Here is a 72,089-nt window from a genome sequence, read left to right on the forward strand (position 1 = left end):
ATACATTCAGCAAAATACGTGTGAAAAAATGAAAACTGACACATTACAGAAGATTGTCATTTTTTTACGTTTGAGTAGAAGGGTATGCTTTGTTAGTGGGGTCACACAATTGCTATTCTCAAGTGCATGATACCAGCTAAGTTCCAAGTGAATACAGTTTTGCATGTTGCATGAGCGATCGTAAATCCATCCTGAAGCATAGACTAAGTCTCTAAAGTTTCACTGTCTTGCACAGCTTGATAATACAATTTTTATTTTTAAAAAAAACTTCCAGATGTCGCGTTCTTAATACACACCGATGGTTACAAGTTCCAATTTAAGTATTACATTTCCCGACGACCATATCACCACAAATGTGTCCGATCGTATTGGAGCTCAGAAGCTAAGCTGATTTTGAGCCTCATCAAAACTTGGTTGGGTGACCGCCAGGGCTTGCCAGGTGTTATAGGCGGGGGCCTGTGAGGTAGCCAGGAGATGAGGTTGACGGTTGACCCCTCGTAAGCATGGGCTTTGATCCGGCTGAGATCATCAACTCAATACACTTGAGAAATCCGTTTAATCTTTTTTTTTTACAATTTTTTTTTTTACAGTTCAGGCGACCTGGTCACAAATGGTACCTCATCGAAGTGGCTTATTGTGGAAATTTACAGCAACCAAATACTTTGAATGCATGTTGATTATAAATGTGGAGGGAAAACCGGAGACCCAGAGAAAAATACACATGACCACGGGGAAAACATGCAAACTCCAAATATAACAAGCGTCAGGGTCGGGATCGAACCCACGATTTCCTGCAAACCAGGCGAAGTAGTTGACATCTTGCCGATGCCACTGCTCTTGGGAGCGCCTCGACTTGATTCTACAGAGGAGGATAATTTGGCCTCCTCTTCCAAACTGGACAGACATCTTGGGAGAGGTAGAAGTAGGTGGAAGCGAGCCCGACCCTTGCTGATGAGACACTGAAATAATCACACTTGACTCCACGACACATACACTGCTCATCGATTAACTGTGGTTTGCACATTTATTGTATACTGCTGGCTGAACAGAGTTGTGGGTTTGTGGGTGGGGTGGCTTTAAGAAACTTGAATATTATTTCAACTGCCGCCGCTGGTGGATTGCAATTCGATTATGCTAACCATCACACCACAACATCACCAATAATTATATATTTAATTACCCATACCATGCAGGGTGTCCATAAAGTCCCTATCTATTTTATTGAAATGAAAGCAATTTAGGGTAAATTATGCAATAATATAATCGGAGGTATATTTACAATGAACAATTAAGCATCGTATTCTATAACAGCAGCCTCAATATCTCTGCACAGCTCAAATCTGTCAGCTGCATTGCGGACCACACATTTTTAAGCATCTGTGGTTTTGTTTTGTGACGGCGTTAAATCTTGCAGGTCTCTGAACTCTTGTTCGATAACACCTCTGACTTGATAAATCCCCATGCAAATAAATGCAAAGGCATTCAACACGGAGATGGAGCTGTTCAGTGCCTGTTGGTGCCGCGTCTAATCCGGGGATTTGGAAAACGTTCGTTATGGTAGTCTTAAAACGATGGTTGCATAATGACAAGCAGCCCCATTGTATTGATAATGTTACTACCATCACGCGTTATTCTACATTCATATGCATAGGGTCCTGCAATAAAACACATCTATATACAGTATAAAATACCAAACGTTCAATTAAATAGATAGGGACTTTAATGGACACCCTGTATGTTGGCTATTGTTTTGTATTTTTACAAAGCAATCAAAAAATAGGCCTATCTCTAGGCGGGCATGCCATGTTATTGTAAATAATGTACAGAGATTAATTTTGTACGTCGCGACAAAGAAGAACAAGGCACAGCAGGAAGTGAAACATGCTCACGCTAACATGCCTTAATTTGCCAGTCTGAAAGTTAGATAATGTTATGCAAATGTTAATCGGTGTTTAATATTAATCCGTCAATCAGTTCCCGACACATATTTGCCACATGACGTGTGCACAATCACAGCCGGTTGGGTATTAATCTTCTTGTCAGACATGTTCTGAGTGCTATGCTTCATAACAGCCTATTACGCAAATTTTTTATTTCATTTTAATCATGACCTATTATGTAAGGAAACTTGATAAAAAAATTATTCCGGATTTCATTACAAAAAGTACTTTCATTAATGCATGCGACGTCTATGTCACTACACATGTACTTATTGTGTCCAGTATTAACACTACACTGGGAATTCGAGTAAAAGTATTCGTCCTATGCAGAGATGATCCTCGATCGGAGCCATGTGGCATTATAAACCACTGGGTCCAGGGGTGACAATTTCAAATCAAAGTCTTCCCCATGGCATGTCAAGCAGAGACACCACCTCTTTGGATCTGTGCATGTCCTAACCCTTTCACATTATGATGACGTACGTGTACATCCGAAGCTTTTCTAAAATAAAATAGCTAAAAATAAAATAACTTCATCAGTACGACTTCAGTTCGCAAAACGTGCCGAGGCTCCCACATGTGAGAGGGCGTGTGGCAAAGTTTGGCACCAGCTGTCGTAGAGTGCGGTCGTGTCGTTGCAGTTCTCGGCGGTGAGCAGAATGTATTGAAAAACAACGGCGCTCTGCCTCTCTAAAATTACATTTACGCTAACTCCTCACGCGTTCCGAGATTCAGCGGTGAATGGAACACTACCTTGCAACTTGCAGACAGCTCGGAAGTGAGTCTCATAGCTCTACTTCAAGAGACTCTTGATTTGGATGTTTGACCGATTCCTTTCCGTGGGGGTTTATTTTGTGGTCAGAGAGAACCACTGCAGACAACATAAACAACGAAACGTTGAGACGACACACGGACAAAAATCAACGACCTACTTTGCTCTACTGATTCTAGATTTGAAGCTTTCGTGACTGCAAGGATTCATACTCTTTGTTTTTTTCGGTAAAGTCACGTAGGTAAAAAATAAAATAAATGAAAACAACAAAATTAAATCGCGACGTTTCGGGCGCAACACAAGCGTCCTTCTTCATGTGGGGACAACGTAGCGTAAGCACAACCGCTTAAGTGTGTGTGTGTGCTGTACTGCCCGCTATTCGACATATTGCTCCATGCCCACGATTCTTTGACTCGCACCTCATCCTCTCGGGGCACAACCTAACTGCCGCGAAAAAACACGAAACTAAAATCTCGCTCAACTCTCAGCAAAAGCAATCGAGTGTAAAATTGAAAAATAGGAAAAATAAGAGATGGAGGAGGGGGGGGGGATGTAAACCGGGGAGGGGTAAAATATAAATTATCAAAAGGGGGTGCCGCTTTGGTTTGGTACCGTGTGACCTTGGAGAGACGAGAGCGCGGTGGTATAAAGGAGGCGAGGGTGCAGATTATTCGCTGTTTAGCGGCGGGGCGCGCAGGGAGGAGGCTGTTATTGTCCGACGCGGCGGTAATGGGAGCCCAGGTGCTCGTGTCCGATTCGTTCCATAACGGCAAAGCCCACGGCTGCGCACTGCACAATCGCGCCGCGGGGTCCACTGGGCCGCGGGGAGGGGCGGGGGTCGGAGGAGGAGGGGAGGAGGAGGAGACCTCGAACGCACGGAGCGCCCCGGTGATTCGGAGTTTCCCAAGATGCTCGTCGAATGTTCCCGCTCGGGCCGTGCAGTGGCGCAGAGGAGAAGTGCGGGAGGGGAGGAGGCAGATTGATGGATAGTTGGAAGGACGAAAAAAAAATGTTTACAAGATCAGACCCTCCTTCCAGAAAAAAAAAAACCTTTGTTGTGGATGATATTGGTCACGAAAGCTTAACAGAAAAATGGAAATTGGTGGTAAGGTAGGGACGTCCAAAATAATTGAAATAATCAACGTCCCCTTAATCGTTGGCCATAGTCGCTCTCTTCTGCTCTATGAAGGCCTCCCTAAGCCTCCATCACATCTCACAATCTTGCGATGTGACAATCGTAATCTGTATTTATCCTGGAGATATCCGATGATTGATCTATCCTCTAACATCATTCGTAACTATCAATCATCTTTCCTTTCTCTGGTGTCCCCTACCCAAGCGAACTTACATTTCTGAATTGTTTGAATGATTAACCTGCACTTGCTCTATAATCCGCGTGTTTCCTTTTAAAATGAAATGTGAATGAGATATAAATATATGCAATTAAATAGTAACATACATCAGATGAGCAATGGGGCAGCACTTATGCAATACAATAGGATGCAATTTCAATTTGTCCTTTGCTGCTCCTGATCCCATGGTTTATACAATGTCATTATACAATTATACAATGTCATTATACAATTATACAATGTCATTATACAATTATACAATGTCATTATACAATTATACATAGTCATTAAATGGCGCAGTAATTTAATCACTGGTAATATCTCAAGACGAGATAGGAATTGGATTATTATCATTATTATTATACCTTACATGCTGCGTCTAAACTCTACCGAGGAGATAGAGTAATGAACTCATCATCGTGTGAAGGTGCTGGTTGGGTTACCGCATCGCAGGATCGTGAGAGGTGGCGGCGGCTTGGGGGGAGGGCCTTCATGCAGCAGTGGATTGAACATGGCCGACGATGACGGTGGCTGCAGGAGCAACATGATTGGCTTTTATGAGCGTCGCCGAAGCAGAACACACCCCAACACATTGCAGGGCACAGCACGGGGACATTTAAAAGCATGAAAGTAAAATAAAATTGCGAGCATTCACCACGTGCGCACAAACAGCCGCTCTGGGTTCACAGATGCGAGCTTCAGAGACCAGGATTCTGCAAAGGAGGTGTTTTTTTATGGAGAAAATAAAAACAAATTGTGTGTTTGGTGGTGTCTCTTTGGGAATGTAAACCACTCTGCCACCAGGGCTTCGGTGACCACAGGCTGCGGTTCTGCGTTCGTGCGAATTTCGATAGAGAATTGTCCACAACGCCGTTGTTGTTGTATTGTATCAGCGAGGATCCCGTTCCATGCGAGCACAGCCACACTTGAGTGTGATGTGGAACGGCGTGTGTGTGTGTTGTGTTGCGTGTATGTGTGTTGTGTGTGTTGTGTTGCGTGTGTGTGTGTTGTGTTGCGTATATATGTGTTGTGTGTGTGTTGTGTTGCGTGGGTGTGTGTGTTGTGTTGCGTTTGTGTGTGTTGTGTGTGTGTTGCGCGTGTGTGTGTGTGTTGTGTTGCGTGTGTGTGTGTTGTGTTGTTTGTGTGTTGTGTTGCGTGTGTGTGTTGTGTTGCGTGTGTGTTGCGTGTGTGTGTGTTGTGTGTGTGTTGTGTTGCGTGTGTGTGTGTTGTGTTGCGTATATATGTGTTGTGTGTGTGTTGTGTTGCGTGGGTGTGTGTGTTGTGTTGCGTTTGTGTGTGTTGTGTGTGTGTTGCGCGTGTGTGTGTGTTGTGTTGCGTGTGTGTGTGTTGTGTTGTTTGTGTGTTGTGTTGCGTGTGTGTGTTGTGTTGCGTGTGTGTTGCGTGTGTGTGTGTTGTGTGTGTGTTGTGTTGCGTGTGTGTTGTGTTGCGTGTGTGTGTTGTCTTGTGTGTGTGTTGTGTTGCGTGTGTGTTGCATGCGTGCCTGCGTGCGTGCGTGCGAGCGCTGTAGTGCAATGGCTTGCGGCGAGCTATGCTAAGAAACCAGGCGACTCGAGTTTGATTCACGCTCACGGCCATCCACACCAGTGACGATTATCTGAACAAGTCCCGAGGCTTTCCTATGTCGAGTAAGCTTCAAACCTGGCGCGGTGTGTAGTAAACATCGCCGCTCGGGAGACAAAGGCGACCGGGCACGGTACCTGCCACCCACCCCCTCGTGCGCCGTGCCGGCCTTCATAGGCGTTGCTGCTCACAAACAGCACTTGCCCCAACACTCTGTTAAGGCTACACGAGGGGGGGGGGGTCTTTGTCGTTGTGCGCACAAGCGAGCGCGGTTTGCGGCGGAGTTTTTTTAGTTTTTGGCGAATGTCTGCGTGCGCCACGGCGTGATGGAAGGTGCTTCACGCGTACATTCACATTATGACTCCGTGCGCAGCGCCAGCTGTGTGGAGTTTGTGTCTCGCTCACGTGGGGCAAGGAGATTGAGCGACAGAGGACCTCTTGCTTGATTTCCGTTCCGTGGGGGAAAACTACTCCAGGCTTTTTTTGTATAAAGGGCAATGCACCCGTCGCAATGGACGCGGCCATTAATCACCCATGATGTCACCTCTCGATGGCTTTGCAAAAAAAAAGAATAATCGTGTTATGTGACGTGAATAAATTTACACAATCTGCCATCATAAGCAGGTGAAATTTGATTTTCTGCCGAGAGAAATGGGCCTGCCACAGCAACGTGGAATTTCCACCACTAACTTTCGAATGCCAACGTGCCGTTTTCCCTCTTTCATATGGCAAAAAGTAATCATGTAACATTGTATGTGTATGTCGAGGTTATTAAGACATTTAATAGCATCTGATAGCCTCATAAATGAGAATAGTTGCATGCAAGTTGCAAACATAGTCGTGTGTTACAGAATGACGATTGTTTAATCCTTTATGCCACCCACTGCTGGCTGAAGGTAAAAGGGGATTTTTGACCATACTTCACCTTTTTGCTCATTGCGGGTTTGTGAAGGAGGTCAGCACCGTGACCGGTTCATATATCGCTCACCACTGCTGTTAGCCATGGCCGGGCATTTAACTCGTGTCCACGATATGCATATACATAAAGTGACACAAGTTACTGGGAGAAGAACCAGGGGCAGGCACAGGACACGCTTGCGGCACGATGTCGCTTGGCTGGCATGGGATCGCCTGGGAATTCCCCAGGAATAGCGAGAGTCTGTGTATAGTGTAGAGTATGGAATGTATGGTGTAGTAGTGTATAGTAGTGTGGCAATGTATAGCGTAGCAGTGTATAGTGTAGTAGTGTATAGTTAGTAGTGTATAGTAGTGTATAGTGTAGTAGTGTATAGTAGTGTATAGTGTAGTAGTGTATAATGTAGTAGTGTAGCAGTGTATAGTAGTGTAGTAGTGTATAGTGTAGTAGTGTATAGTGTAATAGTGTCTAGTAGTGTATAGTGTAGTAGTGTAGCAGTGTATAGTGTAGTCGTGTATAGTAGTGTATAGTGTAGTCGTGTATAGTAGTGTATAGTGTAGTAGTGTATAATGTAGTAGTGTAGCAGTGTATAGTAGTGTAGCAGTGTATAGTAGTGTATAGTGTAGTAGTGTATAGTAGTGTAATGTATAGTAGTGTAATGTATAGTAGTGTATAGTGTAGTAGTGCTAGCTACAATCTCTCGCCAGGGAAAGGGAGGCCTGGACCGCCACTACTCAACGCGCTGCCGCCGTGACCCTGACCAGGTCAAGCGGACTGAGAAACGAACAAATGATAAATATATGTATACACACAGTATATACAAGGTTACACATTTTTATTGAACATCACAGATAAAATAAATACCAATTATTTTCATAGCGCAGCATACTAACCACTCTGCCACTGTTCCACCCTGGAATATTACATATACACGTACATTTACAGGACACACACGCAAATACGAGTCCAAAGGACATACCTTTACAATTTAAACTTCTTCACGGAAAGCTACGCAGAGAGAAAGAAAAAAAATCAATTGGAAAATATTATTTTAAAAAATGTCTGTCGCTCTCTCAAGAATGCTTTCAATGCTGCTACAGTCCCAAGTGCATATCCTTGAAATAAATCATCTGGCCTTTCAAAGTATTTATTTTTGCATGGGAATTGGACATCCCATTGTTCCGAGACCATGTGACATTTTTGTTTAACGTCCTTAATCTTTTGACTAATTCCGTGTTTCAGGCATATCTTTAATCGAGGGTGGCTTCTCATAGTGCCATTCACCAGTTCGAATCAACAAAACCCATTCGAAGTGGGACGATGAATTGAAGTAACTTTTTAATGATCCCATAGCGCATTGGAATGGTGGGTCGGAATTGCACGTACTGTGCTCCGAAAAACCTGAACACCCCAATTGGATTCCGAGCCACGAGTAACATCGGTGCCATTTGGAATCTGAACCCGCCCTGGTTCCATCCTTCACTAACCTGCACTGAGTGGCATGGTGAAGTTTGGACACACAGGTGCCATGAGTTTCAGGGCATGGGAAGGCCTACATCTATTAGTGGATTGATAAAAGAGTGTAAAATAACATCTCACCATCGTTTGTCAAGCGGGTCGAAGAACTGCTGCACTGCACCTCAGAGGAAACATAATATACAGTGGGACCTTATACGTTATGCAAAGGTATGCAGGCAAATAAATGAATAATGCATTACTTAACCAAAATGTGAGCGTAATTGTATTTTGAACAACAATCTGGTCAACAGCAGTTAGCGTGGAGTGGTGGCACAGTGTTACACATACTGCACTATGAACCTGGTTTCCTGAATTGGATTCCACCTGTTATCAATACCATCTGAACCCATCCCTGGGACTCCCTTTCACCAATCCACATTGCCCAAAATGGTGAAGTATGGTCAAACAACTCCGATGACAACCAATGACATGGGGAGACGTTAACATAGCAGTGGTTTGATGGAAATATGATTTTCCTAAAATAATTATTCTCATAAGCGGTGCTTTTCTTTAATATTGAGTAATGGGTTGATTTTCTCATTGGAATGTGATATCGAATTTGCACACAACAGCTCACTCTTACGAACAACGTCTGACCATCTGCATTGTCCATTTTTCAGGAGATTATTTTTTCAAATCAATAATTGTACTTCATAGGGGCAGCTGCCATCAGCGGGGTTCCCGAGGCTAACGCCAAGAAAACGATTGTTGGGAATATTTTATATTTTTGAGATGTGATGGAAGGTGCTCTGAGATTCTGGGGCATTTAAGCACCCAAAAATGCAAATCATTATTCCTTCAAAATAATAATAACAACAACACAAAACTGACAAAGTTAATATGTCTACCTCTACAGCAATAATACAACTGACTCAGGGCAGTCACATGTGGACAAATGTGTCAATTGAATGAAGAGATCATATTTTAGGAGGGTCGTTAGTAAATCCGTAAGCATAAAAATTGCCAGTTTCTTAGAATTATTTTTTGGTAATAATCCCCAAGATACTTTTTACTCAATTTAATTAACTGTATGTCAAATAAATGTGTTATATATTTTTAATGCTTATATGCATTTTCCAATAGTTTGACTGCAATTACAAATGCACCCCATGGAGTAATAGAATTTTGAAGGCTTCACAATTAAATTTGAGGCCTTGTTTTGATGATTGTGTGGCAGGGCAAAAACAAATGCAAACCGCTAAATTGACATTCCAATCAGAAATTAATCACAGTAACAATTCAATTAATGATAACATGCACTGGATTATTGACATCAAAATACATGTAATTGGAACATTTAGAATTGAATTAAAGCGTAGCCAGCCTTGCATCGCTATAGCTTACATCACACTCCACTTAATGACCGCCCCACCCCCCCCAGCAATTGAAATCCCGCCATGTGGTCATGTTCATTGTAACTCCATTATATCAAGGATCTGGTTAAAGAAGTCTACTCTACTCTCCCATCTGTCAACGTCCGTCGAAGAAAGTGCTCGCCCAGTGTGAGTTTCAGTCGGGGTTTTTTTTTCTCTCTCTCTCTCCCAGAGATGGGCCGATATCATCACGTCTGAATGGAGAACGACTGTCAGCGCACTACTGGAGCGCTGAAGCGCACACAAAAAAGTTGCTGGATGCAACGGCCAAATAGGATAGATCTGCGTTGACAGGTTAGTTGGGCTGTCTGATTGGTCTGAAGTTGGCTGCCTTGTTTTACCCTCAGCAAGACTGTCCATTAAGACAATGGGCCGCCATTTTGAAAAGCAATCCTTGCGGTGGACACAATGGCCGTTCTTGAACTTGAAGGCACATCGTTATTATCATAACCATCGATAGACGTCACCGTGATTTCCATCACCATCAATAAACCCTCTTCATGATCGTCGTCAGCATCAAATTGGGTTGAAAAGTAAACAATGCATACGTTTGTGCCGTATGACGATGCGACTGATTGCATTCATTGATTTCATTCCATGTTTCATTTAATCAGCTGATAGTAGCTCCATTGTAGAATGAATTGTCTTACCTTGAGAGAGCCTTGAAGATCTGCCGATGGTTTTACAATTCAACCATCAATTTACCAAACATTATGTATGCATAACACGAGTGCAAAATCTATGGCTATTAAGATTTTAATTATATTTACATATTTTATAAAGCGCCACATGTTACAATATTATGAACTGAACTCTGTGAGTCTGTGGGTCTCAGTGTGAGCCTGTGGGTCTCTGTGCCAGTGTGTGGGTCTCTGTGCGAGTCTGTGGATCTCTGTGCGAGTCTGTGGGTCTCTGTGCGGGCCTGTGGGTCTCTGTGCGAGTCTGTGGGTCTCGGTGTGAGTCTGTGGGTCTCGGTGTGAGCCTGTGGGTCTCAGTGTGAGTCTGTGGGTCTCAGTGTGAGCCTGTGGGTCTCTGTGTGAGTCTGTGGGTCTCAATGTGAGTATGTGGGTCTCAGTGTGAGTCTGTGGGTCTCAGTGTGAGCCTGTGGGTCTCTGTGCGAGTCTGTGGGTCTCTGTGTGAGCCTGTGTGTCTCGATGTGATCTAATGCCCACTGCCAGTGATTTATCAGGCCACAAGTAGTACATTATTGCTGTCCTCTGAAGCCAGCATCTGTATTCACAACTTAGACATCGATGCATTGTTGCTACTCAATTCATAACCATACGAAAGAGAGCCGGAGAGTGATAACCGCGCAATTACATACGGACAACAACCATGTGCACAATATAAGTGCAATTAACACCGACACAATGCCAGCGAATAACACTTTAATATACATTGTAACATACGCACCTGCAGACATACGCCTTAAACACGCCTCACATCAATATGTATGTGCCCCCTCGCCCCAACTATTTTTATACGAGCTGCCAATTCAATGCGATGTTGCGTCACCCACTGGAGCGATCCCTTGCGACTGTCAATCAATGTTAGACAGGGGTGAGAGATTTCATCCGAATGAAACTGCCAGCCTTTTTAACTGCGCGACCTCTGGCTTCAGAAGTTCATGTACAACACATATAATTTTAAATAAAATACCACTGCAAGCATGACACGGATAGCTGAGAGTTATCAAAGATGGGGGGGGGGGGATAATTCAATACATTGTGGGGGAAAATAACGAAAAAGTGACAACAACTCTCAACTCGTATGGAAAGAAAATAACTCTGCCAGTCAGCCAGTCAGTACCGCCAAAAGATATGAATCTCAGATACGCGCTTGATCTTATCATTTTTCTCTAAACTGCTGTGTTTGTAAGGTAACAAAGAGAGTGACAATGGAAGCTTCAGACGTTACAATATGCTCCGATATTCCGCTTGAGTTCTTGTTGGCACGTCGAGATCTGTGCTGAGAGCGCTGATGCTGGCGACTGCTGCCAGCCCCATATCCATCGCCACGTTCACAAGGCAGTCACCGACTTCTCTCAGCAGGGTAACGAGCATCGGGGCAGGGGGTGCCTTGCCCCCCCTCACACCCCCTGGTTAGGAGTTGAGGCCCCCTTGACAACCAGCATGAGATATGTTTTCAACAACATTGTCAGAGAACACGATCCAACCCCCCGACAACATAGTATGTGGTTGTGCGGGGGCACCTGTGGCGACCCCGCCAACTTTAAAATTAGCCTGTTATATTTGGTCAAACATTTAATTAACTCACCCCTAATGTGATGGCTGGAACTGCTTCTCTTTGGTGAGGCGTGTGATGTTAGCTGGTATTGATGATGTTGCTGCTACTCGCAACTGCTTTTCCAGGTTTGCTCCTAGATGTATTGAATTTCGAGTCCCGCCTGCGGTTGACTTGGCAGGGCCAAACCAAATGATTTCGCGGGCCTTATACGGCCCACGGGCCGGACGTTACCCACCCCTGCCGTAGAGAGTAGCGAGTTGCGCAGGTGACGAAGGCCCCTTGCGCCAACCAGAGTATCCACGTTCCACCACCGAGAAACGTGTGGATGAGACGGGCAAGTTTCCGCTCCGTGATGGAGACGGTGGAAACGAGCAGAGGTTTTTGGGAATTTTTTGAGATTCTTTGTCTTTTTTTTACAGTCGGACAAGGAAACTGGCTTCATTGTTATTAGGAATCATCAGTGCAGTGGTGTATAGTAATCATTGCCTCCTGTTGCTGTTTGAGATCCATTTAATACATTTGGAACATTCACTTCGGATGCATTATTTAAAGTAAATACTCAAGCTTTAGTTGTTTTCAAGTATACAACGTTTCCATTAATGTGAGGGTAATCTAACTTACCGCAATTACAACTATTAAAATACGAATTACATTCCAGTGATTATTATTATTTATAATTATATACATTTGAAAAGTGTAAGTTTAATCAATAATGCAGTTTAGTTATATAAATATAAATCTTGACTTAAAGCTTTCGTGACCGCAGGAATTCATAACACAAGCGGTCGTCATCAGTTGCGATCGAAACGTCGTAGTTGTTTTGTTATTCTCTTTGAACCTATCTACGTGACTTTACCGAAAGACCCAAATAATATTTAAATATAATTTAACTGCTTTTTAACCTGGGCAAATGAGACCATCCATTTGTTATATCTCCTAAATAAAGTCAAATTCCAGTAATAATAATGAACTCGGTAATATACGCATGCCCAGTATGAATGTAGTTATTTTCAATGAACGTATTATGCGAAAACACCATAACTGGGAAATGTTGCAAGTGTTTATCCGACTATTAGGTGACCTAAAATCTTAGACGTCTTTTGCAAATGCGCTTATTAAATTCAGGGAATGAAGTCGTGTGGATTTTCTTTTATTTCAAAACTTAGCTTAAATTGGCGCTATATATTTTGATTTATTCCGTTCACAGCATGAGCTGATGTGACTTAACAAGCCGCGCATCAAATAATACGTGATAAGAGGGTTAAACACAATGCCACCCCGATTACCACGTTCGGGACTCAACTTGTGAGCAACTGTTGAGTACAACTTTGCCAATGGTGGTTTGTCAGGGAGACGTCGGTGGATGTTTGGACAACTCGCAAATTGCCGAGACATTTTAATGAACGTCGTGGGATGTTTTCTCATTATCACTCGAGTCGATAGTACAAGCATTTTTTTAAAGCTGGATAAGCAATACCCAGCGGGAGGAGGCTCTCGCTTACAAGAATTGAGCAAAAAAAAACCGCAAACGCTGCGAGCCCTAATTGAGCTCAATTTAAGGAAGACACTGCTGCAGCTATATTTGTCACTTATATCAGCCGGGATGCTTGTTTCTATAGATAATATATAAGCCATACATTTTCAGAGTTGTGTTTTTGTTTGCATTCCGACTGCAGGTAGTGTGGTCAATGCAAACATGACTCTTTGTAAAAACGGTGTCAGTTTTGTTGCCAGATAAAAGGGTAAAAAAACAATTATCATTTTTTGCTACTGGCAAATGAGGTTCCAATGGTGTAAATGCTTACCCCGAGCTCTCATACTCTGATAGTGCATTGTTCTTGAGTTGTGCGCCTTTTGGCGTCATCTGGTCCCCACACCATGTGAGACTAGGCTTTAAAGAAGGCTGTTTCGGGTGTGGACCAATCAATTTCAAGGACAGTGCATACATTATCAGAGTTGTGTTTTTTGTTTGCATTCCAACTGCAGGTATTGTGGTCAATGCAAACATGACTCCTTGTAAAAAAGGTGTCAGTTTTGTTGCCAGATAAAAGGGTAAAAAAAATATATCATGCTTGTTTTTGGTTGGTCGCTTGTTTGTACAAAGCAATCCGATTGGCTTGGATGTACAAGCTTGCGCAAATCGGAAAGCAATGGAATGCATTTCCTAAATCATTCTCACACAAATCGCACGAATAACGTACATACCGTAGCTTTAACCTATGTATTCGTTACGATTCAGTCAACGCAAACGACACAAGTTCCCTAAACCCTACAGATTCAATGCGCTGTTAGCGAGCATCTATTAAGGCCCGGTACAGCATTAGATGGGTCATGTTGCTAGGATCACATAGGTGCCGTTCCTTATGTACATCCATCACACCAGGCACTCATTGAATGTCGTGTGTAGATTTGCAACATAATTCTCTACCATTGACCTTTTACATACTATTAATATTCTTCCAGCAAAGACGAATGAATATCGAATATCATGATGCCTGGCTTTTATAGACTATGAATATGGGTTCTGTTCAGTGGGAACTGATGCAATAATCCATTTTCCTATAGAAACCAAGGCCTTTATATAAAACACATCTATAGATAATATATAAGCCATTTATAATGATGGAAAAGCTACGCTGACTTTAAACGTAGAATTAACAAAGCACTCATTGGGCAAGGACGTATGCTCTCACCAAGGCGATTCACGCTGACATGAGAAGACATTTTCCCAAAAATAGATTTTTAGAAGGGAAGGGATTTAACATAAATAGAGGTTGTATTAACCACGTCAAATGTGCTGACAATAGTCATTGTAACACTGGATGGAAATTAACCGTGAGAAACGATTTGGGAACTCAACAAAAACTGCTGCGAAGGTTGAGATGAAAATAAATATGGACAGAAGTCACGTACAACAGGTTACCTGAATAAAAGTGCATTACTGTTGGATGAACACGACTTGAAAACATGCTGAGAACAGCTGAAAAAAACCCCAACATAGTGAGTGGAGTCGGGGGGAATTCCTGAAGGCGTGCCAAGATCAAAATTACTGCTATAATCAGCCAAGAATGTCTGTTTGTGTGTAACGTGCGTGACGTCACTCCACATTCCGCACCACCCCCCCTCATTAATATTCATGAGCGGGTAGATTTTTGCACTCACGCAGAAAAAGGTCAAGCAAAAATTTTAATTTTTTCGCAAATTCGCTTTAAGTTTGACGTTTCTTTATTGAAAGTGTATTTATGGTAAAATATACATTTCTCGGTGATTTTCCAGATATTGTATCGAATTCCAATTTATTTCAACCCCAGCGACCGAAAGCAGAAGATAATATAAAGTATCAGAGAAGTGAATTTGAACAAATTGAAGGTCAGTTATATACAGTGCTACAGTGAAATGCAGTTAAGTGTTCTATGACTTCGTTTTGTGCAAGAATCACTGCCATTTATACAGTGCTACAGTGAAATGCAGTGAAGTGTATGATGGCAAACTTTCGTGCAAGATTCACTGCCATTAAATGTACACAATTTACAATTATACTTTGCTAAATTGTTTCATGAATATTACAGCTTCCGTCCCAGGACGGGAACAACAGCTCGTGATAGCATAAAGAGCTAAACGAAAGTAGGTAACAGTGGTTTTGAAAAAATTAAACCTGATCATGCAAATGTCCTCTGTTTTTGCTTTTTTAACCTAGGCCTCCCTTGAAAAATAATATCGTGGTCTCGATGGGATTTCACCTGGTTATACTGATATTGTTTACATTGATTTACTATTTTATATATATGTATGATGATAATAATGTGGGGAGCGGTGGCGTAGCAGTTAGCGTGCTGCGCTACGAACCTGGTGACCCGAGTTCAATTCCAGCTCGCGGCCAACACCACTGGCTATTATCTGAACCGGTCCTGGGCATCCCTTAGGTTGACTCTGCCTAAAATGTGTACCTGGTGCGGTATGTTAATATCGCCACTGGGGAGACAAAGGCGGCTAGGAGTGGTGCTGGCCACCTGCCCCATCGTGTGCCGTGCCGGCCTTTATAGGAGATCGCTAACAGCACTTGCCCCTACAGTATGTTAAGACTATCGGGAGGATCTTTGTCTTGTGTATGAGAACATGCACGTGGGGAGCGGTAGCCTGGTGGTTAGCACACTGAGCTACGAGCCTAGTAGCCTGCCTTGAATTCCTGCTCAAAGCAATCACCAGTGGTGAATATCTGAATCGGTTCTGGGTCTCCCCATCTCACTTCAGCATTAGATGAGTGCCCGGTGTGGTTTGTGAATATCAGCACCGGGGAAGACAAAGGCGGGCTGGCCAGCTTGGCTCTGGCCACATCAGATCATCGTGCACTGTTCCAGGTAGTCACAGGTGCTCACTCGCAGCCCTTTCCCCAACAGTCTGAAACAAGGCTTTGGGGTGGTGGTCTTTGTCTTGAGTGTGCGCGTGCACGTGTGCGCCGTGAATAAATGCACAATTAAGGATATTTCAGATCAAAGTCCTCGCAGAGAAGCCAATATTTCTAAACGACAAGTCCTTCAAGATAATGAAAATAAAACACAATTGTCCCTTCCAACCCACCCCTAAGATTGCATTTAAAAGGGAGGCTCACATGTGTCTGAATGGGCTGAGCTAGGGGTAGAAGATGATTTGGTGCAGGTTGAAGGACATCGGCGCTGGATGGAAGAAAGAGAGAAAGCAACCGAAAGAGTGCGAGAGAAGATAAATAAGACATACTCTTCACCTGAAGACGAACGCTTGCGTTGCGTTCAAAACGTCGTGATTCATTTTTATTTAATTCTACCTACGTGACTTTACCGAAAGAACCAAAGAGTATGGATTCCTGCAGTCACGAAAGCTTCAAATCAAGATAAATAAGAGTTAAGCAACAGAGCAGGCTCATGCAGAGACGTGCATTCACCCACAAACACGTGGACCGGTTTGTGGAGGCTGATTAAATTAGGGTAATAGGAAATGTATACAGCGAGCACTCCATTAGACGGAGAATCATGGCGCTGTGGGGCTGATTGGATCCACGTTTAAGGACATCTCTTGGGTCACACGGACGCTACCCATTTTTTTTAATCAAATGCATCCGATCGATTCCGAGCCGTGGAGACGTCAAACCTTCCGACGACGACGACGACGCAGGGCCCAAATTAGCGACTCGCCGCATATAAATACCCCGTGCAGTGCTTTTAATGACCGCGGGCCGCTCGTAAATGAACGGATGGTTACATTGCCCGAGCTCGCGCGTCTCGTGCGTGGCGGTGCGGCAGGCGCGGTGGTTAGCGCACCGTGCTGTGAACCCGGCGACTGCGAGTGCCATCGTTGGCCACTGCTATAACGTCACTCACGCTTCATATACCAAGCGGTGCAGCGTTTTTGTCGAGGTGTACACAAAGCTAAAAACTAAAAAATGAGCACCTTGTGTGTTAACAAAAACATCAGCACCGGCGAGACAAAGGCTGCCGGGAATTGTGCTGGTCACACTAGACTATATGGGTGTATATATATATTTGCTTACGTATATGCTAACGCTTGTGTTTGGTACAATTATGCCTGTAATCAATAGACCAAAAATCCATTGCGGGGCGCTCCTGAATTATTCCATTGAGACTCATTGAATGCAAGTAAAAGCATTGACATTGCATCATCTGCTAGATATAATTCAATAGCATGCAGAGCTATCAACAACAACAATATATAATCAAGCATTTACACTGAAGAATGGGCATTAAAAAAATACAGGTTTGTAATTATATTTATAGAAACATGCAGGCTAGACAATATTGTATCCCATAGAAACCGAGGTTGATGATTACGTGGTTGCAATGGGAAGGGTATGTAACGTAAGATTTAAACTATTGCATTGCAATGAGTTATATAATATAAATAATATAATAGAGCGCACGTAATGGACCTCATTCTCTTCGTCCTCACAATGTCCCAGGCGTAACAACAAATACAATTTACTGAAAATCCACCAAAGCGGGTTAAAATAATGAATTCGCGTAAATGTAATGCCGCTCCCTCTGTATATGTATGTTACATTGTACATTATGAAACAGATGACTCGCAGTTGTAGGGAGAATTCGCTCGAAAACGAGAAATCAAAAGAAAAGGAGATAGCAAGGACGGAGGAGGGGGTGGGGGCTACAGAGAGAGCGTGGGGATTACAGTGGCCACAAAATCCACGTTTTGCCCATATGTAAAATATTTGTCAATTAGGATAGCGAGGAGAGAGCCAGGCTCTTTAAATCCGTGCTGGCGGGCGCAGTCGGTGTCGGGATTTTCTCGTGTAATCACCGCTTGCTGGCCACAGGGCTGTCTGTCTGCTCTCGCAAGAGAGGCTTGCTAGGCAGCCGTCCGTGTGTTTCTCCGTGAATGCACCCAACAGCTGAAATGTTAACGGACGAGTTGTAAGTGTGCCCAGCGGAAAGTGGAAAAAAAAACCTTCGCCATATTGTGGACCTTGCGTTGTCGTCGAACTTGTTAGTTTTCATTGACATTTGAAAAAGTGGGAGGTTTAATTCAGAAAAAACGGATATACACACCGCTCTCCAACGCACTGGTGTGATGAACTAGTAACGAATTGGCACGTTCTGTTTACGTGACAAACCTTGCTAATTGGCTGTATCGGGTGGTGGCGGGTTTAACAACACATTTATTTATATTTACGCGATCTACCCCCCCCCCCCCCGGAAAAAAAAACGACATTATGGTTACACACACCCCTCTGCTGACCCTCATTTCAATTTAATTTCTTTATTTTATTTTACCAGGTAAGGCCTCACTGAGCTGTATGCCTCTTTTTTCAGAAACGACCTGGCCACAAATGATAGCTCAGCGAAGTGGCTTATCACGTGGAAATTTATAGCAGCCAAAAACTCTGATCGCGTGTTTATGCTAAATGTGGGGGAAAACATCGGAGGACACGGATACAAATGAACACGACCATTGGGGGAGAACACGCAAACTCTAAATATACAGGCATCAGGGTTGGGATCGAACCGGCGACCTCCTGTATACCAGGCGAGGTAGTTGATATCTCGCCACCGTGGCCTCGCACGCACTCACCCCTATTCAACCTCACGGCGTTCACTCTCACTCCACTGTCTCACACTCAAACCCTGCACTCCTACGTCACACAATTCACTACACACTCACTACACTATGTACACACCATGTTACACCACAGACTCACTAAATAATCTTACACACATTTACATACATAGAGTATACACACGTGGCAACGCAACCTCGACTGCGTATATTGCTATTGGGAGAAAGTCTAAGGGTCTGGAGGAGCGAATGGAACGGAGGCGAGAGAAAATGGCGAGCGAACAATATTCGCCTGCAATTGTTCATACATAGAATGTGAGAGGATACGGGTGAGGTGAGAAAGTAGGGGGTGGGAGATGAAGGAGGAGATACTCAGGCAGGAGTAGAGAGTGGGTGGGGGGGGTGTGAGGAGCCAGGCATTTCGCAGGTGGTCCATCCTTAGAGATTTCTGTCAATTGTGCGCCAGCGTTTCGCTCAGAAAGGTTCACACTCTGCAGCCTGTAATGTATTGGTAGTCACGGACACTTTCCGAGTCGGGATGGAGAGAAAGAGACAATTCGCCGGCTCTGATACTGCCAAGAGCTGTGATTATAATCACAGCGCCAAATGATCTCAGTCACTTCTGCAGGGCTCAATTTGACCTCTTTCAATACAAGTTTTGGAGAGGTGGAAGTCTGCATCATTTATGTCCGATCACATTGCAAGTGACACATTTTGCAACGTTGCATTGCTTTGAGATTAAAGAGGATAACATTAGGGGCCACGCATGTGTTGTTTCCAGTGATCGGTGTTGACCAATTAAAAAAAGTATCCGCATGTTATCGACATGACTAGGCAGTCGCCGACTTCAATCGCAAGTTCAACGCATTGTTTCTATATTTTAAAGAACCAATTTTACTGGTAGGAACCTCCTGGTTACACCAGCCGATAGGGGATTATTGTGTCCGTCCGCTGTGCAGGGAGGGGCTGGGTGGGGATGGAGGGGATGGGTGGGGAGGGGAGGGTGGGGAGAGGCTGGGTGGGGAGGGTGGGGAGGGGCTGGGTGGGGATGGTGAGGCTGGGTGGGAGGTGGGAGGAGTGGGGCTGGGTGGGGAGGGGCTGGTCACCCCGTGGTGTCCTTATAAAACTCAACGTTTAACCTACTCACGCCGGCTTGTGCCCGCCCTCACAGTCGGCCATATATGCGGAATACACCACGCCGCCGTTGACCCTGGCCATTGGCCGAGCAACCCGACGTTCCTACCAGCTCCCTCCGCAGGAATGTGTTCACGTTGATATGAAAAAAATATTAATGGGATTCATGCGTGTACACTACTTTGCGATGCCCTTTTAATATTTCCAGCAATGGTGAGTATGCTGGACTTGCAATCCAGAAGTCGCCCGTTCAACTGAATTTCCCGGCACGGCAGTCGACTCCATGGGCACGTGTCTCGAATTTTCCCATCTCCTTGAACGTCTCGGCAAGAAGGCTTGCGATGTGGAGGCAATAGGTTCGATTCGCAATCGATCGCGAGGCGATGTAAACCCCTGGTCGAGTTGCATCATCGCTCGTTTCCTTTTCCCATCTCTCCCACTGCCAAAGTGACTAGAAATTGGCAACAATACATGATGGTGGGCTCAATAAAGGCGTCATCATCCTTCGTCGAAAGCCATTACTTTTTACAACTCTACTGGCAAACGTGGAGGCGCTTGCGGCTGGGTGTCTATGCACAGGGCAGAACATTTGACCGAGTAACTCACAGCATTTTGCTCAAACATGTATGGCCTCTGAGCAAATCGCCCTCAACGCGGCTGGACCTTTTCGAATCGTTGAAGCTAAGCAGGGCTGAGCCTGCGTAGTACTTGGATGGGTAACTACCAGGGCTTGCAAGGGGTTGTCCTTAAGGGCTCGTACGATGACAGTGTTGAGTGTCATCCCGTTCGTATGTGTGGTGGGTTTTCATCTGATTTCGTATGTGCGGTGGGATTTCATTTCATTTGCTACCACGTGATAATAGAATGTCACCATTTGAATTGACCAAACATCCCAAAGCAGGAGCCGACTCACAAACCAAATCTTGAGACTAATTTGAATTATTTTTATTTTATATATGTATCTGGGTTTTCTCAGGGCAATCGCGTTTCTCCCACGTGCAAAATATGAATTAATAGGCATGTCAGAACGTGTCAATTAATGGATTACAATTGATTGTTATCCTCGGGTAATAATCCATTATTTACAATTAATGCAAGTTACATGCATTATTAAACACACGTTATTGGCACAAACGAGACTGAAATGAGACAAATTGTATGATAAATGGACAATGTAAACAAGACCGACAATACACATAAGACGGAGGATATGAATGAGACCATACGAATGAGAATGTTAACTCGACAGGCATTACCAATAAGATAGTACACACAAGACAAAATATTATTTACTCTTGAGAGAAATTGTGAGCTCGAATTGGGACAGCCGCAATCAACTGCTGATTGGGGGGGGGGGCAGAGGGCTTGGACGGTGGCGAGCAGGGGAGGGGTGCAGGAGGAGAGGGCGTGGGGCTAGCGAGATGTTATCTCCGTAGAGGTTTTTTTGGGGGTTAGATCGCGTAAATATATAAATGTGTCGTTAAAACCCGCCACCACCCGACACAGCCAACTAGTAAGGGTTGTCACGTAAACAGAACGTGCCAATTCGTCACTAGTACAGCACTAACCGGTGTGTTGGAGAGCCAAGCCACTGGAGCACATAGGTTCGATTCCAGACCCTGAGAATGCCTGTTGCACGTTTGGAGTTTGTGACGGATACGAGAAAGTAACGATGATGCTGTCAGCGACGTGAGCGTGATTTTAGGCGACGTACATCGGGGAGTGGCATCAGTGGAGTGACGGCGTTTTTTTGCGTTGCGATGTTAAAGGTGCAGACGTCAATCGGTGTGTCACTGTTCACTTGTTCTGTATGCGTGTCGAACTTCTTTCGCACATAGACAACCAACCGTGCTAATCGAATGCACGTGGTGAATGACGACAAACTACACACCAACAGCAGTTCCAAAGAAACGAGTTTTCAATCCGGACGATTTAATAAGTATAACCAGTAAAAACAAAGTTTTTCACTATAAATCCTTTATATGCGTGGCGGCTAGAGTCCTCTCGTCCTCTGGCTTGAAATGCCACCTATGGATCAGATGATTGCATTGCACCATTAAGCAATTGGTAATTAAATATAATATTTTTGTCCTAAAAAGTGTAAAATTTTGGGAAAAAAATTTCACGAACATTAATTGTCACGCACAACGAGTCTGTGTGGAAAATGTCAGCTCGATTGGATCACGGGAAGTGGGTTAAAAAACGACCGAAAGATTTGCACGGTCCTAAGCAAGCAAGCGAACTTAATATAAAGGATTTAAAAATGCCACGGGCTACGGTGGCTTTTTACGGAGGGAAGAGCGTTCCAGACGGCCGCGGAGGGGCCCCTCCACTGCTACGGAGAACGGCAGAGCATTTCTTGAAGCAACCGCGCCGTTCGGCCGTGCCTCGTGGTCAAATTGTTGAGCGTATTCATTTAGTTCGCTCTGACATCTCATAGCGAAATGGTGGTTGGGGGACTTTTTTCTTCTGTTGTTGTTGTTGTTTATCTAAAAGAGCAGTAAAAGGGAAAACAAGTTTTCTCAGAAATCAGGCGCCACTGTGTTTGTCATGGTTGTTTTTGTAGCAGCTTTATTGTCGGTGTCTCCTTGCACAGGTCTTTATAGCCACTAACCCTGTTCTAAATCACATTGCACACAGGATAGCATTCAATTTAACAGCCACGGCCGAGATTAAATTCAAAGGCAGAACAATGCCGTCTTGATTTACATTGTGGTCTTTAAATCACCGTGTCCTGAGGTGCGTTTGCCTAATCTGTCTCGGTGGGTGTGCATAGTATTACGTTATTTTTGAAAGTAATAGTGCATCTGACACTGACGATGATATTTGCATAAATAAAACAACATTTTGTAATCTCTCAGGGCGTAGTGGCTGGCGAAGCCACAGAGAGGCACAATTCTTGTCAGCACTGGGTATTTGTGAACAGACATGAATGTGGATCATTAAAAAAGGCGCAACGGGTTAAATTAATGTTACCCTGTGAATAGTATTACGGTTTTTTTTTTTTATCCAGACACTAGCAGATCGATGATTATCAGACACAAGGTTGTTTTTTTGCAAGAAACTTTCAGAGACTTAGTTTGCGCTGAAATATTTTACAATGAACGGCGATACTTTTTCCACAGTTTAATCAAATTGTTTTTTTGCATCTGAGTGCAGAAACAAGTCCATGAAATATATGCGAATTAAAGCGAAGCAGTTTTTCCTGTTGCTATTGTTTTTGTTGCATTCTGTGAGCTAAACACGATTGTATCTCGGATATATTTGCAATGTGTATGGCGATTCAGTATATCTATTCAGTATATATACAGCCTTGGTGAAAGCGTATAACCTTGTCCGACTCCTGTAAAATAAACTAATTATGTGCTAATGCTGTGGTGGCAGCGGTGCTCCAGCACAAATAACAAACGTTTTAACCATCGAACAAAGACGGTCACTGCATCGCGCGCTTTCAGATGCTCTTCTGTGGCCGTCTGGAACGCTCTTCCTTCCGTAATTAGGAAGCCACTGGAGCTATGCACTTTTAAATCTAGATTGAAAACTTGTTTCCTTAGACATGATTTGTTGTGCTGAGTATGTCATCCTCCAACTGCACCTCCGATTAGCACGATTGGCTATGTACGGTGCTAAAGAAGTTCTACCTAAAAACAAACTCATTTCTAAAAAAAAATGGATTCATTATCTCCACGCAGCCTGCAAAATCGATTAGACGTTCTCCTCTCCCATCGCTTGCTCCGATATCAAATTACGTTACGCATTATGTTGTTGTCGTCTGTTTTGACACCCCATGCAGATGTTTATTAATTTATGCAGACATCCGGTCACCGTTTAAATCTCCATGTTCTTTGGTTGGAGCGTCAATTTGAACTATTTTCATTTATTTTTTACTTGGAATGGTTGGAGAGCATCAATGCCACCCGCACAGCTGTCCTCTGAAGAACTTTTGTACCCTAAAAGTGTAGGTTTGACTTCCGGGGACACTAAAAATAAATCAAACTTCTCCACAATTTCTGTCAACTCGTCCCCTCTACCGCTGTGCTAACTATGACTGCCGCAATTTAACAGTATCGAGTTTTGTCGCTGTCTCTTTACCCCCACCGAGTACAACACTGTCCTCGTTTAAAGACGGTTCAGTCGCCTGCACGGCTAGACAATGACTCCATGAGTACACGCTTGGGACAATTGCTATGAGCAAGCGCACAGAGTTGTTTCCATGTGGCGACGTTGAGCACACTTAAACAAAGAAACACATCTTCTTGGTTCTTTCGGTAAAGTCACGTAGAAGGGAAATAATAAAATAATAAAAATCAAACATTATAAAATACAATTGTATTACAATTGTATTTTATTATGTTTTATATTTAAATAATAATAATACAATTGTATTTTATTATGTTTTATATTTAAATAATGAAAATAAAACATAATAAAATACAATTTTATTTTATTATGTTTTATTTTTATTATTTTATTATTTCCCTTCTACGTGACTTTACCGAAAGAACCAAGAAGATGAATCCCTGCAGTCACGAAAGCTTTAAATCGAAAAAAAAGAAACACATATTTTGATTTAAAGCTTTCGTGACTGCAGGAATTCATATTCTTGGTTCTTTCGGTAAAATCACGTAGAAAGAAAATAATAAAATATTAAACATATAAAACAATAAAAATTCCCACGACGTTTCGACTGCAACACAAGCAATCATCATCAGGTGTGACATTTTCTTGCTGTGGATTTCACACCTGATGATAATTGATTGTGTTGCAATCGAAACGTCGTGATAATTTTTATTGTTTAATGTTTGTATTATTTTATTATTTTCCTTCTACGTGACTTTACCGAAAGAACCAAGAATATAAAGAAACACATTTCAAGAAACCGCTGTGAGTTCCGAATGCAAGGTTTGTGATGTCACTTGCTCTCCGATGTACAATGTCGCACCTCTGAGTAGCACGGTTGGCTACGTACGGTGCGAAAGAAGGTGAGCATGGGTACGTCACAGGCAGCAGTTGAACCCAGGTAGCCAGAACCAACGGGCAGCTTGCCCACCACGATTGACAGCCAACATCCCTCCAAGTGATTGACTCTTGTCGCCAGAGCCGGCCCAGCCACTAAGCGACCCTTGCAATTGCAAAGGGCCCCGTGGCCAGCAGAGGGCCCCGTAGAGTCACTGATAGCGAGTGGGTGAAAACAATCATACATCAAAGGGGCCTCCAACCAAATTTTGCTTAGGGCCCCCAAAGGTCGAGGGCCGGTTCTGCTTGTCGCGATTTAGATTCAAGGGCCCATATTTTGTTGAGTGTCGCGATTTATGTGTAACACCGTGGCGCGACTGTGTTGCAAACTTCACAACGCGTGAAGCGACAATTACCAAGCCTTGCAAATGCGATTCGAGGTGGCGTATTGCGAGCGTGAGTACTGACATCAACGGATGATAATTGTTTTTTTACACTAAAGGCGTCATCTGGTCCAACCCATGTGAGACTAGGCTCTAAGGAAAGCTGTCTCGGGTGTGGACCAATCAACTTCAAGGACAGTGCATACATTATCAGAGTTGCGTGTTTTTTCTTTGCATTATGACTGCAGGTATTGTGGTCTATGCAAACATGACTCCTCGTAAAAAAAGGTGTCAGTTTTGTTGCCAGATAAAAGGGTTAAAAACCAATAATCATATTTTTTACTGGCAAATGAGGTACCAATGGTATCAACGGATGAGTCAGCGTGTCGTCGCTAGAACGCCAACCACGCCGCCGCCGCCACTCACACTCACGGATGTGCAAACAAAGCAGCACGCATGCGCATGCGCTCGAAAAGCCAGCAAAACTTTTTTTGTTTTCATTCAGCCGCAAAACACTCACTCGCATCACGTCGGTCATTTTCTATCCACAGCTTGTTAAATGCCGTGCAATGCTGTTGCCGTAGGACGATTTCTGTAGTTATGCTGGCACTAAACCCAGGATTCGGGCTGCCACGGGGAAATAAAACGCGATTTAAGAGCAGAAGAGATTTGATGCATTTTATTTTCAATAGTGTCACATCTCGTGCACATCAAAAACACTCGGGGCTATCTCCTTCCCTAATTCGTATTCCTACCCCCCCCCCATTCACCTCCAGCGGCCAATTGCAATCTCCCATGACGATGGGACCAGAGTCAGCTGACGCGGGTCACGTGATTGTAATAAAGCCAGAAGCCAGAATTCCATTCAATCAGACGCGTGTGCCCCAAAGGTAATCATTATTGCTAATTATAGCGGCCCGGTGATGAGAAGGACACTTTACAAATGTAATTGTGAGATATTTTATTATTTATTTCGAAATTAATTTACATGAGAAAGCGGTTCCATGAGCTTTTCCTGTATTTTTTTTTGGAGACGCGTGTTTGGTGTTTAGTGGTGGGCGCAGTAATCTTAGGTTGTATTCCTCGCCATTAGCATCGGGGGCAGGTGTCGTAGGCCTCCGTTGGTTTGAAATCTGAGTAACTGATGCAGTGCATTGATATTATCACCGTGTGAAGATCGAGGCATGTTGGGCATGACGCTGAATACACTACACTGGCTCCTGCGGTCTCTAAGCCTAATTATGATCATGCTTGAGTTTATGAAACCATTTCTTGGCCTCATGGCTGGCTCTGGGGCATCTCCTCGCCTCTCAACCTTGACCCAGGCCTCAGGTCACATTGCCTCGGATTTCTGCTGTCAGAGGATACCATGCTTCAAGCCGGCTACGAGTAAAACGTATCATCATCATCCTCATCACAAATTGAATACAATGTCTAAATATTGACTGACTGCTGCTACTTTTAACTAAAAAAAAACTGATATTTTATTCGAATTGTTTTTCAAAAATGTAATTATGAGTAAGTTAATTATATGTAATTTATCGGATTTTTTTTGTTTCTTCCAAAAGTGTTGGCAGTTTTCGTAAGCGCAACACACACGAGCTTTGCTCACCGTGTCGAATCAGCCAGCGTGTCCGGGGAATCTGGCCTTGACTGCCCTTGCGACTGGCCTCAAACTCAAAGGCTCCCTCCCAGTCTTGGCCTCGGCTTGACCCTGTGGCTCCTGGCCCCAACCCCAACCTTGGACCCACGGGTTTCAGTTTTGAATCCGAGACTCTCAATTAGGGAATATTCCCTATTGATTTTTTTCGCGTATGTGCAGAGGTAGCAGCCATACAGTTAATGCACTGCATTACAATTCCAGTGATCTGGCTTCCAACTGCTAAGCGATACGTAGTTAGATGTGCAGCCATGCATGAGTTCATCAATGCACCTTTTGCAAGTTTATTCTTACAGGCATTATACACAAATCAAATCATGCATAAGACAATGTGTGTACAATTATAATTATTTATGATATGACACGATAAGCAATGTCAGCTAATTGGCTCACGGAATGAACAAAACTGTACGGATTCATCAAAATGAATCGTCATAAATCAATGACATGGTAAGGACAGGACAACCAATAACAATCGACTATTACATCGAATTGCTGGGCGAGCGAATCATGGCATGTTTAATTTGCTGAATTTCAAAATCTAAATATTTACGTTCAGTTTGCACATGAATGGGTGCTGCATTCACCATCCGCAATGGGGAAGACAAAGGCAGCTCGGCATGAGGCTTGGCCACTCCACCCTCCCATGCGCCATGCAGGCTCGAATAGGCGTCGCAAACAGCAGCTCTTGTCCCAACAGTAATGGATTTGCTGTAGCAATGGGGCACACTTTGTTTATGCGTCTTTGTATGTAAACGCACGCGTGCGTGTCCACGTATGTGTGGGGAGCTGTTGTGTAGTGGTGAGCGCTCTGCACTGTGAACCCGGCGTTCCGAGTTCGATTCTCGTTCGCGGCCAACAACACCCGTGACGATTATCTGGAACCTGTCCTGGGCCTCCACGAGGTCGACTCAGCCTCAAATGACTACCTGATGCGGTGTGTACGGAGGTGGAGTGAGTAATGCGTTGCTGGTCCGAATAGGTGTTCGCTAAGAGGACTTTCCCCAAGAGTAATTTAAAGGCTACACGAGGGATATTTTGTCTGTGTGTGTGTGCGCGCATAAACTGGAATGCCTACAAATGACCAGTTCTAATTAAAATGTGTAAATGCACCCTGGGGCGGGGAGAGTGTGTGGGATAAAGCACTATGACAGAGCTCCACATTTGAATTCACCCTCTGTGGGTTCCGCTGCTGCTGAAAAGGCACGAGGCCAATTCCTTCTTAGTGCACGCTTGCACTCTAAGCAATCGTCTCTGATTACCCTGGCTGGCACGGCAAGAGAAATCATGAAGCTTGGATTAGATCCTGGCTTGGCTGGATTATGAAGTGCATTGGGCCCCTGTCTCTTGTTCATCTTCAGCCCACACTAGACACACATCCATCCCTCCTCCTCCTCCTCTCCCTCTCGGCCGTTGAAAATGTAGCAGCCGCGCACGCATTTCCCTTCAGTAAAACAAACGCTGGCGGATTTTCAACTTCCTCCGCTGAAAGTTTACTGTCATCGTTTTCGCCGCGGCGAGAAAGTGGGCAGCCTGGCCGACGCTCTCAGAATCGCGATCGTGGAAACGGAGGGTGCTGTTGCTGCACCGTTGCCATGCGAACTCTCAGCTGGCGATGAGATGCCAAGATCGTAATTATCAGCTCGCGAGGATCTGTGTGCGTGAGCCTCAAGGAGTTTGAGTTTTGTTTCGCGTTACGGCTTACTCGTACTTTTCTCGAGCACGTTCCAAGAGGTCAGGATGCCTCACCACACAATTCCTTGCAACCCATCAATGTTGACCAATCTGCTCCATTCAAATGAAAATGTGTTTGCCGTATTCTCCAAGCACTTCAATCTTGTTATACAATTCGCAACTCGCGTGCCTGAGAGAGCGCTGATTGATGTAAATAATTATGTTTGTGCGTGTGTGTGTGACGCAGTCGTGTCGCAATCAGCACACTGCGTTACGGACTGGGCGGCCTAAGTTTGTAACCCGTTGATGACCTATAACAGTGGTGAATATACCATTGGAACCTCCTTTGCCAGTAGCAAAATATGATAGTTGTTTTTTACCCTTTCATCTGGCAACAAAACTGACACCTTTTTTTTTACAAGGAGTCATGTTTGCATTGACCACAATACCTGCGGTCGGAATGCAAACAAAAAACACAACTCTGATAATGTACGCACTGTCCTTGAAATTGATCAGGCCACACCCGAGACAGCTTTTCTCAGAGACTAGTCTCACAAGGTGTTGGACCAGATGTGCGCCTTTTGGCGTCATCGTTCCGCAACCGGTGGCCAATGCAGCTCAGCGAGCACTCGTCGGACATGGTCGGACCTTGCAGTACCCGTCACGGCACGTGCCAAGGAGTTGTGTTCATGCTCCAGCTTGGCAATGTTGCCAAACAATGTTGTGTAGAGAGCGCTCGTTTGATTTTTAAAAAAAACAATCTTCGGTCTTTCTTACATGATTGTATTGTGGTGCGCGCACACTGCCATCAAATCGTGACACGAGGAATCAATTGGGAAGCCTCTCTGCAGCAGTGCGGCTCCGTGCCGTTGAGGATGAATGCCCAATCGAGATAAAACAATAACTTCAAGTGTTCTTTTCTTTGGGGGGGGGGGGGGGGTGAATGAACATTCCACATTTCCAGTGTTATTGATTGTTTTGTTCGTCGTCTCTAGATCATGGCCAAAGTTCATACAAACCATAGGCGTAGTTGATTCAGCAGCAGAGGTGAGTGAGGCAAAATAAAAAAAAAGGTTCTGGACTCCATCCGCCCCACCACCCAAACTTTCACCACCCTGCACTGACGAGCTTGATGACGTGCGCTCAATCGCCCCTTGCGGCGCACGACGCATTGATAGGCCCTCATCCAGCGGTGCAATTACACATTTGGCTGTGCTGGAACTGTGCATGCACAATCCTGACGAGGGGTTTACAATCCCCCGTGAAGTCAATGTGACTGCGATGGTGCCACACAGCCATTCATTATTCCGCGTTGCTCCATTTGAATTGTAATCGCCGACCAATTCATAATTGCATTGCTCTTTGCAGAATTATGGTTTCACGATAATATTTCTTCTTTCATATTTTTGTTCACTGATTGTATTGATATATATATAGAATGAATGGCATTCACATAAGTCTATTGTAATTTTTAAATATGACACTAGTATTTCAAATGTATATAAATGGAATGTATATATAACGCATTTGATTCATTATTGTATGATGATGTTTGTTTCACCAGAAAAGCCTCACTGAGTCTGAATACCCATATATCGTCTGTTTAGTATTTTAACATCTCATAGGTTTGCTCATTTAATAATTGCTCACAATAATGCGCTCAAACGCCCACATTTCACGTGCCCTATTTTTTTTTTCCATATCTTTCCAAATATATATTTTCACACGAAGAGAGATATATATTAAAAAAAAATTGTATCTGTTCTTATTAGTTGGTGCACAACTGGGACAATTATACAGAAGGTGAGTGGTCTCATCAAAAATTCTCTCCCAAGTGGCGACGGCTGCATTCATAACAAGCGAGGCTGATGACCTTGTGCTAGGAGAAACGAACTCCCTGGAAAGGGACATGAAAGCGTCTCATTTGTACGGCGCGGCTGTGCGGGCGTTATGCCGCGAATGCATTTAAAATGTATCTGCGCTAACCAACCAACCGCATATCAATCACCTCCGGTTATTTATTCTGGGACAGCAGGTGTTGTTAACTGCAGGTGGTCTCAGATTAAAAAAAATAAATATCCTAGGGCAGGTCAATGAGACGCTGACCTGGCCAGAATTATCGCCTTCGTTCTATTCCATCTGTTGATGAGTTAAAGTCGTGCCATTGCGTTCCAGAAATTGCTCATTGGTCTCGACGATGCTTGCATCGGTGGTCAACGTCGTCTTCGTCGTCGTCATCAACATCATGCACTTCATCACATTTAAATGCGGTATGGTTTAGAGTAACCGCTGAAGATCAACACTCTTTTGAAAACTTTAGCAGTCGTGGTTGCCGTTGTGTGGAGTGAAATTTGATGGAAATGTAGAGATGTGTAATACTAATAATAATCTTCTTTCATATGGCTGATGAAGATGCACAACTACAAGTTCACATTGAAGGTGGTCAAGCCAGTTAACCGTGTCAAGAGCAGTGAAGTCTATCACTGGTATTTCTTCTTTGCATTTACAAATCGGGCATGGCGTCGATGACACATTCCTGCGGAGGGAGCTGGTAGGAACGTTGGGTTGCTCGGTCAATGGCTAGGGTCAACGGCGGCGTAGTGTATTCCGCAAATATGCCCGACTGTGAGGGCGGGCACAAGCCGGCGTGAGTAGGTTAAACGTTGAGTTTTGTAAGGGCACCACGGGGTGACCAGCCCCTCCCCACCCAGCCCCACCCCTCCCACCCCCCACCCGGCCCCACCCTCCCCACCCAGCCCCTCCCCACCCTCCCCACCCAGCCCTTCCCCACCCTCCCCACTCAGCCCCTCCTCACCCTCCCCTCCCCACCCAGCCCCTCCCTCCCCACCCAGCCCCTCCCTGCACGTCGGACACAATAATCCCCTGTGGGCTGGTGTAACCAAGCGGTTTCTACCAGTATAAGTGGTACGCTCTGTCCTGGATGAACACAGCAACACACTGGAGAATTTTAGAATTTTCCATTTGTTCATCAGGTATCCGCATCTGTCATGGTTTATGCCAATTCGATTTGGTGTCGACCATATGAGCTTCGTGGAAGATCAAACCCAGGGATATTTTGCGTTGCGTCTTTCACGATGTGTTGGATTTATGAACTATTTTGAACTCCCTTCTGCTCTCCAAGCTTCGTCGGGGTTGAATTCGCATTGTTTAGTTGTTGATTAAATATAAATAAATATTCCCTTCAGCTATTTGTCATTCCTTCTGCTGGAGTAAGGCCTCGTCATGCATTTTGGGTCATGATGGTTGCCTTCCATATTTTCATGGTTAAATGTACAGCAGATGCAGTGGCATTGCACGTGCAGCAAGTTTGACGTCGTACGTCGGTCAAACGTTTGCGAAGATCAAATGTTGCATTTACCACAAAACACATAATGTGTAAGATAGCGTGTGGTGCAGTGAAGTGTGATTATGCCCTCCTATTGAGTTTTTTTTTAAATAAAAATACACGTACTCACATATTGTATGTGAACTCTTTACAAGTCGTGTGTGTGATGAGCATGATCGTTCGCGTGAGAAAGGTATTTAAAACACATTTGAGACAGGCGCGAAGAAAACAATACGTGGCATTCTGTGAGCACAACCGGAGTTCCTAAAACGTTCTTCATATTCATTCAGTCGAGGGATCGTTCCAAGGCGTAGCTGCGCAAGACGTCTGTAGGCACAATTTAAATTGCTCACTTGCGGTTGATATGAGTCATTAATGTTTGATGCGCACGACTGCTTGAATCTACCCGGAATCCAAACAGAGATGTTCGGATAATTTTTTTTCAAATCTTGTGCTCATGAAAGTTTAATGGCTGAACAGAACGTGCAGCCATAACCCCTTCATGCTTCCGCACGGAAGCGGAAGAGCCTAAATGTCAAAATGCCTGAAAGAAAAATCAGGACAAATAATGAAACAGATGAATAAAAATCCAGGCCACCATAAGTCAACGAACACCCATAGGAACAAAATCTGATACGATGTACAAAATACAAAACAATTACCGGCATAAAAAAAAAAATCAGAGTGCATCCCTCAAGAGGATGATACATTATTATTTGTTATATTATTTTCACATGCCAGCTGTCACCAGAAATATAAAAAACAGTGTTTATAATTTTTTCTGAAGCAACATTTTGTCCTTTACATTTATAATGTCCATGCCCTCCTTTTGAATCTTGCGCAAGCAGCCTCGAGTATGCTTGAGCCAGCGAAAAAGTGAAAAGGGATGAATTATTGCGAAATTTATTTCCAGGGAAGTCAATATTCTTGTTGCCCATTCTTTATGCAGATGTTTTTTTTCCTTCCTAACTTCATTGGAGAACCACGTGGGACCCATTGGTGATGGGTCCTGCATTCCCTCATACCCAAAGACTGTTTCAGAGAATGTATAAATATACAATGAATGATCTCCCAGAATATATATCCCCCCCTTGAGCAAATACTCATTAATTTCCCATGTATATGTGATTGTATATATATAAAATGTATAATGTATCTTCCTTGTTTTTACAACAAAGTAATCTTTCTTCACACGAGACCATTTTCCAAACTTATTTGTAAAATGTTTGGCCAACATGCGTGGACAATAAGACATATTTTTGGCGACTTAAGTAAATCAAAATAAAAAACCTCCGACCGGAACACCATTCTAAAACTAATTAAGCCGAGCACTCTAAACAGGTTGTGTGCACACGTGCACTAGCACTTTTGAAGCTCTATACAATGACTCCTCTAGTTACGAGCGAGTTAGGTTCCAGAGGTCTGTTCGTAAGTCGACTTGTTCGGAAGTCCAACTTTACTCCTGTCGATTTCAAATATGTTGTACGGCATGTACATTAAACACGGGGAATGGCTTTAAACGTCGTGTAATCTCCTGTAGACGTAGATGCCACTGGTTCTTCACGTTCTGCAGATGTAGATGCCATCACCACCATCTATTGCACGGCGGTTGAACTTACGACTCTCGGTCCAAACAGACAACTGGACATAAGAACAGGTTTGTTCGTATCTCTGAAATTGTGTAAGTGGAATGTTCGTAAGTAGAGGAGTTCCCGTACATTTGCTGTACCTATCGTGTGCATTTAATTCAGGTAAACAAACGTTCATTTGGACGCCTCATGTTCTGTTCGTGCCCTGTCATTTTATTTCATATTTATGTTGTGATTATTATAGGAATACATCAACTTAATGATTTAAAGCTTTCGTGACTGCAGGGATTCATATTGTTGGTTCTTTCGGTAAAGTCACGTAGAAGGGAAATAATATTATTTTATTATTTTCCTTCTACGTGTTGGTTCTTTCGGTAAAGTCACGTAGAAGGGAAATAATATTATTTTATTATTTTCCTTCTACGTGACTTTACCGAAAGAACCAAGAATATCAACGTATTGCTTCAATTTAACACGTATGTTGTCACAGGCAAAGGTGAGGATTCATCGTCGATGTTTTTGTTGGTTAGGCCACTTACTGATCTGGCCAAAAATTGTGTCACTACAACCCCTCGACACACCCAAGTAGATCAAATCGTCGTGCCTTGAAATGCTTCGACTCACCAGTAAGTTACAGAACAATTGTCACAATCGAATTTGACAAGAAGTCAGACGGTCTGAATTCCAGGATTTTGTATTCTGCCTTCCTGGAAATTAATACTCAACGTCGTCTCAATTGAAGCGTTGTGTTAGATTCGAATCGTCGCCCTGTCTAATCGCTACCTATTTTAGTACCAAGATGTACAGACTCAACATTCGACCAGAATTTGAACTCGTACACTTCCTGCGACTGCGACTCATGCACTCTGATCACAAGGCCACTTGGACAGATGTAACCTACTACTTGCTTCAGCGGAAATGTTTCAGTTGTATTTTAATCAACTAGTAAAGAACTCAAGGGACCGGTAAATAGTCTCATTTGCAAGAGTGACCTGGGGGGCAATGGTCTGGCATCAGGGGCCGATGATCGCTATGTGTGATCCCGTTCGATTTATTTTGCGGGGTAATTTTCCAATTTGGCAAAATTTGGACCGTGACACCGACACACGGGAGTTCCTCGGCCTGTGAATGACGCAACGGGATCTATAACGCTCACCGTGGAGTGGGCGGCGTGCGTCGTGCATTCTGGTTGATACGCACGCCACTGTCTTGATCAGGCCGCCGCTCGTTTCAAACGCGCTACCACCGTGCCGCACTACAGCTGGGCTGCGCTATGCTGTGCACCACTACAACTGTGCACCACTACCACCGTGCCGCACTACAGCTGGGCTGCGCTATGCTGTGCACCACTACCACCGTGCCGCACTACAGCTGGGCTGCGCTATGCTGTGCACCACTACAACTGTGCACCACTACCACCGTGCCACACTATAGCTGGGCTGCGCTATGCTGTGCACCACTACCACCGTGCCGCACTACAGCTGGGCTGCGCTATGCTGTGCACCACTACAACTGTGCACCACTACCACCGTGCCACACTATAGCTGGGCTGCGCTATGCTGTGCACCACTACCACCGTGCCACACTACAGCTGGGCTGCGCTATGCTGTGCACCACTACAACTGTGCACCACTACCACCGTGCCACACTACAGCTGGGCTGCGCTACCGCTGTGCACCACTACCACCGTGCCACACTATAGCTGGGCTGCGCTACCGCTGTGCACCACTACCACCGTGCCACACTATAGCTGGGCTGCGCTATGCTGTGCACCACTACAACTGTGCACCACTACCACCGTGCCACACTACAGCTGGGCTGCGCTATGCTGTTCACCACTACAACTGTGCACCACTACCACCGTGCCACACTATAGCTGGGCTGCGTTACCGCTGTGCACCACTACCACCGTGCCGTGCTGCAGCTGGGCTGCGCTACCGCTGTGCCAAACGAGCCATGGAGTCTAAGCGAACCCGTTGTGGGCAGTGGTGATTGCGTTGACTGCTGAGATTCTTGGGAGCTCGGGTCAATATTCACACCACAAAATCGAGCCGTGACTCAATTCGACTTTCCCAAGTCAAGAAACCATTTATTAGCTGCTTTAGTATTTTTGGAAGGGTTATTAATCCATCTCGATGAACGGTAAATCATATATTCTGTCAGAATATAAGGGAACTGCATATTGTGATTCCACTATTATTAATGCAACATATCATTTGAAGTTAGATCATGTGATATATATGTGATATATATGTGCCATCGATGCGTATACGTGTATACACGAATGCATATGCTTACACACAGGGATACATTTATCGTAACAAAAATACGTTCACCCTTTCTCAGTGCACTGCTGGATGAACCATAGGAAACTTTTGTTCAGAAATTTCTTGCCAAAACAATGCACAAGGTGACTTTACAAGCTCGTCGTTGTGTAAAGTATGGTATTGTGTAAAATAAATCATTACAGCCCCTTTATCAATCCACTGCTGGATGAACGGCTCCTGTGATGGTCGTGGTGGTTGTCAATGGCATACTTCACAGTTGGTGAAGGGGAGGGGTTAGATCAGGACTGGTTCAGATATAACTTAATACTGGTAGGAACCTCCTGGTAGCACCAGCCCACAGGGGATTATTGTATCCGTCGTGCAGGGAGGCGCTGGGTAGGGAGAAAGGGGCTGGGTGGGGAGGGGAGGGTGGGGCTGGGTAGGGAGGGTAGGGATGGGCTGGGTGGGGAGGGTGGGGAGGGGCTGGGTGGGGAGGGTGGGGAGAGGCTGGGTGGGGAGGGTGAGGCTGGGTGGGGAGGGGAGGGTGGGGAGGGGCTGGGTGGGGAGGGTGGGGCTGGGTGGGGGGTGGGAGGGGTAGGGCTGGGTGGGGAGGAGAGGGTGGGGAGGAGAGGGTGGGGAGGGGCTGGGTGGGGCTGGGTGGGGGGTGGGAGGGGTGGGGCTGGGTGGGGAGGGGCTGGTCTCCCCGTGGTGCCCTTATAAAACTCAACGTTTAACCTACTCACGCCGGCTTGTGCCCGCCCTCACAGTCGGGCATATTTGCGGAATACACCACGCCGCCGTTGACCCTGGCCGTTGACCGAGCAACCCAACGTTCCTACCAGCTCCCTCTGCAGGAATGTGTTGTCAGCTGTGGATGAAACTCAAAGCCATATTCCTGCATTCATCGTGCTGTGCAGTGCTAACCGCCACACCGCTGCTTTCCAATACAAATACATACATGGGGAATCTATTTTAATCAGATTTTTGTATGTATTTTGAACGTATTTCACATCGTACTGAGTCAACTGTGCTAATTGGAGGTGCAGGTGAAGGACAACAAACTAAACACAAACGCGTAGGTTTAAAGAAATACGTTTTCAATCTAGATTTAAAAGTGCATAGCTCCAGTTGCTTTCTAATATCGGAAGAGCGTTCCAGACGGCCGCAAAAGCACATTTGAAAGGACACGAAGCATTGACTGTCTTAGTTCGATGGTTAGACCAATATACGTTTAACCTTTTTTCGTGCAAAAATAACCACAAGTGAACCAAATTAACATAAGTGAACATAAATTAACATAAGTTAATTTGTTTGACATACGTTGCTAGAGTCTTAGCGAAATTATACACGAGTTAATCGGCGAAGTGTTTTGCGAACAGAGTAAATTTAGCATTTTTTGCGTTTAAAAATCGGAACGATGTCGTTCCACCAGGGCAGCACAGAATTTCACGCAAGAAAAGTGTATTCTCTATCCCTAAATAGCATTTGATCTTTTCTAAACAAGACATTTCAACCATGAGCAATAATATCCAGTCACACTTTGATTGATGTATCGGTCTCCCTAATCTGCCATCAAATGGCAATTGAGGGATCGCGCAGTGACAATTCTTGAAAGAAAAACAACGTTTCCACAAACATCTTTATCACTTTCACAATTCACAGAAACAAAGGCACGTTAAATTAATCTGCCACCATCACCATTACTATTTATTATTTTACGTTATGCTAAACCCTGCACATCGATGAGTTCAGAGAGAGAAAATACTTTTTCTATTATTATGTTTCGGAGTAAATGCTGCCTGTTAATTATTATTGCAGCAAAAAAGTCAGATCGTTCACAAAATTGTAACAAATAAAATTGTCATCCTTTCTGCGGGTCTGCATTGATGGCACGATGTTCAAACGACGCTCTCAACAGCTCCGACCGCAGCGCATTCGAACAGGGGAGTGAGCATCGATGACATCTCGGTCATCACATTTACACACATTTACTTGAGCTCACTTTACTAAAGGACGGCGTGTTTGTTGATCACAATTCAGTTTTTTTTATCGCATTGCGTCGAGAGACAAACGGTATCTGTGATTGATGGTCCGAAAACCACCCACTCTTAGGGGAGTCGGGTTGTTGCATTGTACCCATATTAATTCTCATTGGAATGCAACAGCTTGAAGGACAGTGGATAAAAATAGAACCGAAATGGTTTCCATTGGGCTTGCTCTGACAGCTGAAAATTACAGCAAAAGCCTCGGAGGAAATGCCCCATCCGCGTGAATTCTTGCGAGATGTACCGGTGATAGGAGACGTGGCTGCCTCCTAAGCGTCCCGTGCTGCCTTTGAATTTTAGGACCTTCCAGTTTCAACCCCCATTTCATCTCCGCTCTAATAATCAGGCCGCACACGCACAGAGCGTGGAGTTGTTGAGCTGCTGTGGCATCCGCAAGTGACCCACATAAATGGTGCCCCCGCCCACACCGCCCAAAGCAGACCGTGGCTGCAGGTCTTTGAAGGTGTTTTTGTTTTTCGTGTCGTTTGACACGAAATGCTCTTCCAGAATACAGGCGGTATCCGGTTTACGATGGTTCGTTTTACTGCGATCCGCATTTACGACGTTTACGTAGCGACCCGGAAACTCCATTTATGACGCACCTTCCGACACGACTCAGGAACACATTTGCACAGAGTCGCGTCTGGTTCCCGATGTGACTTGGCGTGGAGCTTTTGTTATTCTCCAGTATCTTTCTTTTTGCGCGTGGACTTTTACCAATTAAAAGCCCTCGCTAAAAACGGCTGGCAAGTGATGCGTTTCCACTGTTTCTGCTATGGAGAGATAGTGGTCCGATTTACGACGGGGTATCCGGGAACGCATTGCGTCGTTAAAGTGTGTGGGCATCTCTCCGTCCCGCTTCTTGTCGCGCTGACTCGCTGGCCCCTTGCTCAAGCCCAAGCTCAGCGAACCTCATCTCCTCGGTCGCAATTACCCACCCACCACCGACTTCCATCCACAAAGTGGCTCAGATATAAAATAGACGTAGGTTTCTACTCCATGTACAATAGATATATATGTACATATTCATCCGGTCCCAGAGATGTCCCACTGTTGTTTACAGGGACTTGAGACGCAGCTGCATGAAACGCTCAATGCATCCAAATAGCATCGCGTTGGTTCATCTTCTTGGTTCTTTCGGTAAAGTCACGTAGAAGGGAAATAATAAAATAATAAAAATAAAACATAATAAAATAATTCTCACGACGTTTCGGTCACAACGCAAGCAGCCGCCCTCAGGTGAAGAACAGGTCTGTCGGAAAGACAGACCTGTTCTTCACCTGAGGACGGCTCCGTTCTTCACCTGAGGACGGCTGCTTGCATTGTGGCCGAAACGTCGTGAGAATAATTTTATTATGTTTTATTTTTATTATTTTATTATTTCCCTTCTACGTGACTTTACCGAAAGAACCAAGAAGATGAATCCCTGCAGTCACGAAAGCTTGAAATCGAAATTTCGTTGGTTGTTCACTGAATAAAACCTAGACCGTCACTTCGCCTTTTAATTGATGTTCCACTCATACTAACTGGCTTGGGTTGGAGTGGCGGTGCTGTGGTGCGTACACTGGTCGCCGAGCGCGGCGACCTGAGTGGCAGTGATATCTGAACCGGTTCTGGATGCCACCTCGATCACCCACTTGCACTGACCGGCGTGGTGAAGTATGGTCAGACAACCCCCGTGATGGACAGTGGATTATATAAGTGCATACGTATTGATTTAAAACTCTCTCGTGATGACACTTCTCATTTCAGATGTAAATAACTCTCCAACTTCCCCCTGCATGCGAAGCTGTCTCATGGTTACAACAAATGTCACGGCTGTTATTATCTAGATGCTAACTGGATTGGATTGGAGGGGTGGTGCTGTGGTTAGCATACTGCTCTCCGCGCACAGCGTCCTGTGGCACGTTTGTTCTTCCCTCGCAGCTACGATTTGCACGGTTGCCCATGCATGTATGTATGTTGGACTTCTTTCGCACCGTGCGTAGCCTCCCGAAACAAGTTAAACGTACTGTACATGCACACGTTGCAACGGGGGTCTTGGCTGCACTGCAGCCCGTCTTGGGGTTAAACTGTCATGTGCAGCATTGGGCGCCAGACACCTCCTTGATTTCACGGTTTCGTCCAAATTTGAATTCACATCACCTGACCCGCAGACCCACACTCTGCCTTGTATGCCGGCGGGTCGCAAGCCAGGTAATTTTGAATTAAAATTGGGCAATTCCAAAAGGTCACAGGGCGTGGGGAAGAGGTTTCGGGGGGTGGGCCAAGGCTATGACAGCATTTTTCTCCCCGCTGTGGTTTAACCCACCGACGCCTCGGCTGCTCACTCACTGCCTTGGTCCCCTGAGCCAAAGAAGAAAATGCCTGGAGCATTCTGACTCAAAAAACAAGTGAGTGTGGCGAATGGGTGAGATCAGTATTATTTAGCCGTCGCGTTTGGAATAGCTCGGTGGGCTATACCTGGTAAAATAAACATTGATTCGTTTTATTTGTACGTTACCTCTCTTATACTTTGCACTCCTATCGTGCGTTTGTATTGTTTTGCTGTTGTAACGTTCTGAGCAACCCCTACTGGACATTTGTGAAAAAAGAGCTCCATAGGCCATCGGATTCCTCCAGAATAAATTTACATTGTGATTCTGATTCTGATAAGCCAAGCGTTGGCTTCTGCTCAGCAGGACATGTGATAATGAAAGGAGGTCCTCTTGCCAGTAACATCTGGCAGCCCAGCCCAGTAGCATTTGCTGAACAAGTAAGAGCCTGCTGTTGAGGTTCAGGTCAAAACTGGTCCAGAGTTTTCTCGTATATACAAAATGCTGCTGGATTACATTGGAAGATAGGCCAATAGACGAACACGTTAGTAGATTTTGTGTGCGGACAAATGGAAGCAAGGTTTTTTTACCCATTGTGTTCCTTAACAATGTGTTTTTAGTTTGTAAGAAATGTTATCTATATAAATAAAGACCTTGATCTGTATGTCTCAAAAGCCTCTAGGGTACTTCCCGACAAGGTATACAGCTGAAATGTGGTACATAGGTAGTTTTTACGACACAAACAGCAGAAAAAATCCGAATAATTCGAGATTTTTCATTGTAAGGCCCCCAAATCTCGATTTCATGTGCCCCATACACATATTTGCGAGTGTCATTCAGATAGCATTCAAAATATAAGATTGCGATTTTTTTCGTTTGATAGAGCGTTAAACAGCAAATACAATTAAACAGAGAACCATTGCTTTATCTTTTATTGTTTCTGAGATTAATTTCTGATTCAAGCGGTTTTAAACGAAAACATACGCATTTCATGACGTGCGGCGGCCCCCAACAGACTGGTCAAGTAAATCCTTAGGATTGTGCGGTGGGCCTTCATCCAGGCCAGCAGTGGAGAGAGCGCGTCTGGCTCCCTCACGGCAGCAGTGGAGATAGTGCGGCTCTCCCTCAGGGCAGCAGTGGACAGAGCACGGCTCTGCCTCACTCTCATTCACACGGCTGCTTGCTCGCGATCACGTGACGCACTGCAAGCAATCTGTGCCGCGTTAATCCACAATGACAGAGTCACAGAGCTGGGCTATTATATATTAGTATTTGAAAAAGTATAAGAGAGCAGCGTGCGGTTATTGCAGACATGATTGCTTGCCAGAGATTTCTATTTGATGTTTGAACATCTTAACACAACTCCTGTTTTATTGCCAGAAAAGGTAAAACCGATTGTTATCTTTTGATTGGAGCTTGCCATCATAGAGTATTAAGTTCATACATTTTTGTTCTTTCTGATGAAAAAAACGAGCGGAATCTTTCAATTGAGCTTTTTCGATGGATGCGTCTTTAAATATAACAAGTTGAATCAAATCGCCAATTATTTTTTGTGGAAAAAAAATATTTTTTTTGTAGTTGTTCGTGTCTGATTGTAGATTAAAAAAAGCTTAAAAGAATCATATCAGGTTAATTATTATATCTATTGAAAACGTTTGCCAGGCGAAGACAGGCTTCATGAACTAACCATATATATGTTACTAAAGTTTAAATACTTTGGGTGTATGTCAAATGCCGTGTTCGTTCTAAGCACGTGTTTCAGGTTATCACGCTGCTCGAACAAAAGTACATCCAAATGGAGACCAACTCGATCTCTGCTCCACAGATAACAAAAGCAACTGGCTGCATTTCCTCCTACAGATGAATATGTGCTCAGAAGCTTGGTGGCTCACTCGGTATGCAACGATGCATCGATGAATGACTTTACTCTGATTCCTGTACGTAAAAAATAAAATTTTCTTTCAAATAAACGCAATTGCTACTAGAAGCACTCGATTCACAAGGTTACAACATGATTTAATCGAATCTCAACCTGAAACCGTGATGATTCACTCATTGATTCCTCCACCCGTGCTGAGGACCCAGTCTACCAGACTGATTGTTTAGTCTCACCCACCACTGTTCAACCACCACCACCACACTGCAGGTCACAAAAACTCACTCACCTATACCACTCAGCCACCACACGGTGTCCAACAACAACCACACTGCAGGTCCCAGCAACTCACTCACCTTCACCACTCAACCACCACACTGTGTTCAACCACCACCACCACACTGCAGATCACAGCAACTCACTCACCTTCACCACTCAACCACCACGCTGTGTTCAACAACCACCACCACACTGCAGGTCACAGCAACTCACTCACCTTCACCACTCAACCACCACACTGTTCAACCACCACCACCACCACCACCACACTGCTCAACCACCACCACCACACTGCAGGTCACAACGCTTAACTCTGTCCACCAATTCCGTCGAACAAGTCCGACTTCAGAATTCTCTCCCATTGTCTCTTTGTTTTCTCCCCCCCCATGTTCTTACAACCTTGGCTCACATTCAACAAAGCAATGATATTATGATCTCTTGTGCATTGCAACTCAAACGGCGCCGTCTGTTGCTGACCGCTGGGCGTGTTGGTCGGTGCCTTGTGGACCTGTGCTGAGCGATTGTGAAAACAAAACGGGGGGGCGGGGGGGGTGGGTAGAAATTGCTTGCAAACCTTTCGACACTGACGTGAATTCACTCACTCAACCTCCGCATCGATGGAGATACAGGTGTGTGTGTGCTCTCGCACCAAACTGGGGAAGCACATGCAGCCGTCTATGCACGCAGCAGCCCCTGGGCTCAGTGTGACTTAAACAGCGTCGCCTCGACACGCTTTCACGAGACCCACTGTGACTGCGCTGCGATGATGATGATGATAATGATGTTAATAAGGAGTCGGGTGCTGCCATGAGCTGACATATTCCTTAACGAGCTACTAATTATGATAAATATCGTGGTGCTTTGCGCACACGCCCGCACACACGTGCAATTACAAAGCAGATATTTAATCATTGTTCGCCATGGTCAATCCACTGCTGGATGAATGCCCCTGCCAAAGCGCTGACAACTATCACGATCGTGCCATGCAGCAATGCAGCTGCAAGTACTTGCAACGTGAGCTGATTGCCACGCTACGCGCCGCTCGCCGCGGATGGAACTCTTGCACGCAGCGCGATGTCACTCCACTCGTTATTATTGAGCATCGGCCATGATCCCTTCTCGAAACATGTCCTCCAACTCGTTATTCTTGTACCATGCAATCAACCTGTGTCTGTTCTCTCGTCCGTGTGTTCCTCTTTCTGTCCCAAACGTGCATCTCTCCGTGATTTGCCAGCGCAGCTTTTCAGTTTATGATTATAATTATTTTACAAATCTTTTTCAGGGATCAATCTAGATTTGAAGTTATCGTGACTGCAGGGATTATTTCGGTAAAGTCACGGAGGTATAAAATACAATAACACAATTTTGCTGTGGTTTTCCCACCTGACGATGATTGCTTGTGTTGCAATCGAAACGTCGTGATTTAATTCATTTCATTTCTTTTTCAGGGATATTGGATAAGTTATCACGATACAAGTTCAACGCCCCTCGGAGATGCACGCATTTTACTGACGGTCTAAAACGCGCAGCTGAAGACGCTAACAATATTCCAATGTCATCAACGCTGTACTTGCACACCGATGCAGTGATACCAATTGTTAATAATACATGGATGAGAGCGAAGACAGCATCCTGCTCAGAGGGCGCGAGTGGACATGGTCCTCATATTGCATTCTCAGAACCTTTTTTGACCGGACCCTGCTGCCACCCCGCTCGTGTCACGGTGCGGACAATTTGGCGAGAAATCCCGCAGCTTTTCTGTTGACTGCCAAGCTGAAAAAAAGGGCGCAAGCCCTGAGCCGGGCTCATGATTGAGGTCACGTCGCCTTCAAAAAATCAAAAGGCAGGCCCGACACATGTTTCCCAAAAAGCCGCGCAAACCAAGCTGGCTCTTGCGAAAGTCTCTTCTACCGACAACAGAGGTGACCTCGGGAAGATGAAATAAAATAATTATTTTTTTCCATTCCTCTTTAGCTATCAGACAGATGTCGGGATCCGTTGTTTTTGTGGCTGGGTCAAAACTGTTCAACGGCACCGTTGCTTCTGTTCATAATGTACTTTGTTGAGTTTAGAAGATACTACCTTTTTTCTGCAATTCAAGCAACGCGTTTACCTTTGAGGTTGGAGCCAGCTATGAAGTGCAATGCATGAATATCAATGTATTAAGATGGTACCGTTCCAGCACCAGTTATCTCTTCCGTAACATTATAGAGATGGCCTCTCATCATTTTCACTTTATGCACGACAGGTTCCAACATTTATTTTAACCATTGGGATTTCAATTCACCTTTTAAAACTTGAATGCGTGTAATTTATTCAAACAGATTACTCGAAAATTGCCAAGATAGAAATGCATGCTGTAATTCTTCCAACAAAATGTATCCTACTCAAGAGCAATTGAATCACAAATACGTTCTTCGTATTTTCATAAATACATGCATTTAGGATGCAGCGACTATGTTTTAAGTACAAAAAACATAAGCCACAAGTGATGAATGGCTTCGAATTACAAGAAGTCATAATTGGGGCACTATTGTAACAATAATGCATTCATCACAGTAAACGATGCCGGCTATGGCCGCTACATATAAATAATTCTGCATACAAACAAAAAAGTTCACTCAACTTATTTTAAAGAGTATTATTTTTATTTGTGAATACCTAGGAATAATACTTAAGTGGATGTTGGCGTGGAGAGGTAGCGCTGTAATAAAGTGATAAAATCACCAGTCAGAGAATTTCACCCGACATATGTGGATTGTGGATCGTTAATCGATATTAATTTATAGATTCCATAATAATCAAACATCAACACTACCGGGTTAATCGTAAATTTCCGGTTAATGGCTTCGTCGATTCATTTCCAATCGATCCGTGGAAAGAGAAATGATGGGACACAATCCCTTCATTTTGATTGGCTACAATCAGCAAGATCGGTGATTCCGTCACAGTCCGCTTTTATTGCTACACCACTGCGCTGTGGAACTTGGCGACGTGAGTTTAATTCCGGTGCACGGCTAACATCCCTGGCGAGTGGTAATCTGAACTGGCCCTGGTCCACTCCCCATTTACCAACCCACATTCACTAGGACCGCAAAGGCCAGTCAAGAGCTTCCCCACGACCGCAGCACGGCATGGGGAGGCCCTCAGGCGGTAGTGCATTGACGAGGGGATTGAAAATCATGACCTGGCTCATGCATTTGAGCCATTTCTGCTGTTTATTCATGGAAGACCAGTGCTTGATAATTGTAGGGGGTTCCACGGTGGCGAAATGTGAACTATCTCGCCTGGTATATAGAAGGTCGTGGGTTCGATTCCGACCTTGACACCTGTACATTGGGAGTTTGCATGTTCTCCCTGTGGTCGTGTTGATTTTTCTCTGGATCCTCTTGACAAAACTTTTTTATTTTAACAGGTACGGCCCACTGAGCTATTTTGCTCTTTCTCGGGAGCAACCTGGCCACAAATTATAGCACAACGAATTGCTTCAGCAATTGGAAATTGATATCAGCCAAATGCTCTGAACGCATATTGATTCTAAATGTGGAGGGAAAAACCGGAGGACCTGGAGAAAAATCCACGCGACCACGCAGAAAGAGACATATACAAACTCAAAAATAAAAACAGGCATCAGGTTCGGGATCGAACAGGCGACCTCATGTATACCAGGCGAGGTAGTTAACATCTCGCCACCATGTCGCCTCCACGAAGCTTTGCCAACAACTCACTTATAACGTCGGTGAATGAGGAAAACAAATATTACATTTGAAAGATGCCGTTATTATGCTCGCGACATGGAACATAGCCAACCTGGGATTGAAGATGTCGTCACGTCTGGTGGGTCTCAAACATCGTGACAGCCACGATGGCTCTTGGCTCCCAGGACCCCGGCAGCTCTCCAACACACATCTCTCGCAGATAAGACCGATACAAGCAGCTCGATTTGTGACAGAAACGGGTGACAACGGCCCAATAATGGGTAATGATTGGGGGGGGGGTGGTATGGGGGAGGGACAAATGACCAAGTTTCAGAATATCATATTCTTGGTTCTTTCGGTAAAGTCACGTAGAAGGGAAATAATAAAAATAAAACAATAAAATAAAAATTCTCACGACGTTTCGGCCACAACGCGGCTGCTTGCGTTGTTGCCGAAACGTCGTGAGAATTTGTATTTTAGAATGTTTTATTTTTATTATTTATTATTTCCCTTCTATGTGACTTTACCGAAAGAACCAATAATATGAATCCCTGCAGTCACGAAACCTTAAATCGACATTTGTCAGAATAGTTTCAACTGATGCCGATTTAAAGGCTTGGCCATTCTTTCGGTAAAGTCACATAGAAGGGAAATATTAAATAATAAAAATAAAACATTATAAAATACACGGAAGTGCAGAAGCCCTGCTTTGTCAGACACGACGCATCCGATGTCTGGCCTTTCAGGTGACAACAATCCAATCAGAGGTTGCGCTCTGCTGCAGACAAACAGCAGCGCAGCAAGTCTGTGGCACATTCGACGATGCCGTCACCCGTTGAGTATAATTCCACGTATGACACCAGTAAAAGCCCCCCCCCCCCCACAGGACTGTAATCCATGTGGGCGTCACGCTTCAATGTCCATACGCCAGTGGGATTTCTTTTTTTTATAATCAATCTTTAAATAATGATAACAATTATTTTCAATTTACTCAAGAAGGATGGAGGGGGAGGGTGTGGGGCCGTGGATAGGACACTGCACAGTGAACTAATAGCAACCACAAATTTATAATTAATTATTTCTGTATTATTTAATGACTTATTTTATTCCTTATTTAGATGTAGTGATCTGCGTACCTCGTTATCTATGTTGCACTCCTATCGTTTGCTGCTGTGACTTGCTGGCCCACCCACACTGGACATCTGTTACTGGTAGGAACCTCCTGGTTACACCAGCCCACAAGGGATTATTGTGTCCATCCGTCTGTCGTGCACCCAAAAATGATAGGGGTGGGGCTGGGTGGAGAGGGGAGGGTGGGGAGGGGCTGGGTGGGGAGGGGCTGGGTGGGGAGGGGAGGGTGAGGAGGGACTGGGTGGGGAGGGTGGGGCTGGGTGGGGAGGGTGGGGAGGGGCTGGGTGGGGTGGGTGGGGAGGGGCACGGGTGGGGATGGTGGGGCTGGGTGGGGGGTGGGGCTGGGTGGGGAGGGGCTGGTCACCCCGTGGTGCCCTTATAAAACTCAACGTTTAGCCTACTCACGCCGGCTTGTGCCCGCCCTCACAGTCGGGCATATTTGCGGAATACACCACGCCGCCGTTGACCCTGACCATTGACCGAGCAACCCACCGTTCCTACCAACTCCCTCCGCAGGAATGTGTATAAAAAGAGCTTGATAGGTCATCGTATTCCTCCTGCAGTCTAAATAAAGATTCTAAAATGTGAGGTTTAACCGAACACTCAGGTCACTGCCGGTGAGCTTGCCTTCATACTGCTGGAAAGACAGACAGTTAGCCGGGCCAGTTGTATCATTCAGACATCACGAGTTTCAAATTGCAGGAGTCACAATGATGTTTGCGTGAAGATTGTTGAATTGTGGTTGACTGGGAAGGAAAGCGGAAGTGCAGGGGAATGTGGAAGTGGGTCCCGAACAATCTATGGCTGGCAGATAATGAATAATAACAATAAATGGCACAAACAAATTCCCCAAAGACACCTTTGTAAGTTTAGCAACATTTACATAAAGCAGCCCTAGAGGGAGCTTGCAAGCCTACAGAATCACATTCACGGGCGGAATTAAAGCGCGAACGCGTCGATCATTTATCACCCGTCGAGTATAAACAAGCCCTTGTTTATTGATGCTCTCGCACGCGTGTGTTTGTATATATATGCGAATTTACTTATTGTCTAAGGACTATTTCATATTGCGATTTATGTAACAGCCGATTTAAGCGCACCCCGTTAAAACGGTGTTGGTGCCCAAAGATGACGCTCTGCTCTTAAGAGTATTTGGCTGCTATAAAAGTCCACCTGATAAGTAATGTCATTGAGTTTTCGTTTGTGGCCGGGTCGCTTCTGAAAAAGATGCTATAAAGCTCAGTTGGAATTACCTGGTAAAATAAAAACAATGGGTTGAAGTTTAAATGGGTTATTCAGGAATGAGTTAAATTTCCTTCTGAATTGTGCCACCTCTCCTTTAAGCCTGTGTCCCAGGTGGTCCAGAGAGCCCATAGTTGATGGAGGGAATTGTCCTGTAGCACTCAGGATGGGGGTTTGTGGAATTTCCAATATATTTTTACGAACTGCTACACTAAATCTTGATTTGAAGCTTTCGTGACTTTACCGAAAAAAACAAAGACTATGCTACACTAAATGTTTAGAGTGGAGCGTGTTTGACTGTTTGCGATTCCCTGGAGTTTGATTCCTAGACGGAGCGATGTTTGCATCATTGAATTTGTTGAGGTTTTTAGCGATAGTGATGAATTGGCAGCACCAGAATGCACGCTCGTACATTGCTTTTTTGCTTTTACTTATTTTCTCTAGATAAATGTTACCGAAACTAAATGCTGGCATGACAATACTCAGTAACCGTGAGGAACTATCCATGCTTTTGTTGCTTGCCGTTCTAGATCACCGCCCAATTCCATGTTGTGAAACGTAAGTATATAATGCTGCCTGTAATTGTGTTATCGCACGCTACCCCTATGGTGCTGATGCACAGTGTATCTATTAACCCTATATTGGGATGGTTTCTCATTGGTGCCCATGTTCTACTGATCGCACATCGTACATTACTTGAATACAAAGTGTAATGCATGGCAAGCTGCCAGATTTGAAATAAGAGATGAAGTCACATCACCTGTGACTACTACATTGTAAGTTTTGATTCTAAACTAAACTTAACGTGTTTTTTTTTTATTTTACCAGGTATGGCCTACTGAGCCGTGTAGATATTTAACAGAAGCGACCTGGCCACAGATTATTGAGTAACGAAGTGGCTTATCATGTGGAAATTCGTAGCAGCCAAATACTCTGAATGCATGTCGATTCTAAATGTGGAGGGAAAACCTGGAGGACCCAGAGAAAAATATAAACGCGGCCACGGGGAGAATTTTGTGAACTCTAAATATACAGGCATCAGGTCGGAGTCAGGATCGAACCCACGGGCTCATCGATGCCAGATGAGGTAGTTAACATCTCGCACTTGTGTGTGTGGTAAGGATCGAATGGATGGAACAGACCGCTTCTGCTTTGAAGTCCGCGGGCGGATTCAAAATGCGGAATATTTGTTTCATTTTGTGCCTGCGATTGATGCCATCTGTCACCCAGCGTGCCTTCAAAAACGCAATGGGCATCCGATTTATTTGTTCGCTCGTGCAAAGCCACGACTAGTTGTCTATAAATAAAAACACTCAGTTGTTAATAAGTTGTTGGGGTTGGGTTTGTTTTCTCTCTGTTGGCTCCGTTCCCAGTTGCTTCGTTTTGTATTGCATCGCCATTGCTGCTGCCATTTGCAAGTACTGTAGTTTTTGCATCGTGAAAACACATTAATTCACAGTCATAACGCAACCCCAATTTGCATTTAAAAACAAAGTGCAGCAGTGTTGTTTCATGCATAAATGTATTTATACGAATGAATTATTAAAACCAATATGTGTACTGAAATATTGAATAGAAACAAACAAAAATGCACATTATGCACTTTTGCAGGCACTTATTACAATTTTTACATACTTTCGTTGAGAATAAGTTTGATGATTTCATCGCTGTTTATGTGTTTGTTATGATGCATATACAAGCGAAGAACCAGACGCCGACAGGACCTCCGTACACCGAGTAGTGAAGAGTTGTGTGTCCCAATTTACTGTTTTTCCCCCACGGACGCTGTCGAGACGTTGCAAAGGACCTTGTGAGGCCTAGGTAGCCGTACTGGATCGAGGCACCCACACCAGTCCGGTACTCGGCAAGAAAATGTGCACCCTTGACCAACCCACACTGACCGGCGTGGTGCAGTAGAGTCAGTTAACCCCCCACACCCACACACCCCACCACCCTGCCGACTATCACATACCAGAGGTCGCAAACCGGGTTTTGATTCTTACCCGTACCCGTACCCGGCCGCACCAGGGTCGCAAACGGGTACCCGTACCCTACCCGTACCCGACCGGGTACGGGTAGGGTACGGGTATCGGGTACCCGATTGCGACCTCTGGGATGAAGCCATGTTGCAGGCGCGGGTGGGTTGATTCTAGGAACTTGAATTGTGAGAAGAGAAAAGACGTTGGGAAATGAGTGACAAACGGTGACTCACCAGTGACTCACGGCCTACCCGTACCCGTACCCGGCCGCACCAGGGTCGCAAACGGGTACCCGTACCCGGCCGGGTACGGGTAGCCGGGTATCGGGTAGGGTACGGGTATCGGGTACCCGGTTGCGACCTCTGTCACGTACAAACCACGTCCCCAAACCGGGCTGGGATTCAATCCAGCAATGGTGTCGGATAGGATGCAGAAGCAGCACGATGTGCTGAGAATAACTGGGAAGGAACGGGACGCCAATCCACGTTTAACCATCACTCTGCGTACAACATTCAGAACTCTGTGGGGTGATCCCAACCCCGGGCGCCGTGATGGCGAGATGTTAACTTCCTCGCCTGGTCTACAGGAGGTCGTGGGTTTGATCCAGACCCTGACGCCTGCTGCTGTATATTTGGAGGTTGCTTGTTAACCCCGTGGTCGCGTGGATATTTCTCCAGGTCCTCTCCATATTTAAAATGAAGACGCGTTGCCAGTATTTGACTGCTATACATTTCCACGTGATGAGCCCCTTCATTGGGCTATCATTTCTAGCCAGGTCGCTTCTCAAAAAGAGCTACATAGCTCCGTGAGCATTACCTGGTAAAATAACAAAATAATACGTTTTTAGAATCTAGTCTCACCCTGTATCCTCAGCCAATTCGGAAGATCGTGAGTTTCAGACCTGTTTGGGCATCGATAAAGCTCATCATAGACTCAGTGGCAACTATTTATGCACCGTAGAGGGAGATAATTGCCATAACTACGGAGTATTCTTGGTTTTTTCGGTAAAGTCAGGTAGAAGGGAAACAATAAAATAATAAAAATATTAATCAATGAAATCCTCACGACGTTTCGACTGCAACACAGGCAATCATCATCAGGTGTGAAATCCACAGCAAGAAAATTTGAAAAAAGTGGCAGTTTTTTTCTTAACGTCAGCACCACAGTCAGCGATTTGGCAGTTGGTCAGATGGACAAGTCCATCTATGTTCGGAATCGCTGTCCGTGGTGCTGACATCGTGAGAATTGTATTTTTTTTATTTTTTTTTATTTTATTGTTTCCCTTCTACGTGACTTTACCGAAAGAACCAAGAATATGAATCCCTGCAGTCACGAAAGCTTTAAATCAAAATTTAACTACGAAGTAGTGAGATTCCTTGTTTCTGTGGAGAATCATTGACATTTGGGATGCAATGTGACTTCACGTAGAGTTGCACATCTTGCATTAAGACTGCCACAAACCCAGCGGCGGCTTTGTGGCTTCAATCTCTGGTGGGGCATCGCTTGGTCAACAACGGAGGGGGTCGGGCGGAGGGATGGGGGGCGGGGGAGACCAACCGACCAGTTGTGGTCTAATGAGTGAGAGCTTAGGGCGAAGTGGAAGAAAGAGATTTAGAAGGAAGGAATACAAAGAGGAGGAGAAATGAAGAAGATTGATGGGCATAAGGAACGCGATGGGTCGGCATGTATGCACGTTGAACTCCGTTCACACCGTACGTAGTCAACCGTGTTAATCGTCAAATTAGGAGAAAATCTACAACTGGGGAAACATCTTTTGACGGAGCATTGCAGGCTACTATAGTACAGTCTCTGCTTCTCTGCTTGCAGCAACCTTAAACATTGTTACGTGGTCATTAAACGCTTATCAATGCGGTGCTAAAGAGACTAAATGGAGTATAACCACCACCTCTTGAATACAATGCTGTACTTTTATAATGAAAATCACGCATCTGTGTTTTACACAGAGGCCCCTCGGGACAAGGGGGTGTAATTATGCATTATCACATGTCAGCTGATGTTAATAAGCAACATCTATATTTATTGTTATTATTATTTCTATGTATATAACTTCACCGAAAGACCAAAAAGAATATGAATTCCCGCAGTCACGAACGCTTTAAGTCAAGAAGCAACAGCGAGTGTTACATTACAGTAGTGTTTTATTTATAATTACTTTCAAAATCCTATTTAGTTATTTAAGTTCGAAGGAAATGCTATTTTTGCAGCAACAAAATATCGCAGAACACGTTTGTTTTTGTTATTACCGAAAAGTGTGATTATTATGGGTGCAATGTGAAAAATTGATTCCTATTTAGTCATAACAATTCACAACACCAAACGATTTAGCTTCATGCAATAGGGGAAATTTTATTTTTTATTTTTAAAACAGGTCCTACATTGAAGTGAATCCGGTTTTTGTTATGGTTGTTTCTGATGCTGCAATGTATCAACTTATTCAGCATACGCGAAATTTGAATTTCTCACAACGTTAAAAGTCACCCCAGGAAACCTCACTGAGTCTCATGATTCTTTAGTAGACCCTGCACACCCCCCCCCCCCCCCCCCCCATTTGTAATTTCGGGTTGTGCCGCATTTCCGAACAACGCAATAGATATGTGTATACATTTTTTTGAGGGGTGTTTTGGTTTTCACCTATCGGTTCACTGTAGTGGACCTCGAAAATACTTACGGCCCAAGTAGCTCAAGAGGGGCCCAGAATTCCTGAAAGAAAATCATGCATCAAATACAATCTCAAATTCCAATCATAACGAGTGTAAATCAAGGCTCGGTCCCACGAATGCAAGGCTCAGGGTGACCCAGAAGTGTTCGGATTGATCACAATGTGGCATGGCCACGGCTCGGCATGAGGACAACTTCCTCGCGGGCGAACTGCCGAAGACAGAGAACGCTGTGGCGCAGATGTCGCAAACGGGTTTTGATTCCTTACCCGTACCCGGTCGCACCAGGGTCGCAAACGGGTAACCGTACCCGGACGGGTATGGGTACCCTTACGCTACCCGTACCCTACCCGAAATGAGTGACAAACGGTTACTCACTGGTGACTCACGGCCTACCCGTACCCGTACCCGGCCGCACCAGGGTCGCAAACGGGGTGATAATGATAATACCCGTACCCTACCCGAAATCAGTGACAAACGGTTACTCACTGGTGACTCACGGCCTGCCCGTACCCGGCCGCACCAGGGTCGCAAACGGGTACCCGTACCCGGCCAGGTAGCCGGGTATCGGGTAGGGTACGGGTATCGGGTACCCGGTTGCGACCTCTGCCGTGGCGTCAGGAGAGGTCATCTCGCGGCCAGCCCCACAGATCGAGGAAGAGCCAGAAACGGAACGGAATCAACATAGCAAGGTAATACTACTAATGATAAAAAGCTAACAATGATCTCTCTCTTCTTGGTTATTTCGGTAAAGTCACGTAGAAGGGAAATAATAAAATAATAAAAATAAAACATAATAAAATAATTCTCACGACGTTTCGGCCAAAGCGCTCTTCCCCCTCCAACCCAGCTTAAATATGCGCTGCCAAGCCTGGTGGTGTTTCATTCAGACGCTGTCTTTCCAACAGACCTGTTCTTCACCTGAGGACGGCTGCTTGCGTTGTGGCCGAAACGTCGTGAGAATTGTATTTTATTATGTTTTATGTTTATTATTTTATTATTTACCTTCTACGTAACTTTACCAAAAGAACCAAGAAGATGAATCCCTGCAGTCACGAAAGCTTTAAATCGAAAAATATTCTCTCTCGTCTGTATCTCTCTTCTCTCATCCCACATTTCTGTTATCGCACCACATCGCCATCGCTTGCCTTATATGCGTTGTATCATCTCAACTGGCTTTTTATAAGTTGAAAATGGGGGGGGGGTCTCCCAAAATCATTTGTATTTACAGCCCCCAATGGGCGGGCATCTCGACTGGGGGTCGCTGCCATCATTATCACCTAAAGCTGTGATAATACGCGGATTTAGGGTTAAATACATCACAACTCATCGTATCCCGTTTCGTTGAAGTCAAATCTTTGAAACGGCCAATTTACAATTACATAGCAGGAGGAATTCACGAATTCTGGTCATGTCCATATGTGCGTGCATTATTTAATTGGCAAGGCCACGGCCATTAACATACCTTTTTAATATTCAAATAGACCGGGCCAATTTGCGTGTGTACTTTTGATTAATATTGTTCAACAAAATCGAGAGAATATACGTGGTGAGCGACTTTTTTTTAGTCCGAGTAATGTCTGTTAGCAAAGGCACACTGCTGCTGCTCTCATAATTGGTATTCCTAAAAAAATAGCTTGAAATAAAAAAGAAATAAAAACATACTTTTCATATTACTGCAGCTATCGAAAGAGAACGATATAACTTTCTATACATATAATTGCGTGGTTTATTTTATTAGAACACTGAAGGCAAGACCTTTAAATTGAATCATCACTTACAACAACAACCACAACAACAACAAAAACTAGAACGGTCGTCATTAACACTGTGGCCTGAAAAGGTGAACATATGCATATATAACAGGACACGTGTTGGGCTATGGCCCTTCTTCGGAGCACATCGTTATGAAAAATAAAGTGTCATTTTCAGCCACATTGAGCACGCTGCTGAATGAAGACCGTCCCATGCAGTGTTGGTTGACTTTTTGACCACACCTCGCCACACTGGTCACATCAGGTTAGCGAAGGGGGGGGCCTACGGCTAACTCAAATATTTCTCCCGGCCACGGCACGGTGCCTAGGTTGGCTTGGAGTAGGGACTGTCGGTGTAAGGCACTACCACTCGATTACAAAATACACCTATCCATAACATTGCTATATTATTTCTATCATATATTCCTCTAACTCCATTAAAGTGTTTATAGGAATAAAGTAAACCATGGAGATAAGGCGATGAGGGTGTGGCGTGCCAAAATAATACCATGGACAGCGCCCCAGCTGAAATTAAGCACAGCAGAGGGAGAGTGAGCTAACCGTCGCCCCACCGCTCACTCCCACTGCACCACCGCTCAGATAAGAGGCCTAATCTTCGGGCAATGTGTGTGCGATTGAAGCGGAACGTTTGTCTTTACCTTGAAGTCAGAGTGTGCCAGCTTTAAAACCAAGCCTCTGGCCACAAAACACTATCTGCTGTCTGCCCCCATTAGAATCACACGCTTGTGCCGGTACATTTCTACATTTACATCAGAGCGTGAACGTGATACGTGTCCAACACTATCACACACGAAGATAAAGACGCGGATGTCTCTTTTTAAACGTGACCAACGCGTTAAGGGGAGGTGGATGACCTGGATGATAATTGCCACCGCGAAGAGAACCCGCAAACAGAAAGGAGGCCGTGTGGCTTAGCGGGTCAGAACATTGCACCATTACCACCGAGATCCTGGTTTCAAATCCGGGTGTCAGCCGTAGCCCCCTCTCATTACGCCGGGATCTCGAGTGCAGCGAGTTAATGGTCTCTGCCCAGATACTGAGGACTGAACAACACCCTCCCCCACCACCCATATCCACCCCCCCCTCCACCCGATCATTTTCAATGACTTTTTTTCAGTTAATATGGCAATGTTCACCAAACAATGTCTGTCAGAGGAATATAATTGCAAAACAAAGCCGTGTGTGTGTGCGTAACCAGGACGGATATTGAAGGTAGACTGAAATCAAAACGAGCATATGAAATAGGCAAACGAACATGGTCGCGACAAACAATTTCACAGAAACAAGAAAAATGCTCTCGAGCTGGTGACCTGACGTCGATTATCAACCATGGCTCACATCAGTAGCAAGTGATATCACTGATATAAATACCAGCCCTGGAACCCCCCCCCACCCACCCATCTGCCTTCATCAGCCCACACTGACCAGTATGGGGAAGTATGGTCAACAAACACCGATAACCAGCATGGTGTGGAAGGCCGTTCATCCAGCACTGGTTTGATATAGGGCCCGAAATCCACCTTGCAATAATGATCATTTCAAAGTTCAAAGTTCATTTATTTGGTATAGCCCTGTGAGCCATTCGGCTCTTGAATCGGGTGCAACCGCAACAAACAAAAAACAAAAACATGAACAAGAAAACATCTTAAAGTGACTATGTGCAAACAGAAAATCCAAGAAAAGACAGCAAAATATTGCAGAAAAATCAGCGTACACCAACACTGTGCAAATATCCCAGTGGGATGCAAGTCAAACATCAACAACCACAAGACAACTTAGATTAAGGCCATCAGTCTAACTCTGTACTACAACAAACAAACATGGCCAAACCAAAAAACTTTTCGAAAATCAAATAAATAAAGCCATAAAAGCAATGAAACAGTGATCATAGGATCTGTGAGTGGTCATATGAACTGTGCTCTTCGTCTATCCAGGAACGTGTCGATTGAGTCTCAGTATAAATTTGCAATAGGGTATTCAATCCGTGGCCAATTCAATTGACCCGCGGTGAGATGTTTGGGAGGAAACCGGAGCAATGGGAAAAGCGGAACCACGCATAGAAGAGGATCACACAAACATCTGCACAGATAGATCCAACAATCCATTGCTGTGTTGCCACCTCTTGCCCGCCCCCCCCCCCCCACCTTGGAACATGTGGTGAGGAACAAGCGCTCCGACGCTTTCCTTCTTATCATCTGAATTGCGGCGGGCGAACACAATTACTTTGGATGCACGAACGCTCGCGCGCAAATGGCATTTGGCTGAGACAGATGTGGGAGGGATGGCGCCGTGGCAAGTATTGTGTGTGATTAGCCATCTCGGCGCCTCTTCCTGTGATTGTTTACAAGCTAATTGCGGCATCTCAACCGTGCCGTAATTACTGCTGAGGAATTGTCACGGGAACACCTGTAAGCAAAGATGATCAATTTTGTTTTTGTTTTGGTGTTACACATTTTATCTTGTGCATTTCCATCCTCCTCCCTGTTCTCTCACTCGCAAATTCGCTCCGTCGCGACGAATGTGCCTAACAACAACAACAACACAAAGTGTCGAGAGAAATGTTTCCGGAGAAATCGTCACAGATGCCGGTGGCGCTGCACGTGCTGCACATCGGGCATGTGCGGACGTGGTGGTGGTGGTGAGCGGTGGGGGTTATGCGCGTGGCTGCTGTAATCCAGCAATGTGAAAGGCAGCGAGGTTTGGCGGATCGCGCGGACGTTGTGACACCGTCTGCCCCGTGGGCGACGTGGAGGTGCCGTGCCCCGGCTCGGCAGGAGGTGGTGCCGCAGCAAAAAGTGGACTCCACCTGTTCCATCTGCATTGAATAGAACGTTGCCCCTCTCTCGCACAATTGTTTTTTTTTTCTTTTCGCTAGTGCTCCGATTTCTTCCAAATTGTATGAACTATTATCAAAAAGGGAAATAATTAAATAATAAAATAAAACATAATAAAATAATTCTCACGACGTTTCGGCCACAACGCAATCAGCCGTCCTCAGGTTCATTCAGACGCTGTCTCCCCGACAGACCTGTTCTTCACTTGAGGACGGCTGCTTGCGTTGTGGCCGAAACGTCGTGAGAATTATTTTATTATGTTTATTTTTATTATTGTATTATTTCCCTTCTATGTGACTTTACCGAAAGAACCAAGAAGATGAATCCCTGCAGTCACGAAAACTTTAAATCGAAATATTATCAAAAACTTTATTTGCTTTAATTTTACCAGGTGTAATGCCCACTGAGCCACACACCTATTTTTTCAGAAGCGACCTGGCTATCACAAATCACGTGGCTTATCGCCACGTGGTAATGTATAGCAGCCGCATACTTCTTCTTGGTTCTTGCGGTAAAGTCACGTAGAATGGAAATAATATTATAAAAAATAAAACATAATAAAATAATTCTCACGACGCCGAAACGTCGTGAGAATTATTTTATTATGTTTTATTTTTTTTAATTTTATTATTTCCATTCTACGTAACTTTACCAAAAGAACCAAGAAGATTAATCCCTGCAGTCACGAAAGCTTTAAATCGAAATTTAGCCGCATACTTGAAACGCACGTGGATTCTAAATGTGGAGAACACGCAAACATTCGTTTTACTGACCTTAATTGTTTTAATATATAGAGGACTGCAGAGCTTCACTGTTGAGGGGGGGGGATTGGCACCGGCTCTCTGCCTGGCTTCCTTTCCCACTTGTCTACGGGTCATCGCACCTCTGAGCCTCCTCCTCAGAGGCTGATCTTGACGCCGCTGGTACCAGTCATCGACAAAGTCCACTCAGCTCCATTTGCTTCCGTACTGCATCGGCCTATCTCTTCTCTCGACACTATTAACACGACCACCACCACCACTATAAACACCATCAGCGGCATCACCAACGGTAACACCACCACCAACTTGAACATCATCAACAGCGTCACTACCACCGTCGACACCTTCGGTCATAATCATAATCATCACACGATCTCCAACCTCTGGAGGTGACCTGCTTAGCCTGGTGGAATATCCACAGTGGTTTCAAGATTGATGGACTTGTACCTGTCACAGCATTGTAGAATTCCCACCACTGGTCACCAATGAAGATGAGCATGGCCCAGTGCTCAATCGAGCGGAGACGCTGCGAGCCTCACCCATCCGACTCTTCTACAAGTGGAGCACCACTCAGAGTGGAAGCCTCTAACACTGCGTGGCATCGAATTTAATTCACGCTCTGCTCCGGTGAGCACTGCGCGCCTCCAATGGTTATCTCACTGTTGTCTGCCCCGTCCGTGTCCAATGCACGCTAATCGAATGACTGATGGTGTTTCGTACAGACTTTACGGAAAATGGAGCGCCTGCACCTTGCTTTGGGCGCTTGGAAATTCAGGCGAACTCATTTGATTTAGATAATAATGTTGCATACATAATATTATTATAGTCGGTACAGAGCATTGGCTGGCGCAGTGGATAGCACACTGCGATGTGAATTCGAGAAACGGAGTTTGATTCCTGGCCAAGGGATTCGAGTGGCATCCGAACTGGTTTTGAACCAAAGCCCTGATTCACAACTGGCGCTGACAAACACGGTGAAGTATGGTCAGACTCCACGTGACAAACGTGGCACGGATAATGCGTTCGTGCAGTGGTGGACTAACAAAGTGGCTGTCCTTTGCACGTGCATTTTAGAGCTGCGTATCACTGGCGCATTGAGTTCACTCAGAGACGGAGCTCAACTCGATCATTGCAGGGCGCAAGCTCACGACTAAGGCAATGGAAGTGAGTTCACGACCCACGTTGCATGAAGAGACAGTTTCAAGTTTCTGGGAGAGAGGGCTTTGTCACAGCGAGGCGTGCAAGACGGCGAGGTTGATTTACCACCAGGTGACCGAATATGATTTACACGGAGTTTTAAGTTCAGTTTGGGATTTCTGTTTTAACAGCCGGAACTATTCGGGGTTCATTTAACAGAAGGGGGGTGTCTAGGGGGGGTTACGGGATGGGGGGGGCACAAGAAAACATTGCTTGAGAAATGAAGCCCTGCGTAGAGTGCTGTGTATCAGCAGTACGGTGAGAGCACACAAAGCTGTCACTGCAGCGATCCCTTGTTCAAATATAGCCAATTGCCTTCGGTCAAAATGAGATCTAAAGTTAATGGTCTCAGCCTGGTCACCAATGATTTGTCGAAACGATCATATATTGGATTTGTATCGTCGCTCTCTTTTGACTTCCAGTTCTGATGACAGCCACCCCCCTTCCCTCCCCTCCCCCGTAATATTACTTCCACTGCCTATGTGACTAACGTCTCAAATTTCAGGATTGATGCTCTGCATTTTGTTCCAAATGTAAAACAACTTCAATATCCTAATGTGTCGCCAATAAACATGACGACTGACATATACATGATCAAAACAAAGGCCCGCTCATGTGCAGGTCTGTGGAATGTCTTGAACGTTTGCGTTACGAACGTTGCAGCCCTCGCATTAATTTGGTGCTATCGCTCGCTTGAGGACTCTTGCAAGAACGATCTCCAACACCAAGGTCATTTCTTCTTCTTCTTCGGCAACCGCCTCCTCTTTGACACAAAAAGCCACGGGCTCTTTGGCACCAACGCGAGCTTTCAAAGGTGACACGGCCTTACCCGCAGGCGTGCGCGCTGTACCGACAGCGCTGCCGAGTGAGTCTGATGTCAGCGAGGCTTGAACACCGCCGCTCTAGCTTTCGCGGAAATAAGATCAGCTCGAAGACGACGGCGGCTGCTGTACGCCTATTCAAGTCTGACTCGGCGTGCGGCTCCCGTCGGACCTAATCACGAACGCGCGATGCTTTCTGTTGCCATAAAGAAACCTAATAAGCAGCAGTAGCCGGAGATGGCTCAATTACGAGCGGTAATGGTTCGCATTACGTGGCCATGAACGACTGGCGCCGTCGTTATTGTATTCCACAACATTTCCACAGTTTAACGTGACGGGGGGGGGGCGTTTGTGTCGGTGAGAGAGAAAATAAAATGGAATTCACTTTAAAAAGAGAATGTTGTGTGAGTGTGCAACTATGGCAACCGCGGAATAGGCACTGCGGGAGGGAGGAATGGGGAGCGGGGAAACCGGTTTGGCTCCCGTGCGTCTCTTCCGATTGGGGAGAACCACGCCGTCTCTGTGGTGCCGACCGGCCGGCCACGTGGCCGTTCGTTCGTCCGTCCGGTCGGCCACGTGTGCGTTCGTTCGTCCTTCCGGTCGGCCACGCATCCGTTCGTTCGTCCTTCCGGTCGGCCACGTATCCGTTCGTTCGTCCTTCCGGTCGGCCATGTGTCCGTTTGTTCGTCCGTCCGGTCGGCCATGTGTCCGTTCGTTCGTCCGTCCGGTCGGCCACGTGTCCGTTCGTTCGTCCATCCGGTCGGCCACGTGTCCGTTCGTTCGTCCGTCCGGTCGGCCACGTGTCCGTTCGTTCGTCCTTCCGGTCGGCCATGTGTCCGTTTGTTCGTCCGTCCGGTCGGCCACGTGGCCGTTTGTTCGTCCGTCCGGTCGGCCACGTGGCCGCTCGTTTGTCCGTCCGGTCGGCCGTGAGCAGTTGAGGAATTTTCAAACGGCGCCGAGGCCCCAAAAAAACGTCGCATCGCCGGCGACTGCGGCGTCCAAGAGACAAAGCTGCCGCTTGAGCGGAGAGGATCGGCGGGGCGAGCGGCTCGGGGCACTCGCACCTCGCCGGGGCCGCGTCACAAAGCTCCGTGACGTCGCCCCCCACCTGCCCCCCCCCTACGTCTTAGCTAGAGATGCAACTGCAATGCACCGTTTTGACATTGGCACCGCTGGCATTGCTGGTAGTGAATACGCGCGCGGGCAATGGTTTCATTTGTTTGCAATATTCCCAGCGAGGAATTGTAGTGTTGTTGTACAGTTGTACTAAAATCGACTTTTTTTAAAAAGATGGTTTGGTTACACGGTACAGCAATTCTGCGTATGATGATAACCGAAATTAGTACTGGCAAGCCCGACACTGCTGATGAGACACTGCATGTTGAAACCGGTCCAGAGGTTGCTCGTCTTGAATCATTGCTGATGAAGTGTATGCACTCGCAGAATGCCGTGCTGTGGATGGGGTTTGTAAGACAAACTTCTATTGCTTGTGTGGAGAGACGGATATGTGAAGATGCATTGTCAACTCATCTATTTTTGTAAATTAGTATCATGATTAGTTTATACTCTGTGGTTCTTTTGGTAAAGTCACGTAGGTATAAAATAAAATAAATCACCAAGTTTCGGGCGCAACACAAGCGCCCCTTGGGCTACACCCATTTCAAACTTGTTTTAAACAGTCTGCCTAAGCAGCAGACCAGGCTTTCTCACTTGATGACGGACGCTTGTGTTGCGCCCGAAACGTCGTGATTTATTTTATTTTATACCTACGTGATTTTTCTAGGTTTGAAGCTTTCGTGACTACAAGGATTCATACTCTTATGTGTTTTCGGTAAAGTCACGTAGGTAAAAAATAAAATTAAAAATTACTAAAAGTAATAATAGAAATAAAATAATAAATCACGACGTTTCGGAGGCAACACAAGTCTCAGTTATTAGGTGGGACCGTCACAGCCAGATTTGCTGTATCAAGTGAGGCAAAGATTCCAAGATACAAGTTCTTAAATACAAGTTAAGGGGGAGGGAGGGAGGAGCTTATCTGAATGTGGTAGCCAATAAATGGAACGTATTGGGAGGGGGGGGGGGCTAAAAGAGTGTGACTGTTGGTGTGACTGTTGGTGCACCCGTTGGTGCACATGCTAGAAGAGAACGAAAATGCGCATGTTGTTTTACCCAGTGTTGGTTGACAATCAAATACAAAAAGGAGAGTACTGTTAAACGCTGGAGATGTTAACACTCGGTAAAGTAAAATAGTGCCTGTCAAATAAGATGGTCCAAAAATGTGTAGTTAAATCTTTTTTTGCATGGTTAATAACATCTTTCCAATGATTACGAACCAAAGAGTATAGATTCCTGCAGTCACGAAAGCTTCAAATTAAGATTGATGAGTTTATGTCCAGGCATTAATCAATCCTATGCTGGATGAAAGCCTCCCCACACACCGTACGGATCACAGCGGTATATTTGACCATACTTCACCACGCTGGTTAGTGCGTGTTGATGAAGGCGTAGTAATGCAACTAAAATTAGCAAGAACTAATTGTCTTTCCAAAACGCAAGTTTTCTTTTTGAGTTGCCACAGTTGGACCTTGAGCGCGAGGCTTCAATGCGAACCTCTGTTGGTTGTCTTCCCACACTGTTCCAGCAACAGTCAATCACTTTACTTGGAATATAAAGGAGCTTATTTAGTAGTCATATCTACTGTGAAATCATTTTTCATTTGCCAATTTAGAAACCGGTCATTAGAAAACGTTTTTAAAATGTAATTCTCATCAGGCCCCGCGGTTTAGAATCAATATGCGTTTAGAGTAATTGGCTGCTGTACACTTTCCACATGATAAGCCACTACACAAGAATAGAATAGAATTAATTCTGTATATCTGGCCTCTCCATTTATCTGCTATCATGAAGGGCCATTGTAGAAAAACACGACTCCTTATGTATTGTTTCGTTTAAGGCCACAGCGTTGTTGACGAATGTGTTGAGATTGGTTGCTTGATGAATGGATGAATCATGGTGTCATTCACACCACCATCATCATCGTCATCGCACTGCTATCAGTGTTTTGGAAATTGTTTTGATCTTCTGTGATGTTGTGCTCTCGGCCGCAGTGGGGAGATTGAGTTAAGGGCACCTGTCGAAATCGTTTCAAATGTGCAGATACACCGAGAGCTTTTGAAATTGATTGAATTCACTCAACAAGGACATAAAAATGCATACCTCTTCAGACCGAGGGGAATTACTTGAATAAAAATACGAGAACAAAGCAACAAGAGAGAAATAAACAAAGATGATTAAATAGTGTGTATTAGCATTAAGGATTTTCTTAATTATGTTAATGTATTCATGCCAATTCGAGTGTTTATATTTCTAATTTTGCTAACAGAGTCAATTAAGACCGACGTGTAAGTAGGTTCAAATGTCCAATTTAAACTAAATTCAATTTAGCAAAGGACAGATACTCCTCGCGAATGCTGCCACAGTCTAAAGGTTACACAATTCAACCTTAAAAGTCAGAGGTCGTCTCTTTGGTTCGATCGATCTCCGGGCGTGGCAGTTGAAATAATGATAAAGTTTCTTAAATCTCGACGCATCTGTCCACCCAGAAGTGTATAAATGGTGTGGTAAAGGGCAGATACTCCCAACTATTTTGGAGTATCTGCGTGCCCACAGTGGCACGATGTTAACTACCTCGCCTGGTATACAGGATGCCGTGGGTTCGATCCCGACCATGACGACGCCTATATACTTGGAGTTTGCGGTGTCTGTCTCTCCCTTGGTCGAATGGATTTTTCTCCGGGTCCTCCTGTTCATCCCTCCATATTTAGAATCAACGTGCGTTTAGAGTAATTGGTTGCTATAATTTTCCACGTGATAAGCCACTTCGTTGAGCATCATTGTAAAAGCCAGGTCACTTTTGAAAAAAGAGCTATATAGCTCAGTGGTCCTTACCTGGTCAAATTAAAAACTGTTTTATTTCAAGACATCTTGCCAGTGAGGAAGGGGAGGTAAAATTTACCCTGAAACTCTTTGTGGTGCAGTCCCTTCTGCAAGCATTGCAATGGGCAAGAAATTGCAGAGCTGCGTATTATACCTTTTTTACAGAAATACCTGTGTCTCATGCACATATATAGTTTTATTCCACACTCCAGAGAAAACTCTTTAAACATTTGACACCGATTTTACCTTTGACGGCCACCGGGAAATTTACCGTAAATTTACATTGGGAGTTTGCATTGGGCAAAACATTCACTTGGCACGAAAATATTTAAAACGGTATCCCAAGAATTTCCAACCGTTGCCTTTTCTTCGCCCAGTTTTCCAGCAACCATAATTCTGCTCCGCCACATTAAGAATTTAAACTAACGATTGCGTTGTAGATCCCATTGGACATTCAATTTCCATCAAATCAATGGCATTGGGAGTTCAGAATTCTTGATGCAGTCATGCTCACGAAAGTCCCATCATTAATGCCCAGGAAAAGAATAGAGGGCATCATACTTACCACCCCCAAGGACTTCTATGGCACCTGATGCCATGAATCAGTGCATGTTAATAGGCCAACCTTGTGGCTCATTTGCAAAGGTCTGGCAAGCCAGGAGCTTACTTTTGCATAATGCAAGTGAGTGTCCCTTTACATTTTCTCATGAATAATGCACATTAAAGTTAATCAGTTTCTTGGCAAAAAATTACCTATTTTGCATTGCTAAACTGTCATTCTCTTTTTTATCTGCTCGCATATTTTCGGCAGAGTTAAACTCAGGAAAAAGCGCACCCTGGCAATGGACATATGCATGTATGTATGGCCACGAAAATAATCTACAAAAAATGTAAAACATTAACGCTCTAGAATCTAACTTTTGTCCTCATTTTCATTGAGTTTTTTTTTTATGAACTCGCATAACTTGCCAAATAATAAAACAAATGAACGTGAGACTTGCTGGAGGGCAGCCCCGGTGAGTGGATGATCAGGATTCATTTAAATGGATCCACACTTCATTAAATTTAATTAGCGGGGTAATGCTGTGTGGTCAGACGCTCCACGTGAAACGGCCAATGGCCTGCAGATGCATGATCCAACTAAAGCCCATGTTCTCATCGCCAAAGCCGAGGCGATGTGTAACAACATGCATTTATGTATCCTGTACGCAGGCAGCTTTAACGCGGAGGAGTATTAATACTGAAGGTTAATGTGCATGTATGTGTGTGTGCACGCACGCGCGTGTCGAGCGGTGGTGCAGCGGTTAGCGTGCCGTGCTATGAACCCGGCGACCCGAGTTCGATTCCCGCTCAAGGCCAACACAAGTGACGATTATCTGAACCGGTCCTGGGCCTTCCCTGGGTCGACTCGGCCTCAATTGAGTAACTGGTGCGGTGTCTAAACATCGTCACTGGGGAGACAAAGGCGGCCAGGCCTAGTGCTGGCCACCCACCCCTCGTGTGCGTGCCGGCCTCCATAGGTGCTCGCTGACAGCACTTTCCCCAACAGTCTGTTAAGGCTATGCGGGGGATCTTTGTTTGATGTATTTGTTGTATGTATGTCAACCGTCTCTTAAGGCTGCACGGGGCAATCTTTGTCTTCGTCAAAGATGGGGAGGGATGGAGCAGCGGTTAGCACGCCACGCTACGAGCCCAGCAAGTTCGATTCCTGCTCGTGGCCAACACCAGTGACGATTGTCTTAACCGTCGATCGACCCAGCCTCAAATTAATAATTGGTGCGGTGTGCGAACATCGCCACTGGGGCGACAAATGTGGTCGGGCATGGTGCTGGCCACCCACCCCCTTGTGTGCCGCGCCGGCTTTCAAAGGTGTTCACGAACAGCACTTGCCCCAAAGGTCTGTTAAGGCTATACAGGGGGAGGGGGGCATCTTTGTGTTTTTTTCTTGAGTGTAATTTGCAGCTAAGGTTACCATCAGCAGTGCGTGGCACGATAACTTGGTTGACTCGGCCATTAATGGGCATCTGGTCCAATGTGAAAAAACAGCTCTCGGCAGACGAACGTGGCTAGGCGTAGTGCTTAACGCAGCAACCCCGTTTGCTGCTCCCACGACACTCACCACGTGGTTTGCACGGCTGTCCAGTGGGGGTTCGGGTTTTTGCCCGTGTGCTCCCAGTGCACGGAGGGAAAGGTCGGACATCGGAGAGCGACGCAAGCAGCACAGGTGCGAAAACCTCAGCAAGCAGGAGTCAGTCTGTACAGCTTTGCGGAGATCTCTGTGTGAGCTCAGCTCTTCACACGCTGCCGTATTTTGGCAGCCCTTGGCAATAATTCATAATTCCTCTTTTCCTTTTATTGACACGTGCCATGGCTTTGACAGAGCCGCGGTATCACCCAGAGCGAGTACGTCTTCATAACGGCGCCATGGTGGGTGGGAATGGAAAGAAGTGCTGCACATGCTGTGGTAAGGATGCTTGACATCCGATCACATGTGCGTACAATCATGTGATGTCACTACTTTCTTGAGTGGCAATAAATGCTTGGGATGGAAGACTCGTGGCACAGTGGATAGCAGCTCGCTGTGCTGTGAACCCACTGGCCTGAGTTGGATTCCTGGACGCGGCAAAGCTCAGTGGCACATTGATATTGAACAAACAACCCCGATCAATAATGTAACGTGGAAATATCAAGGCTACTGATGATTATTAAAAAAATTATTGTTACTATTATCAACTTTTTTTTTGCACACACATATATATAAAGTGGCACATTTCATTTAAGAAGAGATATATCATTTGCATTTAACTGAAATCTGCCCCGTGAAATGTAAGGTTGGTAATTTATTTATAAACAAGCGAGAATGCTCTCCTTTGAAAACGATACCTCGGGGATGAGAGGCAAATGAATAATGCAACGGATAGAGGCATTTTGTTTCATCTCCCAACTAAAATAACATTTACGTCCATCAACCAATGGTCCTGTGGAACCAATGTTCTCCACCTGCATCCCTCTGAGGAAGGTGACCCCTGGGTTGCTCTCGCCTTCTCCCGAGTCTCGATGAGCACCGACCCTGGCTGGTTTTCCATTCCTCTTTATTTTTTTACATTTTATTATCGCTCGCACTATCGGGCTCAATGTCACGAGATGCATAATGCATTTGTGTCTCTCGCACAGCAGTGCAACCCCCTGTGTGATCGAGAAGGGTCCACGGAAGCGGATATCACAGAGCTAACTCTGAGATGCCCTCGATTTGACCTCTACTCGACAAAGTAGGGGCAGCAACACTTTCACGCCACACCCTGCCGCACAGATCGACGTTCATCACGCGACATACCAAACGATAATGATTACGTAACGGAGTGGGCAACCTTAGCCAGATCAAGTCCAGAGCCAAATTGAACGCGATGGTTTATTTATTACGCAGTTTTCGATTACTATGAGGCTGAGACCATCAAATTTCTCCACTTGAGCAGCTGCCAAGCGGAGTTTGAATCCAGGAGAACTCAGTCCTGCCAGCGCAGCTGCTCTGATCTCCCGAACGACTCGGGTGACTTCAGGGTGTGTTTTGTTGAACAGAAAACTCGTGGGTTGGCAGATGTCGCAGGCCAACAGGGCCCGACGGATATTCATGGGCCCCAAGTTTTCTTCGGTGGAGTGCAGCAACTTTGCACAGAAACATTGTGCACTCTCTTGGCAGATTGTTTTTGTTAATTATGAAAAAAAACACGAAGGCACGAGTTAGCCATCTGTTTTGATGGTACAAAACGAGATAGTATAACATACCTAAAACAGCACACGAGGACATTTATGAGAAGAAATATTTTAAAAAAATAATTAGGCGTGTAGTGCTTAATCGGTTAAGAGTTCCCGTACGTGTACTCACTGTGAAATAAAACTTAGTTTAGCTTTTCGTTTTACGTGCGTCGAATCATGCATACGAGAATTGCTGACTTAGAAAAAATAAAATAATTGATTCTTGAACCGAATCGTAACCTCGAATTGTGATAATTAATCCAACTGCTGCAGTTAGAGGGGTAGCGTTGGTGCATATTTGGCACAACAACACACACTCCACGCAATCAGATCGAGTTAATGGCCATGAAAGGAAGCTTCTTCATGCAAAAGCTCCTGTAAAAATGCGGCCATTACCGCCCCTGTCACTTTGCCCGTTGCCTGTTAGCGCTGTGTGACTGTCACGCTAAGCATTCGCAGGGATGCGAGCGTTTTCAAAGCCATGTGCGCAATTACCAAGGCCGCACCGCCGTTGCTCTGCAAAATCACAATGGGCCCATCCCGATAGTTGCTGCATTTATAATCCTAAAGTGGCCCACAGCAATGTTGCACCGCTCTCATTCTTTAACGAGAGTCGATACGCACATTATCACTACATCACGACGTGAATGTACACTTCGTCCATCTACAACGGCATCCAGAGATTATTTGCAACGCGATGCACGATACTGTACGATTTGTATTCAGTGATAGCATGATCGGGATTCGAATTGTTGTAAAATGGCAATTTGTTATAAATATTATAATTCTTATCAATTTTGAAACTTTAATTTGTCACTCTCCAGGTCAAGGCAGTTCGAATCTCTTATTGGGAGCCCTACGCAAGTAGTAAAAATTCAACACTCCTCTTGCAGGAGTTAATTTATTCGGAGAACCACCACTGGCACTGTTCAATGATAGTGCAAGATCTTCTGCACCATTAACACGATGTGCAACTTGTTCGTGACGGCAATCAACTAAAGGTGATGCAGTCAAGCTATGGGACGAGCCTTGCACTCGTCCCATAGCCGGTGCTCGCAATAAGGATCCCACCGCCTTAGTATAGAGCTGGCAAAATGTCCATAAATCAGACATCAAAGTTTATCATTGAATTCTCTCTCTCTCCCTCTCTTGTTTTGTTTCAGAAAATGTTCAAGACAAAAAGACGATCATTAATCAATGTTCTCCCCCACATTTTGCAACTTTTGAAGCGTCTCACTCTCGCAGAAAAGAATCCACTTTCAAGGCACTCATTCTATTAGATGTCTTTTTTCCCTTTCTCCTCTTCCCTACATTCACCAGGCATCTCACAAAAGTGCCCGCATAGCAGGAAAGCACAGCAGTGGCATAATGATTTCTGCAATACTTACATGACAGCAGTGTGTTGGGATGGAGTGTGCCTGCTCCCACCTCTTCCAAAAGGTGTCTGGGCCAGTGTAAAAGAATAGACCAACTGTACGTTCAGCCTGTTCTCCAATAACGTGGTAATAGTTGCATCTCTGAAGAAGCCCGCTTTATGGAAAAATCGCGTTATATTATATATAATATAGGGTAAAACACAGTCTGCGGTAACACGTGCGATTCGTACGCAGGCTGAACAAAGACTGAGGTGCGTGGGTCGCATCTAGAAGCATCCAGCAGTATCCCGCCTTGTGTGATGATGCTACGTCCAGGGCAGCCGTACAACCGCTTATTCCTACTCGCCCGACGTAGTTCTGTTCACTCAATCTCATTATTACCAATTCGCAGCCGTGTTTGAAAAAGTGTTAACAATTACATTCGTCGCGTTATATCCAATTTGCGTCGTGAAAACACGCGGCGTTATATGAGAACGGACCGTGCGTATGTTCAACTGCTTTTGCACCGTACGTAATCGGGCTAATACCCAATAGCGGGGCCGTCTCGAGTTGCCTTGAGTGGGAAGCTCTTCCACCAGCAGTGGAATGAACAAGCAACTGCGGGGCTACACCTTTGCCTCGTTGAACGTGATAGCAGGAATTAAATTCCATGTTTTTGCTATCAATCCGTAAAACCTATCTCCTCTAGATCCATCCTCATACACGTGACGTGCTGGCTGACATTAACTCAAGAGCATTTATTTTAACGATGTGTTTTTTTTTTCTCTTGAAAATTGCATTTACTCACTGGAGGCCACGGATCGTCATATATAACAGTGGCCCAGAGGCCCCATCACCGCATCTCGATGGGGACCCTAAACACTGCACAATTGCTCCTCGTTCCAAGGTCGTGCCCTGCTCTCCCACGGGTAGCCGTGTTTGGCCATATGAGGAATTGATCTACCAGCAATGGGTTCGCCACAAGTTCATAAACAACTTGATCAGGTTACCGGCAAAAGTGGCTGGAATTGAACCTGGATATAAACTAATAAATGATATACATCCTTAGTTTTAACCAAGCGTCAATGTCTTGTATAAATAAATAAAAAATCCCATTTACTGAGTGTGGGGTGATGCTCATCTCCCGTTAACAGCCCGGAGCTATTGACAGCGATTCCACATTCCTATGGCGGGGATGAGTATATCCACGTTCACTTCCCACGAATCGACACACATTGCATGCATTGGTACGTGGCTGTTTTAGGAAGTGCAGTGGTTCGCAAAACTGTGGCTATGGACCCGGACTCCTGAGTTCAATTCTGAGCTATGGCTCACATCGATGATGAGGGATATCTAAATAAGTCCTTGGGCACCCTCACAATTCCCCCAAATCGCACTACAATTTTCCCTCGTTATTCACCAACTTGCTAACCGCGATTTCGAGTGTCCGCTAATCGCATCTGAGACGATACACGACTACATCGAGAGATAAAGAGAGAGAGAAAAGCAGTGATGAGAGATGACGTGATGAGAGATACGGTAATGAGAGATAAAGTGATGGAAGACAGTGATGATATAATGTGATGAGAGAGAAGGTGATGACATTTATTATTTATGTATTTATATAAGGAAATTCATTTTTTTAAAGGTTTCCACAGGCCAACATCATTATCCGAGGAATTTGCTATTCAAGAGCATCTCCAGAACGTATCCATCGCGAATAACGAGGGAATACTGTATGGGCATAGAACCCTGATGTCCAATACAACATGAGGAGGCCTCCATTCAGCAGTGGGTTGACTAAGGGCTGTGAATGTAGTGTTATTATTGAAGTATATTTTGTGCAGCTATATTGGGGAATTGGCAGTGAAATTGAAAAAACTTGACATATGATGGTTGCAAGTTGGTTGGGAGTCAAATGAGCCCCACATCTCTAAAATAAGGCTCATTGATTACAACTTTGTAGGAAGGCAACAGTGACTGCATTTAGCAGACTTTCCCCTGCTGTATGAATATGGATTTAATACCACTGCTGTAGTGCTGTAAACTGGGGCACAGCCCCATACTTATTTAAGTTGGGAGATAACATGTGTTTACTTGCTGTCTTCATGAAAACCAAAACTGCGAAAATACATAACATTTAAACGTGAAATTTTGCACGAGCAAAATTCGTTCCACTGTGATACATGGCGCATCACAGTCGAATGTCTGCCAGTACAAGCAACAATGATAACGGAGAAACGTAAATTTTGAAAGATTATCCCCCGTGAACAAATGACACCACCGCGAATGCACACACCACAAAATGGGCACCAATGGAAGAAAAAACAATGGGACGTTGGACAAAAAAAGTCGACGGAACAAAATATGCAGAGCGGATCATTTATTACAATTGGAATCTTCGGGATGAACAAACGAAGCTTTGGAATTTGTGTCCGCGCATTTTTTTTGTGAGCAAGGATTGGGAAATGTTAATGATCCTTGCGTAAATTCGCACCAGAATGTGCTCGTCAAATGCCTTTGCAATGAGGCTTTCATTTCATTTTGTTTGGTTTAAATTTCGTTTGCGGATAAACACGTTTGGTATGATAATGGTATCATAGGCGAGCCCCATCACTTGAGATCATGTGAAAAGCAAAAT

General features: G+C 44.9%; 1 long non-coding RNA gene across 2 annotated transcripts; it reads right to left on the bottom strand.

The window, feature by feature from the left end:
- Positions 1–2,756: 2,756 nt before the first annotated feature.
- LOC144946271 (uncharacterized) lies at positions 2,757–46,177 on the bottom strand. 2 transcript variants are annotated; one of them, XR_013639793.1, is made up of 3 exons: positions 46,096–46,177; positions 4,508–4,595; positions 2,757–2,811 (listed from the first exon to the last, which is right to left on the bottom strand). It is a non-coding gene; the product is annotated as an uncharacterized LOC144946271 (long non-coding RNA). The 2 variants fall into 2 exon arrangements; XR_013639792.1 differs by lacking the exon at positions 46,096–46,177 and adding an exon at positions 5,724–5,794.
- Positions 46,178–72,089: the final 25,912 nt, after the last annotated feature.

Source organism: Lampetra fluviatilis, chromosome 40 (genome assembly GCF_964198595.1).
Source record: "Lampetra fluviatilis chromosome 40, kcLamFluv1.1, whole genome shotgun sequence".
In the NCBI taxonomy this organism is placed as follows: domain Eukaryota; kingdom Metazoa; phylum Chordata; class Hyperoartia; order Petromyzontiformes; family Petromyzontidae; genus Lampetra; species Lampetra fluviatilis.